General features: G+C 60.3%; 3 protein-coding genes across 3 annotated transcripts; 1 reads left to right on the top strand and 2 right to left on the bottom strand.

Annotated features, from left to right (window-relative positions):
* Nucleotides 1-12,615: 12,615 nt before the first annotated feature.
* LOC122116112 (centromere protein J-like) lies at nt 12,616-24,516 on the top strand. The gene is made up of 9 exons (XM_042689748.1): nt 12,616-12,651; nt 13,226-13,334; nt 13,599-13,721; nt 14,390-14,496; nt 15,162-15,263; nt 16,468-16,608; nt 22,771-22,855; nt 23,175-23,292; nt 24,186-24,516. The coding sequence occupies exons 1-9, from the start codon at nt 12,616-12,618 to the stop codon at nt 24,400-24,402; spliced, it is 1,038 nt and encodes a 345-aa protein (XP_042545682.1). The 3' UTR covers nt 24,403-24,516.
* Nucleotides 24,517-25,575: 1,059 nt separating this feature from the next.
* Ttll2 (tubulin tyrosine ligase like 2) lies at nt 25,576-30,330 on the bottom strand. Its single transcript, XM_042689747.1, is given in 13 exon segments — nt 25,576-25,771; nt 27,694-27,728; nt 28,349-28,430; nt 28,432-28,509; nt 28,511-28,565; nt 28,881-28,913; nt 28,916-29,224; nt 29,227-29,427; nt 29,430-29,498; nt 29,501-29,737; nt 29,740-29,817; nt 29,820-29,900; nt 30,324-30,330. Coding segments are annotated over 13 exon segments (1,461 nt in total).
* Nucleotides 30,331-40,329: 9,999 nt separating this feature from the next.
* On the bottom strand, nt 40,330-54,335 carry Unc93a (unc-93 homolog A). Its single transcript, XM_042689701.1, has 9 exons — nt 54,300-54,335; nt 53,839-53,975; nt 50,898-51,079; nt 50,429-50,658; nt 48,923-49,052; nt 47,154-47,367; nt 44,129-44,264; nt 41,491-41,622; nt 40,330-40,659 (listed from the first exon to the last, which is right to left on the bottom strand). The coding sequence occupies exons 2-9, from the start codon at nt 53,926-53,928 to the stop codon at nt 40,394-40,396; spliced, it is 1,380 nt and encodes a 459-aa protein (XP_042545635.1). The 5' UTR covers nt 53,929-53,975; nt 54,300-54,335; the 3' UTR covers nt 40,330-40,393.
* Nucleotides 54,336-68,729: the final 14,394 nt, after the last annotated feature.

Below are 68,729 nucleotides of genomic sequence, written 5' to 3'. Positions count from 1 at the left end.
GGGAGGCGCCGGGAGTTGCGCGTAGGCCTGGGGCCTGAACCCAATGCGCTGGGCGGTGTTGGCAGACTGGGCAGTGAGCACTTTTGTAACTATGTTTTTTTGTGCCAGTCCTGGGGCTTGAGCTCAGGGCCTGGGCGCTGCCCCCGAGCCCCTCTGTGCTCAAGGCGAGTGCGCTTCCTCTCGAGCCACAGCGACACTTCTGGCCTTTGCTGTGTATGTGGCTCTGAGGACTCGCACCCAGAGTCTCATGCGTGCTAGGCGAGCGCTCCACCGGGAGCCGCCTTCCCAGCCCACCGAACTACCTTTGACCCCTAGTAAGGAAGCAAGATTTTATGGAAGAAAATGTAATGTACGCAATGAGCTGAGTACAAAGCAAAGACAGGGTGACCAGCCTTCCCAGCCCGGGGTGGGGGGGGAAGGGCCAGGGGGCTCCGCGGCGGTGGAGGAGCCACACGCGGCTTCCTCTCCTCCCCCGGCCCAGCCAGCTCCATGCCTGGGGGTGGACAGGCGGCTGCAGCTCGGGTCGCGGGGCAGCGCGGAGGACGCCGTGCGGTGCGGCCAGGGTGATGCGAGGCATCGGCCCGCGGTGCGCAGCCCGAGGTCTCCTCTCCTGGAGTCCTGAGGGGCCACGGCGTTGCTTCCACCCAGGTGGGGCTGGGCCGTGCGTCAGGAGCAGGAATCCCGGAGGCCGGGCCCACGCTCTGCCCTCCACCCTCAGCCTCCAGGGCTGCCCCGCACCCTGGTAGGAGCCAGCAAAGGCTCCAGAGACGCAGACGGCGGGCGGAGCGCACCTGCGGGAAGGCCAGGCTGCCCGCCGCAGGGTGTAGCTCAGCGACGCTCGGAAGATGAGCGCAGGAGCCGGGCCAGCGTCATGGGCAGAAAGCACGGTGCACACAGCAGCAGCACCACGGCCACCAGCGAAGCATGGTGCACCATGGCTGCCGGCGCCCGCGCCCTCCGCGGCGCTCAGAGCTGCCTCCCCAGAGCCCCGATCTCTGGTGCAGAACAAGACGAGGCCCAGGGGAAGCAGCAGCTGGAGGAAGAACAGCGTCTCCTGCCAGGTGGCCCTGGAGGATGCCCCCCCCCCCGGGGTGGAAGCTGGGCAGCTGGTGTCCGATCTGGGCGGCTTTGGGAACACACATGCTTTGGTGGGTGAGGGCGACCATCAGAAGCCAGGCTAGACCCGAGATGGCCAGGCTGCCCAGGGGGACAGACGGTTGACCTTGAGTGGAGCGGTCTAAAGCCACAGCGACGAGGAAGGCCACCTGCACCCCGCGGCTGAGGGCCAGCAGGAAGAGAAGGGCCTGGCAGGTTGTGTGGCCGAGGACCCAGACCTTGTGGCTGGTGTAGAAGGCCAACAGGAAAGGCAGGCAGAAGGCCAGCAGCAGGTCAGCCACCTCCGGGTTGAACGGTGGATGGCGTTCGGCTTCTATACCTTGAGATGGAAGAGGGTCCACAGGGCCACGGTGTGCCTGGCAAGCTCAGGCCGCACTCCAGGGCCAGGAGGGCTCCCATGCTGCGTCCACCGTTGGGCTGGCAGTTGAGTGGTTAGGCAGCACCATAATCCCAGCCTTGCTGTCCTGGAGCAGGGCAGGAGTGAAATGCGACGTCTTGCCACGCTCTCTCCCTTAAAAGAAGAGGAAAAGGTTTTTTTTTCCTGCCAGAAAACAGATGGTTTCTGCATTTCTTCAGTGAGAAATGTAGTGAGTGGTCATAGAACTGGGTCAGAAGGAAGCCCCAGGGTATTTGGGAAAGAGGACCCTGGGGAGGGGGAAATCCCCTGCAGCTTCGCTTGTCTTGTGTTGTCTTAAAAAGGGGGAAATCTTGTTTTATTTCCCATCAGTGAGCCCCAAAGCTGCAGCCACAGTGTCCCAAGAGGCCGGGGGGGGGGCAGAGCTGGGGTCCCCTGGCGAGCGCGCAGGGGAGCTGCGAAGCCACCGCAGGAAGACTGGGTAGGACTCAGTGGTGAGGGCACTGTCTCATTTGTGCTTCATGAGAAAGTTCTCCGCCTTTCCAGAATCTGTGTAAGGCCGAGGCCTAGAAATGCACAGCAAAACAAACCAACCTCACTGCCAAGAAGCACCACACACTTTGATCCCTCACCCTTCCTTCTGCAGATTAGAAACCTGCTGGGCCCTTCTGGAAGTGCCGGGCAGATCTGTCTCCTGCCGTGTCCGGCTCCCTCCAGGCAGCCCCGTCCTCCATACTGGTGGCTCCTTGCTCATTCCCAGCTTCCGCCCTGGTGGGAGCCCCATCTCAAGACCCCTGGCTGAACCACATCAGTCCCTCTTCTGGGCCACGGCCCAGGCCCTGCATCACCGGACCCTGATCCCGCCCGCCGCAGTGGGTGTGAGCAGTGACACACACGGCCACGGCCTGGGCCGGCTGTCACAAGACTCGTCTGCAGTGTGGTTTCCTGCCCGGGCTCCGCTTCCCGTCTCCCTCTTCCAGTCTAGCCATAGACTTCCACCATGCTTGTGTATGACAACTGGCAAATGTCAACATGATGCATTGAACACAGCTCCTGTTTATCCTGTCAAGTCAAAGGTTGAAGGCCTGATGGATAAAATGGCTGTTACCTGAGCCCACACTCTCAGCCTTGTCACCAAAGCCTGGGACATTTCCTTTCTGGCTGTGCTGGCCCCTCCCCCACCTCAGCTGGCACACTGGTCACCCTCCCTGCTCCCCCCCCCCCCGTCCCCCCAGCATTGCTCATTGCTCATTGTTCCTCTCCAGAAACATCCTTTTTCCTCTGATCATGCAGTAGGATTAGCACCTGGAAAGCACCTCCTCTTTCAGGAAGTGCTGTGTGCACCCCAGGGCCCAGACATGGGGCCTTCCTGGCGCAGAGTCCAGGCATGGCTGGCTCATATCAGAAAAGATAGCTTGTGTGCTAGGTCACCTTTATCTGCTTCTGTGCTCAGCCTCAGGCCTGTACTGCAAAAATACACAGACACGTCTGGAAGACCTCCTGAGACCAGCCGTGGGGACGTTCCTCTCTGTTCAGAGCAGAGCGAGAAGATACAACGCGGCTGAGCCCCCCCCCCCCCCCCTCCAGTCATCAGCCGGACTTCCGTGAAGAGAACACCGGGCTCTGCCCCAGCCCTTTGATTAAAGGTCAGAGTCTGCTCTGAATTTAACACGTCTCAACATATTGTAAAAAAGAAATGGCAGCGCTGGCCTCTGACCTCCAGGCCTTGGGCCGTGGGCAGGCAGCCTTTCTCCCCAGTCTTTCTCACTATGAGTTTATTGTTTAGATAGGGTCCCGCCTTGGCTGGCGGTCCTGGGTCTGGGCACGCCCATCACCTGGGAGGCAGGTGATGGGGGTGGGGGGTTCTTTCCCCAGCATGAAGACAACGTACAGACCTATCATCCACCATGTGGCCAATATGGCACCGGCCAGGCCTGGCCTCCTTACTTCATTGAAATCTCAATTTTGTTTCAGTAATTCCGAATCACGCTGTCCATTTGCAGGGACGGTGTTTAAAAACTAAGATTGCCAATGTCCAGTAGATAACATTGTGGAAGCATTCCTTTAAAATGGAAATCACAAAACATAAAGCGACTTTACAGAGTGCTCTGCTGCTGCCTCAGGCCGGGGGTCTGAGCCCTGGCTGGTATCAGCCCAGGAGGCTCGGGTGAGAGCAGCCGGGGCGGGGGGGGGGGGCAGGGGGGGTCCTGGGCTCAGGCGGGGGAGCAGCTGGGGCCACGCTGCTCCCTTTGCTCAGGCTTGGGCTCACCCGGAGTGGGTGGCATCTCCCTTGAGGGGCTCCGGAGCAGTCTGCTCGTTGGCGGGTGTGGAGGTTGGGGTGGAAGGGCTCCCAGCCCCACCCTTGAGCTCGCAGCCCTCCGTGCTCCCAGGCAGCGTCCTGTCCTCTCCAGAGAGGCTGGTGGAGGCTCTGCAGCTCAGTGCCAGGCCCTGCCTGCCAGGCTGGGTGACGGCATTCGGGGCATGCGGTGGGCGGCCGACTGTCGGGTGGGGCTGGGCGTTGTCCTCCTCGGGTAACCGGGGCCGGTCCGATCAGAGCTGCATTTGGGCCTTGGTTCTGACAAGATAGCACACATTGAAGCCTCCTTGGAGTTACTCTTTTTTCTTGGTTAGAGGAGGAGAGACTCGGCTCTCCGCAGCTAGGTGGATGCAGAGTATCTGAGTTATCATCTGAGGCTCTACAGTGCTCAGGCCGCGCGGGAAGGGCCCTTTAAGATGGTGAGTCAGTTTAGAATCCCTGCTGGTTTCTGGTCGTCCAGAGATGGGCGGGCAGGAGGCTCGGGCAAGCTGGCTGGCAGTGCCAAGATGAACAGCATCCGGGCGGGCCGAAGGTGGCTCGTGGGCTAGGTAGGTGCCCTGCCGGCGGTGGAGGGAGCTGAGGGGTCAGGAGCTGGCGCTCCAGTCCCTGGGTCTCCCGGCAGGAGGCGATGCCCAAGGGTGAGCGGAGGGAGCCACGCCTTCCCACTGCGTGCAGGACGCCAGGCGTGTGTGTGCGTGTCTGTGTGCATGTGCGCACGTGTGTGTGCGCGTGTGTCTGTGTGCGTGCGTGCGTGTGTGCGTGTGTCTCTGTGTGTCCGTCTGTATGTGTGTGCGTGTGTGTGTCTGTGTGCGTGCACGTGTGTGTGCGTCTCTGTGTGTGTGCGTGCGTGTGCGTGCGTGCGTGTGTGCATCTCTGTGTGTCCGTCTGTGTGTGCGTGTGTGCGTCTCTGTGTGTGCGCGTGTGTGCGTGTGTGTCCGTCTGTGTGCGTGTGTGTGCACGTCTGTATGTGTGTGCGCGTGTGTGCGTCTCTGTGTGTGCGTGTGTGTGCGCGTCTGTGTGTGTATGCATGTATGTGTGCACGTGTGTGTGCACGTGTGTGTGTGTGTGTGTGACAGCGGTGATGGGTTTGACTAGCGTCTACCTTATCTCCAGTGGCTGTGGTCAGCCTGAAGCCGTGACACTGGTGGCAGCTTCCTCCGTCTCTGGGGCCGGTGGGCATTTCCCGGGAGGGTGGGGGAGGGCGGCCTGGGTGGTCCCGGTCTGCCCGTCCGCACGCAGACGTGTGCAGTGCCTGCCTGGTCCGAAGCCCCTCCTGGGGGAGCCCCTCCTCGGAGCCTCCACAGGGCCCGCAGCCCCCGGCCGGACGGGGTCGGTGCTGTGGGGGGGCTGCCGGGCCGGGGCAGGCGTCAGGCTGACCTCTGAACTCGAGCATCTTCCGGGGCTGGGGGGACAGGCCTGCCGCCAATGGCTGACGCCAGATGTCTTCGCAGGAGTCAGCGGTGGGCTGCGGCTTGCAGCGTGCGGGGTGAGTCTGCGAGGGGCACCGGGCAGGGGGTGCGGGCAGGGGGTGTGGGCAAGAGGTGCGGGCAGGGGGCGGCGGGCAGGGGGTGCGGGCAGGGGGCGGCGGGCAGGGGGTGCGGGCAGGGGGTGTGGGCAGGGGGTGTGGGCAGGGGGTGTGGGCAGGGGGTGCGGGCAGGGGGTGCGGGCAGGGGGCGGCGGGCAGGGGGCGGCGGGCAGGGGGCAGCGGGCAGGGGGCATGGGCAGGGGGCGCGGGCAGGGGACGCGGGCAGGGGGTGCAGGCAGGGGGTGCGGGCAGGGGGCGCGGGCAGAGGACGCGGGCAGGGGGCAGCGGGCAGGGGGTGTGGGCAGGGGGCAGCGGGCAGGGGGTGTGGGCAGGGGGTGCGGGCAGGGGGCAGCGGGCAGGGGGTGTGGGCAGGGGGTGCGGGCAGGGGGCAGCGGGCAGGGGGCAGCGGGCAGGGGGCGCGGGCAGGGGGTGTGGGCAGGAGGTGCGGGCAGGGGGCGCGGGCAGGGGGCAGCGGGCAGGGGGTGTGGGCAGGGGGTGCGGGCAGGGGGCAGCGGGCAGGGGGTGTGGGCAGGGGGTGCGGGCAGGGGGTGTGGGCAGGGGGTGTGGGCAGGGGGCAGCGGGCAGGGGGTGTGGGCAGGGGGCAGCGGGCAGGGGGTGTGGGCAGGGGGTGCGGGCAGGGGGTGTGGGCAGGGGGTGTGGGCAGGGGGCGCGGGCAGGGGGTGTGGGCAGGGGGTGTGGGCAGGGGGTGCGGGCAGGGGGTGTGGGCAGGGGGTGTGGGCAGGGGGCGCGGGCAGGGGGTGTGGGCAGGGGGTGTGGGCAGGGGGTGTGGGCAGGGGGTGTGGGCAGGGGGTGTGGGCAGGGGGCGCGGGCAGGGGGTGTGGGCAGGGGGCAGCGGGCAGGGGGTGTGGGCAGGGGGTGTGGGCAGGGGGTGTGGGCAGGGGGCAGCGGGCAGGGGGTGTGGGCAGGGGGTGTGGGCAGGGGGTGTGGGCAGGGGGTGTGGGCAGGGGGCGCGGGCAGGGGGCAGCGGGCAGGGGGTGTGGGCAGGGGGTGTGGGCAGGGGGTGCGGGCAGGGGGCAGCGGGCAGGGGGTGTGGGCAGGGGGCAGCGGGCAGGGGGTGTGGGCAGGGGGTGCGGGCAGGGGGTGTGGGCAGGGGGTGCGGGCAGGGGGCAGCGGGCAGGGGGTGTGGGCAGGGGGCAGCGGGCAGGGGGTGTGGGCAGGGGGTGCGGGCAGGGGGTGTGGGCAGGGGGTGTGGGCAGGGGGCAGCGGGCAGGGGGTGTGGGCAGGGGGCAGCGGGCAGGGGGTGTGGGCAGGGGGTGCGGGCAGGGGGTGTGGGCAGGGGGGTGTGGGCAGGGGGCGCGGGCAGGGGGTGTGGGCAGGGGGTGTGGGCAGGGGGTGCGGGCAGGGGGTGTGGGCAGGGGGTGTGGGCAGGGGGCGCGGGCAGGGGGTGTGGGCAGGGGGCAGCGGGCAGGGGGTGTGGGCAGGGGGTGTGGGCAGGGGGTGTGGGCAGGGGGTGTGGGCAGGGGGCAGCGGGCAGGGGGTGTGGGCAGGGGGTGTGGGCAGGGGGTGTGGGCAGGGGGTGCGGGCAGGGGGTGTGGGCAGGGGGTGTGGGCAGGGGGTGTGTGCAGGGGGTGTGGGCAGGGGGCGCGGGCAGGGGGTGTGGGCAGGGGGTGTGGGCAGGGGGCAGCGGGCAGGGGGCAGCGGGCAGGGGGCAGCGGGCAGGGCGCGCGCAGGGGGCGCGGGCAGGGGGCGCGGGCAGGGGGCAGCGGGCAGGGGGCAGCGGGCAGGGGGCAGCGGGCAGGGGGCAGCGGGCAGGGGGTGTGGGCAGGGGGCAGCGGGCAGGGGGTGTGGGCAGGGGGTGTGGGCAGGGGGCGCGGGCAGGGGGTGCGGGCAGGGGGCAGCGGGCAGGGGGCAGCAGGCAGGGGGCAGCGGGCAGGGGGCAGCGGGCAGGGGGTGTGGGCAGGGGGCAGCGGGCAGGGGGTGTGGGCAGGGGGTGTGGGCAGGGGGCGCGGGCAGGGGGTGCGGGCAGGGGGCAGCGGGCAGGGGGCAGCGGGCAGGGGGCAGCGGGCAGGGGGCGCGGGCTGGGGGCAGCGGGCAGGGGGCGTGGGCAGGGGGCGTGGGCAGGGGACGCAGGCAGGGAGCGGCGGGCAGGGGGCACGGGCAGGGGGCGCGGGCAGGGGGTGGCGCCTCTGAGCAGGAGGACGCGAGGCCACTGGCCGGCTGGAGGGCACAGGGGTTCAGGGAGGAGCCCCGCACCCTTCCCCTTCCCGACCAGGGTGCTGACGGGTCACCCGGGGCCCACGGAGCCGGCGGAGCTGAGCCACATGGAGGACCCGCGTCCAGCAGCTGTGGCGGAGCGCGAGAAGCTGGCCGCCAAGGCTGGGGTCCACTGGGAGGACGGCCCGGCCCAGGAGCTGCTGGTGAGGACAGTTCCCAGGCAGGGCGTGAAACAGGCCACAGAGACCAGGTGGCCTTCCTGAGGTCACACAGCAGAGCACGGGAGGCCAGGATCCGCGGCCTGAGTCTGTACCGCCTCCTGCAGGTCACACGCCACAGTAATAGCTAGAAAAGCGCAGAGCCCCCACTTCACGCGTCCCCCGCTGGACAGTGGGCGCTGGCGGGTGGAGCCCGGGGTGTCTGAGGGGCGCCGTCTGAGGGGCGCCTGGCCTTCTCCCCCCCAGCGCCTGCAGAAGCTCGTCTGCCAGCTTCAAGGAGAGCTCCGGGCGCAGGCGTCTCGGTGGTCAGCCGCTCACAGGAGACTCCAGAGTCAGATGGACATGCTGGCCTCGCAGAACCTGGAGCTCCGGGAGGCGCTGAGAGGTTTGGGGCTGCAGCTGCTGCAAGTGTCCGAGGTGCCACCCGCGCCCGTCCCCACGGGACAGTCCAGCCCGCGGGTACAGCAGGCCTCGCCCTACTCCTGATAGCGGGCAGCACCGCGGGAGGGCCTGCTTCCTCGCGGGGGGGGGGGGTGGGGGTGGGAGGGTGGAAGGGTGGGGGGAGGGCCTGCTTCCTCATGTGGTGGGGAGTAGGAGGAGGGGCTGCTTCCTCACGGGGTGGGGGGGGTGGCACCTGGCACTCTGGAGGTGGCGCCCTTCAACTCCTCCTGGAGCCCTTTCCCCCAGGCCTGCACCCTGTCTCCAGGCCAGCTCAGGAGTCTAGGTCAACGGCAGCACACGGGGTTGGGGGAGTCATTAACTCCATGTGGCCACAGTGGGGTTGGAGTCGGGCTGAGGTCACCGTGAGCGTGGGTGGAGCTAATCACCCCAGAGTGGGCGGGCGACAGACACCGCAGCCCCGCGCCAGGAGAGGCGCTTCCCAGAGCCTCAACGCAAAGGCAGCCTCGGCCGCGGGGAGATGAGCACTCAGGACGCATCTCCCAGCTGGGCCTGCACCTGGAGGCACCAGCCGGCCGCACTCTCGGTGCCAACACACAGACTCCTGGGGTGTGGAGGTGGCCCAAGGGGTTTCTGTGGAGTGCTAACCCACACTGCTGACCCGAGCTGACCAGGTCAACTGAATACAGAGTGGCTGGAGAACTTGGGATGTTCCTGGCATGGGAGCATCAGAAGGCTACACACATCTACACACACATATCCATGCACAGGAGCACGCATAGACCCATACCCATGCACACACACATACCCACATGCATGAATACAGACATATGCACATGCACATGCACACGAGCACACTTGTAAATGCTTATATGATTACACAGGTGCACAAGTATACACACATGCACACATATACATGCAAACATGCACATACACAGACATGTATACAATTACACACACATGAGGACATGTGCACATGCCTACACACATGTGCATGCATGCACACACAGAAATACGCATATGCACACACACATGCACATACAGAAATACACAGACTCACATATGGTTATACCCATGCATGCAATTATATACCTCCATATACCACACATATATGTACACATGTACACATCAGGCACAGATGCACACACTACAAATATATGCACACCTGTGCACACACACTCAGAAGGGCTGCAGAGGAGCCAGCAGTCAGGAGCAGCGGAAGGACCTGGGGCTGACCCTCTGTGGAGCAAGCAGTGGTTGTGTGTCAGTAGGAACTGGGGTTTGCTGCTGCCGCTGCTGCAGGAGGCCACTTGACATCCTGTGCAAGTTTAGGCACATCCTCCTGGCCAGTCATGCCCTCCACTCCCGTTCACAGCACGCCGGGCAAGCATTTTGTAACACATCCTGGGGCAGCAGGGAAACCTTGGTGGGCAGCTCTCTGCAGGTGGCCCGGCCTTCCAAATGCTCACTGATTCTGCATTTGCCTCGCCTGGCCCTGGGCTCTGTGGGGAACAGTGTGTGACCTTTCCCCAAGGATGTGCCTGGTGTGTCTGTGTGCAGACATGATTTAGGGTCATGTCAAAAATACTGACACATTAAGCTGGGCACCAATGACTCTTGCCCATAATCCTAGATACTCAGGAGGCTGAGATCGGAGGATCATGATTTGAAGCCAGCCCAGACAAGAAAGTCTGTGAGACTCTTATGTCCACTAAACTACCAAAAAATGTTGGTTCAAAATGGTACAGCACTAACCTTGAGCAAAAGAGACTCAGGGACTGAGTTCAAGCCCCATGACGGGCACACACAAAATACTGACATGAGAGCAAGGTGTGCAGCCAGTGTGAGTTCCTCCTGCCTCAGAGAAGTCTGTGAAAACTGAAAATCCAGACCCCAAACACCACACTCTGCCTATGGATCTGCTGTTGGCAGAAGTTGTCCCAGGCAGAAGTGGGAGCTCTAGCTGCACAGCTCTGAAGATGCAGAGCCACCAGACACAGAGCTACCAGACAAGGGCCACCAGACTCATGGCCACCAGACGGAGAGCCACCAGACTCAGATCCACCAGACACAGGGCCACCAGACTCAGATCCACCAGACACAGATCCACCAGACTCAGATCCACCAGACTCAGATCAACTAGACTCATAGCCACCAGACAAAGAGCCCCCATATACAGTGCCACCAGACTCAGATCCACCAGACACAGGTCCACCAGACACAAATCCACCAGACACAGATCCACCAGACACAGGGCCACCAGACTCAGATCCACCAGACACAGGGCCATCAGACTCAGATCCACCAGACACAGATCCACCAGACTCAGATCCACCAGACACAGGGCCACCAGACACAGAGCCAACAGACACAGATCCACCAGACACAGATCCACCAGACTCAGATCCACCAGACTCAGATTCACCAGACTCAGATCCACCAGACACAGGGCCAGCAGACTCAGATCCAGCAGACTCAGATCCACCAGACACAGGGCCACCAGACACAAATCCACCAGACACAGATCCACCAGACACAGGGCCACCAGACTCAGATCCACCAGACACAGGGCCATCAGACTCAGATCCACCAAACACAGATCCACCAGACTCAGATCCACCTGACTCAGATCTCCCAGACACAGAGACACCAGACACAGGGCCACCAGACACAGATCCACCAGATACAGATCCACCAGACTCAGATCCACCAGACTTAGAGCCACCAGACTCAGATCCACCAGACTCAGATCCACCAGACTTAGAGCCACCAGACTCAGATCCACCAGACACAGAACCACCAGACACAGATCCACTAGACTTACAGCCACCAGACACAGAGCCACCAGACACAGATCCACCAAACTTACAGCCACCAGACACAGATCCACCAGACTTACAGCCACCAGACACAGATCCACCAGACACAGATCCACCAGACACAGATCCACCAGACTTACAGCCATCAGACACAGATCCACCAGAAACAGATCCACCAGACACAGATCCACCAGACTTACAGCCATCAGACACAGAGCCAACAGACACAGATCCAGCAGACTCAGATCCAGCAGACTCAGAGCCACCAGACACAGATCCACCAGACACAGGACCACCAGACTCAGATCCACCAGACTTGAGCCACCAGACACAGATCCACCAGGCACAGGACCACCAGACTCAGATCCACCAGACTCAGAGCCACCAGACACAGGGCCACCAGACTTACAGCCACCAGACACAGATCCACCAGACTCAGATCCACCATATACAGGGCCACCAGACACGGATCCACCAGACACAGATCCACCAGACATAGGGCCACCAGACTCAGATCCACCAGACACAGATCCACTAGACTCAGATCCACCAGACACAGAGCCCCCAGACACAGGACCACCAGACACAGATCAACCAGACTCAGATCCACCAGATACAGGGCCACAAGACACGAATCCACCAGACATAGAGCCACCAGACACAGGGCCACCTGACACAGGGCCAGCAGACTCAGAGCCACATCTTCTCCATCCTTAGCACACTGTTGGGTAAAGAATGCTGTTTCCAAGGAAACAAAGTCTGTCCTCTGGGTCCTGTGATTACTTTGAAATGGCAACCAGTGCATAGCATGGTGTGTGCTCGCCTTGAAACAGGGCGACTCTCCCCCCACATCCTAGGGAGACCCAGCCCACATCTACACACCTTGCACCCTGCTTCTTTGAGGACATTAAAATCATTGTTGCATGGATAAAAAATTTCAAATTTACCTTATAGCCGAATGTCTTCTCCTGAGTTTTACTTGTGATTCATTGCTTTGATGTTTGAAAAAAAAAAAAAAAAAGTCTCCACCAGCTGGTGAAGGCATAATACCGGAGTGCATTGACCCAGTGAATCACAACCCTGCTGTTCCAGGACCAAGACGACTATCCAAAAATGTAGAGACCCAAGGCAACCCTCTGCAAGCTCTGGAGGGAAGCAGAGATCTGCACTCCATCCCTCCTCCTGCAATGCCACCTCCTGCTGAGCATCCCCTGCCCCGCCCTCAGCCTCAGCTGCTTCGTAGACCACCACCAAGCACATCTGGCAAAGGCTCCAAGGCCTCTGATGCCTTCCTCCACTGTCCATGCTGATGCCCATGTTGATGCCCATGCTGGGTCCCGGCACTCTGTTCAGATGCTCTCCCTGGAGAGCAGCCCGAGACTCTCCTACCATTGGCTTGGAGCCCTGTGCATGAGCTGTCTCTACCTGTACCGTGGCTGCCGCTGGGTTCCCTCTGTCTTTTGTTTGGGGGCCAGGGTGTAATGCTCTGGAGGGAATTAGATGAATGAAATAGATTGCTTAACACCTGTGCGGACTAGCGAATGGAGAACGGAGGCCAAAGCACACCTCAAAGCCATCAAAGTTTGAATGGCAGGAGGGCAGAAACAAGTTCTATGATGTTTTACGTTCTGCCACAATGTCTCCTCTTTCCTGCACCATGGGTCCCACGGCGGGCTGGGAAACGGGACGGGATGGACCAAGAGCAGCTGCTGGATGGTGGTCAGCCAGTAGCGTGGATTGTCCACGATTTTGGGATCACCTGAGAGTTACTAATGCAAACAAATGCCATACCTTTGTTTTGTAGCCAGTAGACATAAAAATAAAAAGTAACTCAGAGAAAGCAACACCCAGGAAGGACAAAAATCAAACCTCTTCCAGAAGTCTTCAGGACACAGGAACGGCGCCCGCCGGAGGGGAGAGTCCCCGGGAGGAGAAGCAGTCCTACCACAGAGAGGTGACACGGGAACATGTCAGTGGGGGGGGGGGGGTCTAGCAGGAAACCAGACTCAGTATCAGAACTGACCTCAGAATTAAGATCATTATGTCGCGATGGGTAAAAACAGTTTCTCCAGACATGTTGTTCATGTTTGTTTCTTTTTTAAAGTCCATAGAATCAAATATTTGCTTTACTGTGTTCCACAGTTGGGCTTGTTCTGATTAAAAATGAGGAGGACTTAGCTCTTAGTACTGAGTGTGCTGCTCATGGTGGAGTCCAGCCAGCTGCTATGAGCCGCGCCCAGGCTGGGGTCTGCAGGGGCAGGGAGGCACTGACCGGAGGGCTCTGTGGCTTCTCCTTCCAAGGTGGCACACGCACCGCCCCCCGTGCTGCGGAAGCCCCGGGGCGGACAGTGGCCAGCGCTGCCCTCCCGCCTCCCGCCGGAGGAGGCCGTGGCCGCAGCTGTCCAGAATGGTGAGTGTGGGCAACGCCGCAGCTTGTGCACGCGTGCACAGAGCCGTCCACGGGGACGCCCCGCCGCGGTGGGTGGTGCCCGAATCCTGGCTGTCTCACCCTCTCCATCCGCCCTGCCACATTCCTTCCTGCACCCACACACGGGCTGGTGGCGGGGTCCCAGGGCCCACGGTGCTCCCCTTCCTGTCTGCCGGCCTGTGGCTTCCCCTGCGGTGCCCGCCCGGCCCCTCCGAGGTCCGGCTGCTCTGCACCGGGTCGCCATAGTGGCCGTCGCTGAGGGAAGTGTGGCCGCGCTCCCCCCAACACCGGGGCCCCCATGCGGTGCCTCCAGCAGAGCACACCTGCGGGCCCTGGCTGCACCCCAGGAGGACAAGGCCAAACTCTCAGGTCCTCCTCGCTCTCCTGCAGCACGGACCTCCCCCGGGCCACGTCTACCTCTCTGCCTGAGCCCGCCGGCCGCCCTCTCCCCCGCCACCTCCCGCTGCCTCCCCTGCCAACTCCTGCCCTCCACCCAGTCCCAGAGCGAGGCCTCAGTTTACCCAGTCGTGTCTTTGAGATTTCTTCCTCTTTTCCCCTCTTCTTCCTCCCCTTCCCGCTAGGCTCCCCCCTCCTTCTCCCCCCACCCTCCGTGGGCCTAGGCATCCTCAGGTCCGTGGTGACTTCATCGGTTCCCCAGACTCTTCTGGAAGCCCGTGGAACTCCTCCCCCGGCGTCCTTTGTCTCTCTTGCCTCCATCCTCTGCGCTGTTTTTCTCTTCCTGCATCCCCTCTGCTGGGCTGTCGGCTGCGAGGCAGAGGCATGGCTTCTGGGAGGACCATGTCCTGAGCTGAGGGCACTCGGGAAAAGGAGCGAGGCCTAGCGGACTCGGATCGCTTCCTTCCTCCGGACGCCTGTCCTCACGCACTCCATCGCTCATGGGACAGAACTGATGCTCCTGTGGTGACCGGCTGGGAGACTCTCACAGCTCAGGCTGGACGTGGAAACCACGTCGGGGTAATGATCCTTCCCAACCAGCTCTGCCCCCAAGTGTGAAATGTGACTTCTTCCACCCTCAGACACACGCTCCCCCATCTCAGAGGGCTCTGAAGATGGGCTTCTGGCCCTGGCCCCGGTCCTAGCCGGCGAGTTCCCCGACTCGGTCCCACGCGACACAGAGCTGCAGGTGAGTGGGGTCCACCCCATGGAGGTAGCCTACCTGCTTCAGGGGTGGGGGTCTGGAGGGGGCTGCAGGGGTCACGGCACAGCCCTGCCTTCCTGCCAGCACTGGAGATGTGTGAGCTCCAGGCCCCTCTGCGCTCCATGGCCTTCCTAAGAAGCAGAGCCCTCCCCTCCCCCCCGCATGCAGGGTGAAGCTGCTTGCGTTTAACACATAGCTAGAAAACAAATGGATATTTTTCATGAATTCAGAGATCCCCAAACCAAAGTCTCATTTTATTTGCAATGCCCAATGCAAATGAATGCAGAAGCAAATCTAGCCAAATGCCGGTAACACACAGGTGCTGTTCTGGGTACCACAGGCTATTGGTTAGCAATGACAATCAAATGGAAGCTTTTCCATGGGAGGAAATTTGAGCTGTGACGTGTTTATGAGGCTAAAGCCGGTGGCGGTGATGTCACCGCAGCCTGGCCTCCGACTCTGATCCCCCCACCCCACTCCCTTTCCAACCTCACCGGGGAGGCAGCGGCGGCCGGGCTTTCCCCTCTGCAAGGGGTCCGTCTCCAGGCCTTGGCGATGAGAATTGCAGAGCTGAGCCGAGCTGCTGGCGCCCCAGGTGGGGCTGCTCCTCTCGCGTGGCCGTCGGGGTAGTGGTTTCGTTTTCCCTGCAGACTCTCCCTGTAAGCCCAGGACCTTCCTCAGAGCCCGTGGACCAGGTGACCACTGCACCAGAGAAGGAGAAGACCCAGGAAAAGCAGCACCCACGCGGCAAGGTAGGTGTCTGACATACTCATTCTCCACCTGGCACCTATGCCCGGTCTACCACCGACCAGGTCATGTGGTCAGTCTACATGGCTGTGATTGTTTCTAAGATTTGTTGTTGTTGTTGTTGTTGGCTGTGGGGCTTGAACTCTGGGCCTGGGCACTGTCCTTCAGCATTCCAGCTTAAGGCCAGCGCTCTACCACTTGAGCTACAGCACCACTTCTGATTTTTTGGTGGTTCATTGGAGATAAGAGTCTCAGACTTTCCTGCCCAGGCTGGCTTTGAACTGTGATCCTAAGATCTCAGCCTCCTGAGTAGCTAGGATTACAGGTGTGAGCCACTGGTGCCCAGCTGCTTCTATGATTTCTATGTGGAATAGTTTTTAGTGTGTGTGTTTTCATTCTGGAATGGTAGTTGTTATTCAAACCTTGCTGGAAGTGAGAATTCATCTTCTAACTGTGAATTGCACACAACCTGTCTCATTCACCCGGTCTATTGGGCAGTGGTATGGCAACGCGTAGACTTGGTTCCAACCTCAGACCGCAGGCTGGCTGCAGGCTGGCCAGCGGGTGTGCACAGCACTGGTTTGGTTTGGTGGGTTGCTGAGGATGGTTTCAGAAGCTTGCATCCCAAGCTGGATGGAGTATAAGAATGCCACAGATGAGCAAAGCCACTTTCCACTCTGAACTTCCACATGTGTGCGTACTTCAGCGCTTCCCTTGTGCTAACTAATGATGCGAGTGCTTTCCCTTGAAGGGAAAGGTACCTTTGCCAAAGGCCTAGGGCAGCATCGTGCCTGTGAAGTCTCATGCTCTCAGATGGTTAATTCGAGTCAACAAATCTTTGGACTTGGGACAGTGCAGGACGGTGAGGGGGGGATGGGGAGATGGACAGATATACAGGAGGTAATTTCTGCTCAGTGGTTACACAGTGTGTGTGGCCCACGGCTCAGCAACGCCGGCTAGCCTACAGTGGCCAGCCAGGCTCTCGGCAAGGACACGCAGACCTGACAAAAATCACCACCTACTGTTCACAGCCACCTCCAAAGGTGGAAATCTGGAGCTGAACGAGTCAGGGGTGTTTTATTAACCTAGCTCCCGTACTTGCTGTTGGCAGTGTCAGGTGGGTGAGAGGCCGAGAGTACTTCTGAATGGAAGGAAAGCTGCAGGGCCTGCGTTTCCCCCTCCGTCTGAGAGTGTGTGTGTTTCCGTGAGGTGGAGCAGGTTTTGAGTGATGGCCGCACCATCATCACGTTCCCCAACGGCACCAGGAAGGAGATCAGTGCGGACAAGAAGACCACACTCATCCGGTTCTTCAACGGCGACGTGAAGAAGATCAAGCCGGACCAGAGAGTGGTGCGTGTCCCCAGCGCCGGGCAGTCCTGAGGCCTGAGGCCTGTTAGGATATCTGGCCACACAGACCTTCTTATTCTCGAGGTGCTCGTGGACGAGGGAACTGGGGGGCAGGACACAGGCCCTCCGGGGAAAGGTGCCGGTCTATCTTGGGGTGTGCTGGGCGTGCGGTCTGCCTTGGGGTGTGCTGGGCGTGCGGCCTGCCTTGGGCTGTGCTGGGCGTGTGGTCTGCCTTGGGCTGTGCTGGGTGTGTGGTCTGCCTTGGGGTGTGCTGGGCGTGCGGCCTGCCTTGGGCTGTGCTGGGCGTGTGGTCTGCCTTGGGGTGTGCTGGGTGTGCGGCCTGCCTTGGGGTGTGCTGGGTGTATGGTCTGCCTTGGGGTGTGTGGGGCGTGCGGCCTGCCTTGGGGTGTGCTGGGCGTGTGGTCTGCCTTGGGGTGTGCTGGGCGTGTGGTCTGCCTTGGGCTGTGCTGGGCGTGTGGTCTGCCTTGGGCTGTGCGGGGCGTGTGGTCTGCCTTGGGGTGTGCTGGGCGTGTGGTCTGCTTTGGGGTGTGCTGGGCGTGCGGCCTGCCTTGGGGTGTGCTGGGTGTGTGGTCTGCCTTGGGCTGTGCTGGGCGTGCGGCCTGCCTTGGGCTGTGCTGGGCATGCGGTCTGCCTTGGGGTGTGTGGGGCGTGCGGTCTGCCTTGGGGTGTGCTGGGTGTGTGGTCTGCCTTGGGGTGTGCGGGGCGTGTGGTCTGCCTTGGGGTGTGCTGGGCGTGCGGCCTGCCTTGGGCTGTGCTGGGCATGCGGTCTGCCTTGGGGTGTGTGGGGCGTGCGGTCTGCCTTGGGGTGTGCTGGGTGTGTGGTCTGCCTTGGGGTGTGCTAGGCGTGCGGTCTGCCTTGGGGTGTGCTGGGCGTGCGGCCTGCCTTGGGCTGTGCTGGGCGTGTGGTCTGCCTTGGGCTGTGCTGGGTGTGTGGTCTGCCTTGGGGTGTGCTGGGCGTGCGGCCTGCCTTGGGCTGTGCTGGGCGTGTGGTCTGCCTTGGGGTGTGCAGGGCGTGTGGTCTGCCTTGGGCTGTGCTGGGCGTGTGGCCTGCCTTGGGCTGTGCTGGGTGTGTGGTCTGCCTTGGGGTGTGCGGGGCGTGTGGTCTGCCTTGGGCTGTGCTGGGTGTGCGGCCTGCCTTGGGCTGTGCTGGGTGTGCGGTCTGCCTTGGGCTATGCTGGGCGTGTGGCCTGCCTTGGGGTGTGCTGGGAGTGCGGTCTGCCTTGGGGTGTGCGGGGCGTGTGGTCTGCCTTGGGGTGTGCTGGGTGTGTGGTCTGCCTTGGGGTGTGCTGGGTGTGTGGTCTGCCTTGGGGTGTGCTGGGCGTGCGGCCTGCCTTGGGCTGTGCTGGGCGTGTGGTCTGCTTGGTGGGCGTGTGGTCTGCCTTGGGGTGTGCAGGGCATGCGGTCTGCCTTGGGGTGTGCGGGGCGTGTGGTCTGCCTTGGGGTGTGCGGGGTGTGTGGTCTGCCTTGGGGTGTGTGGGGCGTGCGGTCTGCCTTGGGGTGTGCTGGGTGTGCGGTCTGCCTTGGGGTGTGCTGGGTGTGTGGTCTGCCTTGGGGTGTGCTGGGCGTGCGGTCTGCCTTGGGCTGTGCTGGGCGTGTGGTCTGCTTTGGGGTGTGCTGGGCGTGCGGTCTGCTTGGTGGGCGTGCGGTCTGCCTTGGGGTGTGCTGGGCGTGCGGCCTGCCTTGGGCTGTGCTGGGCGTGTGGCCTGCCTTGGGGTGTGCTGGGCGTGCGGTCTGCCTTGGGGTGTGCAGGGCGTGTGGTCTGCCTTGGGTATGCGGGGCGTGTGGCCTGCCTTGGGGTGTGCTGGGCGTGTGGTCTGCCTTGGGGTGTGCGGGGCGTGTGGTCTGCCTTGGGGTGTGCGGGGCGTGTGGCCTGCCTTGGGGTGTGCTGGGCGTGTGGTCTGCCTTGGGCTGTGCGGGGCGTGTGGTCTGCCTTGGGCTGTGCGGGGCGTGTGGTCTGCCTTGGGCTGTGCGGGGCGTGTGGTCTGCCTTGGGGTGTGCTGGGTGTGTGGTCTGCCTTGGGCTGTGCTGGGCGTGTGGCCTGCCTTGGGGTGTGCGGGGCGTGTGGTCTGCCTTGGGCTGTGCTGGGCGTGTGGCCTGCCTTGGGGTGTGGTGGGCGTGTGGTCTGCCTTGGGGTGTGCTGGGCGTGTGGTCTGCCTTGGGGTGTGCTGGGCGTGCGGCCTGCCTTGGGGTGTGCTGGGTGTGTGGTCTGCCTTGGGGTGTGCTGGGCGTGCGGCCTGCCTTGGGCTGTGCTGGGCGTGCGGCCTGCCTTGGGGTGTGCTGGGTGTGTGGTCTGCCTTGGGGTGTGCTGGGTGTGTGGTCTGCCTTGGGGTGTGCTGGGCGTGCGGCCTGCCTTGGGCTGTGCTGGGTGTGTGGTCTGCCTTGGGGTGTGCTGGGTGTGTGGTCTGCCTTGGGGTGTGCGGGGTGTGTGGTCTGCCTTGGGGTGTGCTGGGCGTGTGGTCTGCCTTGGGGTGTGCTGGGTGTGCGGTCTGCCTTGGGCTGTGCTGGGCGTGCGGTCTGCCTTGGGGTGTGGTGGGCGTATGGTCTGCCTTGGGCTGTGCTGGGCGTGCGGTCTGCCTTGGGGTGTGCGGGGCGTGCGGTCTGCTTGGTGGGCGTGCGGTCTGCCTTGCGGTGTGCAGGGCATGCGGTCTGCTTGGTGGGCGTGCGGTCTGCCTTGGGGTGTGCAGGGCATGCGGTCTGCTTGGTGGGCGTACGGTCTGCCTTGGGTATGCGGGGCGTGTGGCATGCCTTGGGTGTGCGGGGCGTGCGGTCTGCGTTGGTGGGCATGTGGCCTGCCTTGGGGTGTGCAGGGCGTGCGGTCTGCTTGGTGGGTGTGTGGTCTGCCTTGGGGTGTGCAGGGCGTGCGGTCTGCGTTGGTGGGCGTGCGGTCTGCCTTGGGGTGTGCAGGGCATGCGGTCTGCTTGGTGGGTGTGTGGTCTGCCTTGGGGTGTGCGGGGCATGCGGTCTGCCTTGGGGTGTGGTGGGCGTATGGTCTGCTTTGGGCTGTGCTGGGCGTGCGGTCTGCCTTGGGGTGTGCAGGGCGTGCGGTCTGCTTGGTGGGCGTACGGTCTGCCTTGGGTGTGCGGGGCATGCGGTCTGCGTTGGTGGGCATGTGGCCTGCCTTGGGTGTGCGGGGCCGGGCAGTCTGCCTTGGTGGGTGTACGGTCTGCCTTGGGGTGTGCACGGCGTGTGGCCTGCCTTGGGTGTGCGGGGTGTGCGGTACTCTCGAGGCCCCCAGTGCACACTCCCACACTCACATGAGTCTCCAGCAGTCTTCCCACCCTGTTGTGAATTCCTTTTCACAATTTTCGTCACTACCTTCTAAGCAGCTGCATGAAGGAGTTTCACTCCGACCATCTTGACCAGCGTCCCCTGTCCATGGTCTCCTGTCTTCCTCAACCCCGTCCACTGTTGTGATGCTTCTGTAGCCATTGCAAACTTCTGTCAAACGTGGCCCATAATTGGGACTAAGTTACAAAGATTTCTGTGACAATGAGGTGGCCTACTGCGCACAGCAACATGGCGATACACACTTAGCAGAGGAGCCCAGCTCGGAGCTCAGTTAGCCTCGGGCCAGGTGAGGCAGTGGGCTGGAAGCTCCTCGCAGTCCCTCCGCCTCAGCCTCCACAGTGATGGGAGGAGGCTCCTTGAGCTGCCCGGGGCCACCCTGGCGGCCGCCATGGTTGTACGGGCGTGGTGTTTCCCACAGCTGCTTGCCTAGCCAGACACAGGGAGGGAGGGACCCTGATGGCTGCAGTAGGGCAGACACAGGAAGCAGTCCTCACCCCACACTCCTCCCCCTCCTGGCCACCTATGGCCCCAGCAAAAGCCCGCCTGCCCCCCCTTCCCCACCCAGCCGTGCGGAGCAAAGGCAGGTAGCTCTCCTCCCCAGCGCGGCCCCAGCCCCCCAGAAAAAGGCCTGCTAGTAAGTTTCTGACACTCTTCCATGACCACGTTCCCATGCCGGCCTTCCTCCGCTTCACCGGGAACCAAAGGCCTTGACGGCTCTGCACGGTGAAGTGGGGTCCACAGAGCACCATCTCGGGGCGTCCGTGGGCTGAGTGGGGCTACTCCCTGGAGCTGCCATCGGGGCTAGTGCTGGGTGGAGGGGGGCTGGCTCCGGGGGGTAAGGGGCTGGCTCTGGGGAGGGGCTGGCTCCAGGTGGGGGGGGGCTGGCTCCGGGTGGGGGGGCTGGCTCTGGGGGGGACTAGCTCCGGGTGGGGGGGCTGGCTCTGGGGGGGACTAGCTCCGGGTGGGGGGGCTGGCTCTGGGGGGGACTGGCTCTGGGGGGGGCTGGCTCTGGGTGGGGGGGCTGGCTCTGGGGGGATTGGCTAAGGGTGGGGGGGCTGGCTCTGGGTGGGGGGACTGGCTCTGGGTGGGGGGACTGGCTCTGGGGGGGGCTGGCTCTGGGTGGGGGGACTGGCTCTGGGGGGGGCTGGCTCCAGGTGGGGGGGCTGGCTATGGGGGGGTGGCTCCAGGTGGGGGGGCTGGCTCTGGGGGGGCTGACTCACTCCAGGTGGGGGGCTGGCTCCAAGTGGGGGGGCTGGGTCTAGGGGGGACTGGCTCCAGGTGGGGTGGGGGGGCTGGCTCGGGGGGGTGCTAGCTCTGGGTGGGGAGGTCCTGGCACTGGGTGGAGGGGGCCTGGCGGAGGGGGCATTCAGGTAGGAGCCCACAGACCCAGATCTTGCCTACTGAGGTCCCATAGGTGCCAACGCCCAGCAGGCAGCAGGTTCAGCGGCCCCGGCGCAGGACCGCGCTCGCTGCCTGCATCCTCTAGTCTCCCCCGCGGACCCGCAGTTCTGTGTGGCCCGCGGTTCTGTGTGGCCCGTGGTTCTGTGTGACCCGCGGTTCTGTGTGACCCGCGGTTCTGTGTGACCCGCGGTTCTGTGTGGCCTGCGATTCTGTGTGGCCCGCAGTTGTGTGTGGCCCGCAGTTCTGTGTGGCCCGCGGTTCCGTGTGGCCCGCGGTTGTGTGTGGCCCGCGGTTGTGTGTGGCCCGCGGTTGTGTATGGCCCGCGGTTCTGTGTGGCCGCGGTTGTGTGTGGCCCGCGGTTCTGTGTGACTGACCCACGGTTCTGTGTGGCCCGTGGTTCTGTGTGGCCCGCGATTCTGTGTGACCCGCAGTTGTGTGTGGCCTGCGGTTCTGTGTGACTGACCCGCAGTTCTGTGTGGCCCGCGGTTCTGTGTGACCCGCGGTTCTGTGTGACCCGCGGTTCTGTGTGGCCCGCGGTTCTGTGTGACCCGCGGTTCTGTGTGACCCGCAGTTGTGTGTGGCCTGCGGTTCTGTGTGACTGACCCGCAGTTCTGTGTGGCCCGCGGTTCTGTGTGACCCGCGGTTCTGTGTGACCCGCGGTTCTGTGTGGCCCACGGTTCTGTGTGACCCGCGGTTCTGTGTGGCCCACGGTTCTGTGTGACCCGCGGTTTTGTGTGACCCGCGGTTCTGTGTGGCCCGCGATTCTGTGTGGCCCGCAGTTGTGTGTGGCCCGCGGTTCTGTGTGACTGACCCCCGGTTCTGTGTGGCCCGCGGTTCTGTGTGACCCGCGGTTCTGTGTGACCCGCGGTTTTGTGTGACCCGCGGTTCTGTGTGGCCCGCGATTCTGTGTGGCCCGCAGTTGTGTGTGGCCCGCGGTTCTGTGTGACCCGCGGTTGTGTGTGGCCCGCGGTTCTGTGTGACTGACCCGCGGTTGTGTGTGGCCCGCGGTTCTGTGTGGCCCGCGATTCTGTGTGACCCGCGGTTGTGTGTGGCCCGCGGTTGTGTGTGGCCTGCGATTCTGTGTGGCCCGCGGTTCTGTGTGGCCTGCGATTCTGTGTGACCCGCGGTTGTGTGTGGCCCGCGGTTCTGTGTGACTGACCCGCGGTTGTGTGTGGCCCGCGGTTCCGTGTGACCCGCGGTTGTGTGTGACCCGCGGTTGTGTGTGGCCCGCGGTTCTGTGTGGCCTGCGGTTCTGTGTGGCCCGCGGTTCTGTGTGACCCGCGGTTCTGTGTGGCCACTCGGGACTGTGACCATCCTCTTACACCCATGCCTGTGTCTGTCCTCTGCCCTCTGCCACCTGCTAGGGAAGACCCTCTATCCTCCCGCAGGAGGTAGACCTACCAGATTAAAGCCAGGCTCGCCACAGAACGTAAATGGCCTTCTGATTGCTTACAGGTTTATTACTATGCTGATGCTCAGACAACTCACACGACCTTCCCAAACGGCATGGAGATTGTGCAGTTCCCAAACAAGCGGACTGGTAACAACGGCCTCACCCTGCCCGGCAAACTGTCATCCCTGTGCCTGTCCTGGGTGGGGTGGGAGGGGGAGCAGATACCCAGCATTAGGCAAGTTTCTAAAATTCAAGTTTTACTGGAGCAGTTTTCGCTGTTATCTGGCAATCCTAGTTATAAACTCATATGGCTAGAAGCCAACCTCTGTGAGTTTCATTAGGATATATAGCAGCTCTTTGTTCAGGAGTTGGCATGTTTGGTGACCGATTTCTTCTGTGTGTGTGTCCCCTGCACGTGTCCATAAACCTTTTGCCACTCCTTCATTTTAAAAAACGAAACCTTCAGAGAAGTTCCACCCGGACGGCTCGAAGGAAACGCTGTACCCGGATGGCACCGTGACGCGTCTGCGCGGCGGCTGCGAGGAGACGGTCTTCCCGGACGGCACCGTGGTGTGCGTGCAAAGGTCAGCCACCTTGGGGTTTGTGCGTCCGGTCACTGAGGCCTCTGCAAAAGTCTTTGGTAGTTACTTACTTATAACAATAGAAAATGGTGTCCTGGACCCTCAGAGTCTGTCTGCGAACCCCGCTTGAACCCCGCGGTGAAGCGCGTGGGTTTCCAGGGGTTGGTGTTTGAGTGGTCACGGCCACGCAGTGCCGTCTCCCGCAGTGACAAGCCACATCTAGGGTGGCAGTCCTGTGAGACTGTATGGCCCACCGTGCCAGGGCCACTGGGGATCAGCATCACCTGATGACACGGTTCTCAGGATGTGGCGTGCCGTGGGACTGTACTTAGTTCATGAAAGCTGACTGCTTGAATGACAACCCTCCACCGGGCCGTGCTGTCTATCCAGAAGCCTGTCTGTGAGAACGTGTGTGAACCTGGACACGCCTGGACAGCTGGGAGTGACCGTCTCACAGCTGGCTGGGGCATCGCCATCCACCCGGCTGCCTGAGCCCGAGTTTGGGAGCTGGCCTCTGCGCTGCCTGGGTGGAATTCCCGCGGCCTCGGCTTCCTGCCCCTCCAGCCTGCCGCGTGTCTCCCTCGGTCTAGACATGCTCTAGAGGCCACGGCGGCCTCACCCAGGCCCTTTTCTGTCCTGTGTTCCTGGCGCACCCGGTACCACCTCGCAGCCATCCTAAGCTGTGTTTCTGGGCCTCATCTTCTCTGCGCACAGATGCATTTCCCTCACCCACAGGCGCATGTCAGCAAAGCTCCACCCGCGCCCCCCCCCGCCCATGCAGCCCCCCCCCCAGGGTGGATGGGAGCTGGGTGCTGGGGTGTTGCTCTCCCCACTCGCTCCCTGCTCCCAGTTGGCCTCGGCAGGGCCTTCTTACCAGGGTGCTTCTCCTCGACCAGGAACGGTGACAGGACCATCACATTCAGCAACGGGCAAAAGGAGATCCACACTGCTCACTTCAAGAGGAGGGAGTTCCCTGACGGGACCAGCAAGACCGTGTACGGCAGTGGCTGCCAGGAGATTAAGTACGCTTCTGGAAGGCTCAAGGTCAGAGACCAGACCGGCAGTGTCATCCTGGACCGGAAAGCCCAGCCCCCCGCAGACAAACACTGCTAAAGGAGCAGCTGCCCCTCCATGGTCTTGGAGACGCCCCAAACTTTAGGAGCACACGCCACCTGGAAATGGCCAAGATCCCAGGTCCTGCTTGGGGCAAGTGCTCCGAACGGCTCCAGTCAGATACGAGGCTCACAAAAGCGACACCAGGTTATCTCTGCGGCCGCAAGGCCAGTTCCACCACACATCGGGTGAGGGGAGGGGAGGCCACACTCGGGGTTAGAAGAACCCAGTCTGGTGTCCGGGGCCTGCTCCAGACATACCGGGCCTCGTGACAGACACACGGACTGAGGGCTCCTTTGAGTATTTTGAAAATGCAAGTGCAAACTGCCGCTCAACTGATTTTCATGATACAATGTGGGACTCTAGAAGGTAAAAGAGAGTCATTTCTTGAAAATCTTTCATCAGATGTGTTTATTTAACTTTTCCTGAATGTATCTTTCATGTGTATACGTGAAAGATGAAATATCCCACTTAGTGACAGCGGATATTGGAACTGTAAGTTTATTACGGCGCATCACAGCGATTCTCGGTGTTTTGGTGATGTTCTTTAAAGTAACTGGAGAACAATGTGCTGTCATCTCCATGGCTGTCTCCATGGGCCGAGGCCTGCTCTTCAGATGAACGGCCAGCCAGGGCACAGACATCTATCAGCTGTCATGGGCCAAGCTCCTGACTGAAAACCCACCTTGGGTCTGGCTGCAGATGGACTTGCTTAGTGCGTGAGTCTTCTGGGTCAGCTAAGATGGGACTGTCATCAAGCAAATGAAAGAGGACATTGTTCCCAGCACAAACGACTCCTGGTGGTCTGCGGGAGGCTGGGAGGAAGCCAGGGTCGGATCTTGTCTGTAAACCACGTTCAGCCTCGTGTGACCAGCCCGACTGGCAGTTTTCACTGCGTGTGGAATGACGTCATTCCATGCTCCACTGTCAGGCGTGTAAAACCCTGATGGGCGGGAGCTGGGTGTCCCTCTGCTAGAAGTCTAGGTGGAAGAGGCATTCTGGCATTCCTGAAATTTGCTTATTAAAATGGCATTTCCTCCCAATTCCCCCAAAGCCAGACTCCACATCTCACTCCTAACCCTGTCCTCTGCTCTTTGGATGACAGTCTGCTGGCACAGGTGCCTGGAAGTCCCCAGCGGGCATGTGACAGAGGCTGGCTTGATCTAGGTGCTGCTAGGAGGGGGTGGAGCCTCGGGGCATGTGGGTTCTGGGAGGGGGCGGAGCCTCTGGGGGCATGTGGGCACTGGGAGGGGGCGGAGCCTCTGGGGGCATGTGGGCACTGGGAGGGGGCGGAGCCTCTGGGGGCATGTGGGCACTGGGAGGGGGTGGAGCCTCTGGGGGCATGTGGGCACTGGGAGGGGCGGAGCCTCTGGGGGCATGTGGGCACTGGGAGGGGGCGGAGCCTCTGGGGGCATGTGGGCACTGGGAGGGGGCGGAGCCTCTGGGGGCATGTGGGCACTGGGAGGGGGCGGAGCCTCTGGGGGCATGTGGGCACTGGGAGGGGCGGAGCCTCTGGGGGCATGTGGGCACTGGGAGGGGCGGAGCCTCTGGGGGCATGTGGGCACTTGGGGGCCTTAGGTGAGGTTACCAGTCTCCTCGGGGATTATCCAGCTCAGTCTCTTTCTCTTCTCCTTTGTTCTGGAGTGAGCCGGGTTTCACCACATGCTGTTGTGGGTTGTGCTGCCACACAGCTGGGCCTGCACCAGACAACTGATCAAGGGCCTCTGAAATAGAGCCAGAGTTAACCCTGGGGCCTCCTCAACCCCTTCTTAGCTGTTCCACAGTCCACATATGATTGTGGGAAGTGTGACCTGAGAGTTAACATGACTAAGTAAGACTGATCGAGAAATGGGCATAGCAGCCAAGCCAAATCAGAAGCAGTTGGAAAATTAATGCCAGTGGCATAGACACAGCTTGTGAGTTTGTTTTTCACTGCTGAAAGACAAAATATAGCCATCTATGCTTCTGACCTGGCTTGACCGCAACAGGGCGATGGAGAAGCCTCTGCCTGACCCTCGGTCTGGGTTGAGACTCCAGTGTCACCTGCCTGACATCTTGATGGCTATGAATGCCGTTTCCAGAGAACTACTTGCCATCCCCAAGTGTGCAGTGCAGGTGGTCAAAACCAGATAGAAAGTCCGCAAGGCCCAGAGACGGCTCTCCTGCCATGTGCGCCTGTATTATGTCATAAAAACTTACATTAAGGATGATTGCTGGATTTAGCTATTTGGACATTCAGTACTTTCCCCCCTCTTACTGCTGTAACAAATGAACCAAGCTTAGTTGCTTAATGACAAGGAGGTTAATCGGATTAAAACATCTGTGCAATGAGGGGCACCGTGGCTCATACCTGTAACCCAAGCTCCTCAGGAGGCCGAGTTCTTATCTTGCAGATGGTAGGTCTGATGGAGGAGCATACTGTACTGTGTACACTTTAAACTCCTTGATAAGATCCTGCGGGATGCAAACCAGCAGGATTCCACGAGGAGAGACCAGGGCCATTTCCCCGACACATGTCAGTTAGAGGCCATAAGGAAAGCGTGCAGTCTCAGAACACACCCACAGAAAACGGGAGTGTATTTTGCTACAAGCAAGGCAGTACCACAGAAAAATCAAGGGACGGAGAATGTAGTCAGCACCTATTGTATGCCCAGCATAGTGGAGATCAAAGCGAGGACTCCCAAGCCTCGGAGAGCCCAAATTTGGTGTCTTTGGCATACTGAGCCTTTGGACCCACAGGGAATTAACTTCTTCAGGATGAGGTCTTCTGAGCTTGGCTGCTCTGCTAGCTTTATATTTTCATTTTGTTGAAACACCATGTACCAAGGCACCCTTCGCTGGGGTCCTGGCTACCTGTCCCTTGTGACTGGCATAGACATGAACAGTCTATGCATTTAAGACACTGCTCTGTGAATCTTTAGGGACTGGTTTCAACAAGTTATGTCTTCTTGTGTCAGGTCCCTGGGTAAATGGAATTTCCTCTAGGATCATGGCTCTTGGTGGGCTTGGACTGTGTCACATGGCTTGGAGATGAATCCGGCCATTATGTTATCTAGGGCTACTGTTGGCCTGGGTCCTGTGGTGGACCGGATTGTCCCTGCACACTTGGGCCCTGGGACTGGTACTGGAGTTCACTTCAGGAGCTGTGGACAGGCGCATCCGCGGCCCATAGATCAGAGGCCTGCTGTCAGGCTGCCCCAGGAGAGAAGGACTAGAGCCATCTTACGGAGCGATGTCTGGACTCATGAGTCAGAGGTCAGTGTCAGCCCGCAAGGACCCGGCCCGACGGACCTTCTTCCAGCCGCTGTAGACAGGCTGCTCTCAGTCTGCAAGAGAGGGAGGGGCTGCGCTGGAACGCAGGGCCACAGGGGCGTCTACTGAGAGGTGATGATTGCCAGCCCTGCCCGCCCGGAAACCTGGGCGCACGCGTCTCCTGGGGGGCAGTGACCAGGCCGGACAGAGGTTGTGCGTTTTGGAGGAGCAATACTCATATTTGTTAGTAGGTCTGATGTAGGGTCTATACACAACGGGGCTTTTTGGGGGTTTTCAGTGACTCATACTATTCTGAATGATTGAAGTTGCCAAAATAATTTAGAGAGAGAGTGGTTAACTAAGACACAAAGTGAATTCCTGGCCTCTGCCCGCACTGCTCGCACCTAACCTTCCTGCACCGCGTTTCAGACCTCTTCCACGCGGACACGAATCCATAGTGAGGTGACGGAGGGTCCATCCACAGGCAAGGGAGGGCAGCCGCTGTTCTTCCAAGAGAGCTGAGCAAACAGACTTGTGACGCGTCCAGTCTGACCTCACGGGCACATACCGTGCTTGTCAGAGCACCATGCCGACGCCCGTGACCTCGGAGCTGGGCCCAGGAGCCCGTCACCTCCCTCAGCCGCTGGCTGAGCACCAGCTCTGGGGTAGGAAGTCTCAGTGTTCAAAACCCCACCTCATCTTGTGTTGTTTTTACTTTGGGCCACTTGGAAATGTTATCCGTTCTTTTTTGGAACTCTTGGATTATTCATTTGACATAATCCATTCCTGGAAGCCCCAAAAGTCGCTTCATTGAAAGGTAAAATGAGGGCAACGTTGCCTGTGTGGGCGTCTGGGGCCCGGCTGGGGGCTGAGGAGGTGCGTGAGGCCTCCCTGGTCCCTCAGCCCCGCGGCTGGGGGAGAGAGGATGGCAGAGGACGGCAGAGTCTCCCGAGGTGTGTGCCCGCTCCTGAGACCTGACTTGACCTCAGAGGAGTCTCTTGTGGGCACAAGGAAGTCCTCAGGCTGTTGATCACTGCCCTCAGCTAGGAAGTGCGTGTGTGTTTGGGGTACAATCCCGAGGCTTTCTTTGTGACAGTGACTTTCTTCTTGCGCATTCCATCTGTGAATCCTAAGATGATGTGTGTGCGCGTGAGCAGAGCACCCGGCCGGGCCTGCGCTGACTGCCCGTGGTAAAGGAGACGCTGGAGTTTTATTTGTGGCTTTGCCCCGTTCCCTCTCCTCACGCTTTAGACTGTTACATAGATCAGTCGGATAATAGCATGGACCAGTCTTCTCTTCACTGACACATCTGTGGAACAATCTTATGACAAGGCAGGGCTGTAGATGACTTCTAAGAGCCATGGTTTCAAGGTGTCACTGACCAAGATATCGAATCCAAAGAGCTCAAAGCAATTGATGGTGGTTGGGACAGAGGAGCCATGGTGAGGTGGTGAGGATCGCAGAGAAGTTGATCTTCTTCCACAAAACAGATTGTCCACATCCCAGTGACCGAGATAAGAGAAAAGCCTGGAGGGCGTCCACTTGCGTCCGTGGCCCGCCACTTCGTTGATTTCTCCCAGGAGGGGCCCCGTGGATGGATGCTGCTGTTGGTCAGATGAGAGTAATAGTCCTGCATGGTACTGAGATGAAACTTTTCCATAGCCAACAGCGCCAGGCCTCCCTGGTGCAGGTAAGTGGTGGAAGGCTTAACGCTGGTGATGTAGATGCAGACGGGAAGGTCACGCTGGCACCTGCCTATGTGTGGAGGTTGCGGATGCATTTCTGAACTATGTATGTATCGTTAAAGATGGGGTCTCTAGTGTCACTGAACAGGACTATGCCCGGCCACGGGACAAGTCTGCCAGCTTGCAAATCCAATAGCTCTGCTTGGTGCCCAGCGTCAGCTTCTCTTTACAGAATTTGGCCACAAACTTGGGTGGCCAGGGGCATGGTGAAGGGGAGGGGTGAAGGCATTCAGGGGGGCGTCGTACAGCTCTTCATGGCTCCAAGTGCTTGGCCAGGTGGGCCCCCGGGTGGTGGCTCAGCCGCTGCCAGGGCCTGATGCCAACGTGTTCCCTCATCGGAAGGAGGCGGCCCTCCAGGACAGGTGCCCATCCTCCGTCCAGCTCCGTCCACCCCACTCCAGCAGGACGCTCCGCACCCCTCGGGAGCGGTGTCATCCCTGCGGAACAGCAGCTGCTTCCAGGAGGCCCCGGGGCTGCTGCTCCTTCTGCCTGGGAACGCTTCTGGCCAAACCACGGCAGAGCTTTCCTGTGACTCGCCTCCCAGACCCCCCACGCCTCCTGGGCCAGCTCTCCCGCTGGAGGCCCTTCAGCCACCTCCTTCCTGCTCACCCACATGCTGGCGTGCACTAGGTTAATGTCCGGCTGTGTCTTGGAAGACAAACTGCAGACCCTGCCGAGCCTGAAAGGGAGCATAACTAGCCACTGGAAAGAATGTAAACACGTGCATAGCTAATGAGTTCTGATGTTAAAAGAAGTGTGGACGATCTCCCACCGAGGGCCCGTGGCCAGCTGAGCAGGCCGCCGCGCCTCGGAGCGGTGCCTGGCCTTCAAGCCAGTGGTGGTTTGCGGGGAAGAGGTGAGAAGCAGAACCTGAGTTTTTGAAAATCCACTTTGAACAGATCGACAATGATGATTCACACTTACCTTTCATGTTCTGAAAGGAAAATGGAAGTCTGGGTTTGAACCGTACTTCTGGACTTCAGAGAGGGAAAGAGAGAAAGTCTGGAGGAAACCATGGCTGACAGCAGGCAAGGTGTTTCACCCTGACCCGGAGCAGAGGAGAGGTGTCCCGAGCTTCTCAGGACAAGTCCTAAGACATCGTGTCCTCAAACATCCAGGTGAAGACAATCTCGACGCACTGTCTTCCTTGCATAATTTATCGTGTGATGACACGAATAACTAACTGATGCTTGAGTTTCTGATTTATGCAAAAGGAGAAAGTCATGACATATGCTGTCCTGAAATGAAGCAGCTGTAGAGGGAAGAGGGAGAGACTGAGGGAGGAGAGAGAGAGGGAGAGACCGAGGGAGGAGAGAGAGAGGGAGAGACTGAGGGAGGAAGGAAGGAGGGGGAGGGCTGAGTGGAGGAAAGGAGGGTGTGGAGCGGAAGACAGAAAGGAGGGAGGGAGGGATGCCTCTTCCCCAGCTTTGAAGCTAGAAGGAGTCTTCAGGATGGAGGCCACTTACTTCAAAGTTATCTTTGCAAATCCAAGGCCAGCTTTCACACGAAGTTTACCAAACCACTTATGCTCAGCAGGCTAGGGTGTGCTGTAAGATCTGTGAGCAGAAGATGAAGTGTGACTTGTTCAATCCATACAGCACAGGGCTGCTTCTGAACCGAGATTGTGTCTGTCTGGTCCGTGTGCATGTGTGCTGTGCACACTGCATGTGCGGTGTGTCTGGTCTGTGTGTGTGCTGTGCACACTGCATGTGCAGTGTGTCTGGTTCAGTGTGTGAGTGTGTGCTGCACACACTACATATGTGGTGTGTCTGGTCCGTGTGAGTGTGTGTGCTGTGCATGCTGCATGTGCAATATGTCTGGTTCACATGTGTGTGCTGTGCACACTGCATGTGTGGCGTGTCTGGCCCAAGTGCATGTGTGTGTTGTGCACACTACATGTGTGGTGTGTCTGGCCTGTGTGTGTGTGCTGTGCACACTGCATGTGCAATATGTCTGGTTCATATGTGTGTGCTATGTACACTGCATGTGCAGCATGTCTGGTTCATGTGTGTGTGCTGTGCACACTGCATGTGTTGTGTGTCTGGTTCACATGTGTGAGTGTGTGCTGCACACACTACATGTATGGTGTGTCTGATCTGTGTGTGTGTGTGTGCTCTGCATACTGCATGTGTGGTGTGTCTGGTCCCCCTGGTCACCGTGGGAGAGGTGGCCACAGGGGGTTTGAGCATTTGCACAAGCTGTTGACACGCCATGCCACTGAACTTGGACCTCATTTCAATTAAGATTCACTGTCCTACTAAAATGTGTCCAAGAGTCGAATGTCCAGTACAAATTTCACACTGGGTGGAAGTTCCCATACAGGGAAGGGGGGAGCTCTAGCTGGGAGCTGGTGGCTCACTCACGCCTGTAATCCTAGCTACTCAGGAGGCTGAGATCTGAGGATTACGGTTCAAAACCAGCCCAGGCAGGAAAGTCCATGAGACTCTTATTTCCAACTAACCACCAGAAAGCCAGAAGTGGCTCTGTGGCTAAGTGGTAGAGCCTTAGCCTTGAGCTGAAGAGCTCAGGGACAGTGCCCAGGCCCAGAGGTCAAGCCCCACGACGGACCAAAAATAGATAAATAAAATAAAAGGAAGGGTCGCTCCCATCCCCAAGAGGGAAGCCCTGCCGAGGGTCTGCTCCTCCTGGCAGGGTAGGGAGTTCACAATCCATGTGTATGCTTGCCCAGCGCTGCCTGGCACTGTGTGGCTGGGCTGTGAGTTCACAATCCATGTGTATGCTTACCCAGCGCTGCCTGGCACTGTGGCTGGGCTGTGAGTTCACTATCCATGCGTATGCTTACCCAGCGCTGCCTGGCACTGTGGCTGGGCTGTGAGTTCACAATCCATGCGTATGCTTACCCAGCGCTGCCTGGCACTGTGGCTGGGCTGTGAGTTCACAATCCATGCGTATGCTTGCCCAGTGCTGCCTGGCACTGTGTGGCGGGGTAGGGAGTTCACAATCCATGCGTATGCTTGCCCAGCGCTGCCTGGCACTGTGTGGCTGGGTTGTGAGTTCACAGTCCATGTGTATGCTTGCCCAGCGCTGCCTGGCACGGTGTGGCTGGGCTGTGAGTTCACAATCCATGCGTATGCTTGCCCAGCGCTGCCTGGCACTGTGTGGCTGGGCTGTGAGTTCACTATCCATGCGTATGCTTGCCCAGCGCTGCCTGGCACTGTGTGGCTGGGCTGTGAGTTCACTATCCATGCATATGCTTACCCAGCACTGCCTGGCACTGTGGCTGGGCTGTGAGTTCACAATCCATGTGTATGCTTGCCCAGCGCTGCCTGGCACTGTGGCTGGGCTGTGAGTTCACAATCCATGCGTATGCTTACCCAGTGCTGCCTGGCACTGTGTGACAGACACAGCCCCCAAGCAACAGCAGACACACAGGCAAATGAATGCCAGGAATCATTTGTCTTTTAATGCCATGAGATGAATGATAGATGCTGATATCTCATAAAACCATTGCAACGTGCAGCTCTTGGTGGCAGAAGGTGGGGATCTCGGCAAGCCCCTGACGGTATTAATTTATATTAATATAAAGCTAATGGTAATTTATCCACAGGAGAATAAATGGGCTCAAATCACTCAGATTGTAAGGGTAAAGGAACGTATTATGTATTATTATGTAAAGGAATGGACATTATGACGTGGATGGATAGCCCACAAATACATTATTACAAAAGTGCTATGAAAGCATGTACTCTTAAACACTATTTTCCACTTGACTCCAGACAGAAGCGGAGATGCTGTTGCTTAGCAACCACAGCTCCCATCTGAACAGCTCAGTCCAGGGAGCCCCAGGGCCACCAGCTTTAGTCTGTGTAGGAGCCATTTACAATCTCTCAGAATTCGGAAAGCTTTATTCGCAGCTGTACTCCTCACCCTCACTGGGAAATCTTAGTGACTTACTAGTAAACTCATAAACTACCAAAGTTCGATGCAAAAGGAACCGTAGATTCATGCTTTAATAATACGTTAACAATAGACACCCATCAATATACATGATGTATGTACTTTATACATAATATATACATTATATAATTCTTATGTATAATGTATATGCACCGCGTATATTGTATAATATGCATGACGTATATATACCATGTATGTACATTAATGTACATTATTATACATTATTAATGTACATTAATATACATTAATGTAAAGTCATGGGCTCCAACCTGCATCCCCTACCGCTCAAGTCCCCAGACACTGGAGGTGGGAGGTGGGAGGGGTTGGGGACTGCAGGAGGAGAGCTGGACTCTTTGAGCATCGTGCACTGGCCACTGCTCTCTTGGCAGTGAGGCCCGATCTCTTACCCCAAATGGTGAGGTCAGACGATGAGCAGCCCTCCTACAAACCAACACCAGGGAGGAGGCAAACCACATGGCCACTGTGATGGTTTCCTGGAAGCAAGCCAAGCCTTGCCTGTCTCCTCCTGACCTGGGGAAGGGACCACACTGGGCTCCAGAATGCTACACACTGGGGGCCAGTGGCTATCATTCATTACTGCCTGACAGAGAGGCAGCCAGGGGGTCTTACTGTGTGCATAGGGGTCCTACTGTGTGCATAGGGGTCCTACTGTGTGCATAGGGGTCCTACTGTGTGCACTGGGCTGGGTCTATGACCAACTCACTTCAGGGGTACAGGAAGATCAGAGCTCTTATCCCAAGGAAAACACAAACTGCCACTGTTAAAGACCGAATTGGCTTATTTTTAACTCAACTGCATGTGAAAATGGCACAAACAGGCTGAATCCATGCCAAATCCTTGAACTTTCTGTGGACATAGCATAGAGCCCTCCATCGGGCACTGGCCTCCACCTGAGCTGATTTAATCAGGGCACAAACAGGACCTGATGAGTAGTGGCCTGCTCAGGCCTCTATGTTTTAGATCACTGTTGTGATAATGACCTTCTGGTCTACTCAGCCCTGGCTCCAGGCGCTTCTGGCCTAGGGAGAGGCCGACCCGTTCCCATACTTCAGTGGGGTCCCCTTGGGTCCCACAGGAAGGGAGGGAGTCAGCTATAAACGGGGTGCTCAGTCCCTCTGGGGAATCCCAAAGGCCTGTGCATTTCCCTGGAGGCCTGATGGCTGGGCCAGGCTGGGGTGGGGCTTCGGGGTCAGAGCCCGGTGACCCGCAGTGACCTGCGTCCCCCTGTGTGGCAGCTTGTCTGCAGACTTTACCTGGACAGTTCTATTTTCTTGGCGCGCCTTGAAGGCCCCGGGCCAAGATCTTTTCAGGACACCTCCAGGCCTCAGATGGGGTGAGGATCTTTCTAGTACACACTGGCTGGCCCGAACCGCCCCAGGGACACCGGTGCTGGCCCCACCCTGCCCAGGCCGCTCGGCCATACACACGGGCAGCACGGGTGCGGTCCGGGTCCGCTGTCCGCTCCACTCTGCAGTCCCAGCCACCAAGAGCGTGTGCACCGCAGCAGCTCCGATCTCCCCCCAGCCCTTGGCCCACATCTCAGCCTGGCTCCCGCCCCACGCCAGGGCCCCTGGCCAGCCCAGGGTGCGGTGTGGAGGCGCCATGCTTCCGCCTCCTGGCCCCCGCTGCCTCTCGGGCCTCTGGATGCCAGCGCCTCTTGGGCCTCCCTCCCCTGGGACGTCTCTCGGTCACTCAGCCATCCCTCCCAGAACACGGCCATGACCCCCCCGCACAGCCCTGCTGTCACATCGGCTTTATCCCAGCCCCTAGACATTCTTGGGTGGTGTAGCTGTGGGTGGGAAGCAGCGGGCATCCGTCGGCTGTAAGCACCCAGGCCGGCGTGCGTGCGTGCGCGGGGCCGGCGCGCATCTTTGGACTGGAGGCCGTCCAGCGGCTCACGGCGTGGGAGGGGGCAACCTCTCTGCGGAGTCCCCTGGGGCTGGTTCTGCAGGGGTGATGCGGGGGGGGTGCGTACTCGCCGTCCTGGGGGTGCTGCCCTGCACGCAGAGCTGGCCAAGGGGCTGAGCTGGCTTCCCCAGCCCTGTGCAGGTGCGGTGGAGGGGGATGCGGGAGGCGCTGCCAGGCCGCGCTCTGGAGGGCGCCGTGGGCCGCTCAGCGCGGGGAGACAGTGGACACGGGCTGGACAGCCGTGCTGGCTGCTTTGTGACACGCACCGGCTCTCCTCAAGTGCCAGGGCCCGGGACTCGGGCTGACGTGTGTCGGCCGTCTCCTCCTCATTCATGACAGGTTCCTTTCTGGATCCCCTCTTTTTCTGACCCCAGAGGGTTCTTAAAGTATTTGTTCCTACACAAAAGCAACTGGGTTTCCACAACAAATCTTGGTGGTCTTGTAAAAGCGAAGTTTGTCAATGAGCTTCCAGCTGCAGTATTTCCCATCCCTCCCTCCCTCCTTCCCTCCTTGAGTACCCACGGGACAGCCTGTCCTTCCTGAGGGAGATCTATGTGTCCACCTAGGTTCCAGTGGTCCGTCCAATGGGTTAGAACAACACCGTATTTCCTTCTCTGTGATCCCAGGCACCAGCTACAGTCGCGGCAGCTTGCATTCTCGGTGTGCATGTTAGAAAGTCTGTTAAGTTTTCCTCTTTCCTGGTTCCAACTCAGCATCTCCTGGTGTGGTGTCCTATTGAGGCCACTGGTTACTCTAAAGGGTGTGCTGGTGCCTGTTCTTCAGGCAGACATGCCCTCTTATGGGGTTATCATCGCCCGGTGATGTGTGCTTAAAGTTTGTAAACATGAAACGCAAAGTCATCTACTATGACTTTCAAAACATTTTTAATTGTTATTACACAGATGCTGTCTGGCGGGGGGGGGGTGTCACAGTTATATAAGTCAGGTGAAGAATACATTTCTTTTTGGACGATGTCATCCCTTCCCTTGCTTGCAATGACTTTTTTTTTCCATCCAGGGACCTGAACTCTGGGCCTGGGCGCTGTTCCTCAGCTCTTCAGCTTAAGGCTAGTACTCTACCACTTGAGCCACAGCGCCACTTCCAGCTTTTTCTCCTTATGTGGTGCTGAGGAATTGCACCCAGGGCCTCATGCATGCTAGGCAAGCGCTCTACCACGGAGCCACCTTCCCAGCCCCGCTATGACATTTTGTAAGTATACAGTGAAGCATCAGTTGGCATTTAGTTTACAGACAAAGTGGGAAGATGACTAGAAGCAAGCAGGGCTTGGATAACCTAGCTTAGCTATTTGTAAATCCTGCAGTTATTTGACAGGTTTTAGTTTAACCCTTGGTTTATGAGGGTTTCAGAGCCACCAGCACTGTCCTGGGCTGAGAGGCGGGGCCTGAGGGCTGCAGGCCCCTGCCCGGGCTGTCTGACCATGCTGGCCTGGGCAGAGTGCCACGCTCCTTCCCCGGAGAGGCAGAAGCAGGCGTCTCCCTGGCCACCTTGCCTGCTCTCCTTGCTCCACAGCCTCCTGTGGGCTTCCTACTGGCTCTGCTCCCCACGCGACCCCGGGCCTCAGCTGTGTGTGGACTCAGGGTCAGCTGGTGCTCCCAGTGCTGGGCACGGAGCCTGGGCTCTGCGGCCACTGAGCCTGTCCGAGGACCACTGGCCTGTCTGCGGAGATGGCTCAGCATCAGGAAGGAGGCAGGCCGGGGGCTGCCACGGGCGGCCATGTGGACCTGATGAACGTCATCACGGTGGTGTCCCCCACCAGACCAGGGCACACTCATCTTACTAGCTTGCGGACAGAACCAAGACGAGGGTCCACACATGAGGACACTTAAATCTGGAATCCGGGGGAGTCCGAGGAATCTAAGCCCATGAGCAACGTATTCCACCCCCATCCCTCTCCTGAGCGCCCAGGCACACACGTGGGCAGCTAATGGGAGAACCGAGCTCACCCAGCCCAGGCGGGGGGGGGGGGGGCACCAGCAGGGTCCGAGCCGCCTCACCCTCTCCTCAACCATCTTCCCAAGCAGGTGACCGAGCCTTCTGTCTGCTGGTTAACGGGCACCGGCCACGGCCACCCTTGCCTTCCGCAGCACCCGCTGGAGGAGAGCTGGCCCCTGGCATTCTCCTTCCAGCCAGGTGGGCTCTGCCCCGCGACTGAGATGCTGACAGGTCTGACGCAAGCTGCCCACCGTACCAGACCACGTCTACGCGACTCTTCTAGCCTCCTTCTTTTTTCAATTTTTTTATTGCGATTAAATGGTTACATAATTTCCCAAATTTCACAGTATTGTGGGATAGTGATGCTCAGTTAAAGTCACAAACACATTCTAACTTTCCTGGAGCAAATTGTCTATAGTGGTCTATAACATTTATGAGTTCTATGAGCTTTGTGATAGTTATTTCTTTCACATTGGGTGATATGTACATTTCTTTTGTTTTGCATAGCATCAGCTGTTCCCTCTTTCCCACTTGTTCCCTCCCTCCCATCACTGCCATTGAGTTGCTTAGTTCATTTTGGTCAATGTCCAGTGCAGCTGATGGGTCCTGCTGTTGTATGTTTTTCCCTGATTCCCTCTAGTTCTGTGTCCTCCTGGTTTCCCTCTGGTGTGCACATATATACCATGTGTGTGATCAGTAGCATGGGGGTATTTAGTAGTGAATCAACCAGATGAGTGGAAGTCCTTTGTTTCTTAAGTCCTGTTAATTTTGTCGTATCACCTAACATTTTGGAATTAACACTCAGTTATCAGGGAGACCATGCGCCGTTTGTCTCTGCACCTGGCTTACCTCGCTCAACATGATTCCTTCTTCCCTGCAAATGCCATTATTTTGTCATTTCTAATGGCGGCATAATATTCCATTGTGTACAGATACCACAATTTTTGGATCCATTCATCTGTGGTGGGGCATCTGGGTTGTTTCCAGATCCTAGCTAATGTGAACAGTGCTGCAATAAACATGGAGGTGCACCTGTCCTTGTATATTGGTTCCTGTTGTTCAGGATAGATGCCTAGAAGTGGTATGGCTGGGTCATAGGGGAGGTCAATCTTTAGCTTTCTGAGGCCCTCCAGACTGCTTTCCGAAGTGGTTGTATACATGTACATTCCCACCAGCAGTGTAATAGGGTTCCTCTTTCTTCGTATCCCCTCCAGCATTTGTCCTTGTCTAGCCTCATTCTTAAAACCCATCAATCAAATAACACTCGGAGCTGCTGGTGCTCCTGCCCCTGAGCCCTGAGCCCAGCCTCCGGGGTGTGGCTCCCGGCTCCAGTGCTCACTCTGTGCTCCTGGCGCCTCTGACATCTCCTGTCAGGGCCGGAGCCTGGGTCTGGCAGGGCCCTGCCCCAGAGGGCAGGGGAGCCGGCAGAGGCAGGGCCCTGGGGCCCCACGTGCTTAGAGCAGAGCTGGGGTGCAGGGGAGGTTCCCCACCTGGCTCTCCTCACCACACACCACGTCACCAACGCCAAGCCTCCGTGTCACCCACCTCCCACTGGGGTCTTCTGCACATGGACCGAGCCTTTGCTCTTCTGAAGTGCCCCAAGCTCCACGTGGTGTTATGGACTTTACACTTGGAGGCGAAGTCGGGCAGCCCATGGGGCTGGGTGGCAGTGGGGGGGGGGGGGGAAACTGGGCAGCCTCGGGGGTGGGGTGGGGCGGGGAAGCAGCAGAGGGGATGGGGGGGGAGGCTGTGAGCCGCCAGAGACATAGCAGCAGCTTGTGCCAGAGGCCCATGAGGGAAGGAAGCCAACAGCAAGAGAAGGGTTAATGACATTGGGCTGAAACTGTCATAAGTGGGCACTGAGATTGAGAAGGATCAGCCGGGTGCCGGTGGCTCACGCCTGTCCTCCTAGCTACCCAGAGGCTGAGATCTGAGGATCTTGGTTCAAAGCCAGCCCGGGCAAGGAAAGTCCATGAGACTCTTTTTTTTTTTTAATTTTTTTTTGGGGGTCCGGTTGTGGGGCCTGAACTCTGGGCCTGGGCGCTGTCCCTCAGCTCTTCAGCTCAAGGCTAGCACTCTACCACTTGAGTCACAGCACCACTTCCGGCTTTTTTCTTTTTGCTTATGTGGTGCTGAGGAATCGAACCCAGGGCCACAGGCATGCAAGGCAAGTGCTCTACCACTGAGCCACCTTACCAGCCCTACTCCATGAGACTCTTAAATCCAATAAACCACTAGAAAACCGGAAGTGGTGCTGTGGCTCAAGTGGTAGAGCGCTCGCCTTGAGCTGAAGAGCTGAGGGACAGTGCCCAGGCCCAGAGTTCAAGCCCCATGACCAACAAAAAAAAAAAATTGAGAAGGATCCGGATGTCCAGGCTGTGGTCCTCTGGCCAGTCACCCCTCAAGGCCCTCAAAGACCCCTACAAATAGCCTTCATCTTCAAGATGGAGAGGCCACCATTACACCTGCAGACAGGTGCATGGCGGGCGGGGGGGGGGGGGGAGTGGAGGAGTGGACCAGGGGATGTTGCAGGAAGACCCAAGAGTCACCGAATCTTTGGATGAAGATGGCCAGAGCTACCCACGGGGCATCAGAACACGCGTGCCATGCTTGCCCGCCCCACGGCGGGATTCCTGTGGCTCAGGTCCTTCTGTGCTCATGGATGACTTCGGATCGTCTACCACAGACTCGGTTGCTGCTTGGTTTGTGTGTGCTCTGCACTGTAATAAGCACTTGGACAGGATGGATGTCTACAAAATACTTGCGTTTATTTAAAAACTATCCTCCGTTTCAAGAGGCTTGCACGCTGGGGCGGAGGCGGCCCTCGGAGAGGGCGCCGGCCCGTTTGTGAGATGATGTTAGCTGTCTGGCAAACCGGCAGTGCTGGACAGACTGTATTGTTGTGAGTGGAAAACAGGGGCAAGCCTCTACTAGGTAACTTTCAAGGTGTTTCTTTCCTATTGAGATTGAGGTGATGGATACTTTAATAGACTTGATCTCACCTGACAGGAAGTGGCCCGAAAATTGGTTAGACTAAAAAACATTACATAAAAGCCAAAAATCATATAAATCGTTGGAAAGCCCAGCTGCTGCCCAGAGGCAGGTCTGCCCTCGGGCAGCCGGAGAACAAAGCCCTGCTGCGGTCCGGCTGCGGTCCGGCTGCGGTCCGGGCGGGCCGCGCCCGGCCTCGTTGGTCACATTTCTGACTGTGCATTCTCCTCCTCCGCCGGCCCCGTCTCCCCTGCCGCCAGGACCTGCATGGTCTTCCTGGACTCCCTGAACTCCACCACCCCGTACGCCAGCATGGCCACGCTCAGGACTCCCGCAAGGATGTACAGCTTGGTGCTGACGCACAGAAACGAGCTGTAGCCAAAGGCGATGACAAACCCCAGGGCTTCCCACAGGCGGTAGTTGGCAAAGGCAGCTTCCTTCTTCTTCTCGAACAGAACACCGTACAGAGCTGCGGAGGAGACGCAGGGTGGGGACGGGCACGGGCCTCACGCCTGACCACTAACACCGTGCGGCCCAGCCTCGGCCCCGTCCCGTGAAGGCTGTTGGCAGTAAGAAAACACAGCTACGCCACTTTGTGGGCAACAGGGAGTTGGGGGCCTCGCTGGGGAGCCCCGCCTTGAGGAGGAGGGGCTGCCTGACCCACCCCGCCATACCAGAGGGGTCACGTGCCCATCCTGTGCCACCCCAGGACCACGGACGCGGCCTGTGCCGCCTGTGCCCCCACTCCCCGGAGGGCTGACCGGTGCCCCCCTCCCCCGTCCCGAGTCCCTGCTCCACAGGACACGGCGTCCCGCAGCCAGCCTTTCCCTGATCTGGGCTGGGCTGGAAATGGTCCCCTCCTGCCCCGGCCCATCCCCTAGGTTCCTCCAGCCTCCACACCAGGCGGGAACCCGGGCTGCACCCGCCGCCAGGGCCTCATCCACAGCTCACTGCTTCCGCATCACAGATCAGAACGCATGCCCTGGGAAGTGCTTCAGCCCCGGTGCAGCCCAGGCTCCCGCAGCCCCAGTGCAGCCCAGGCTCCCGCAGCCCCGGTGCAGCCCAGGCTCCCGCAGCCCCAGTGCAGCCCAGGCTCCCGCGGCCCCGGTGCAGCCCAGACTCCTGCGGCCCTGGTACAGTCCAGGCTCCTGCAGCCTCTCTCGCAGTCTCTGGCATTGCACTTGGCCTCTGACAGAGCTGGACTGGTCCTAGCCCGGCGGCGGGGCCAGCGATGGCTGGTGGTGACGTCTGACCTGACCGGGCGTGGACGGAGGGCCACGGAGGCACGGCCAGCGCTCACCATTGTTCTGTGTCTGCCAGACGGCGTCCGCCAGGCCCCACAGGCCGGGGAGGAGGAAGAAGATGCTCATCTGGGTTGGCCGTGGACGCCACAGCAGGAGCGTGACGATGCAGGACAGGTGGGTGGCTGCGCCTGGACATGGGAACATGGAATGGTGAGCAGCCGGGGCCGCGCGGCCTGGGCCGGCCAGCCCCGAAGCCAGCCTGGCTGAGGGGAATGGCTCTGGCCCTGGCATTGCCTGGGTGACTGGAGGGTGAGCCGGGTGGCTGCGGGTCCTGACCTGTGGGTGGGGGGAAGGGGACCACGCTGCCCTGTGCTCCTGCTCCCTGGCTGCCCCGTGCTCCTGCTCCCTGGCTGCCCCGTGCTCCTGCTCCCTGGCTGCTCCGTGCTCCTGCTCCCTGGCTGCCCCGTGCTCCTGCTCCCTGGCTGCCCCGTGCTCCTGCTCCCTGGCTGCTCCGTGCTCCCTGGCTGCTCTGTGCTCCCTGGCTGCTCTGTGCTCCTGCTCCCTGGCTGCTCTGTGCTCCCTGGCTGCCCCATGCTCCCTGGCTGCTCCATGCTCCCTGGCTGCTCTGTGCTCCTGCTCCCTGGCTGCTCCGTGCTCCCTGGCTGCTCTGTGCTCCTGCTCCCTGGCTGGCCTGTGCTCCTGCTCCCTGGCTGCTCTGTGCTCCTGCTCCCTGGCTGGCCTGTGCTCCTGCTCCCTGGCTGCCCTGTGCTCCTGCTCCCTGGCTGCTCTGTGCTATTGCTCCCTGGCTGCTCTGTGCTCCCTGGCTGCTCTGTGCTCCCAGCTTCCTGTGCTGCCCCGTGCTCCTGCTCCCTGGCTGCCCCGTGCTCCTGCTCCCTGGCTGCCCCGTGCTCCTGCTCCCTGGCTGCCCCGTGCTCCTGCTCCCTGGCTGCCCCGTGCTCCTGCTCCCTGGCTGCCCCGTGCTCCTGCTCCCTGGCTGCCCCGTGCTCCTGCTCCCTGGCTGCCCCGTGCTCCTGCTCCCTGGCTGCCCCGTGCTCCTGCTCCCTGGCTGCCCCGTGCTCCTGCTCCCTGGCTGCCCCGTGCTCCTGCTCCCTGGCTGCTCTCTGCTCCCTGGCTGCCCTGTGCTCCTGCTCCCTGGCTGCCCCGTGCTCCTGCTCCCTGGCTGCCCCGTGCTCCTGCTCCCTGGCTGCTCTGTGCTCCTGCTCCCTGGCTGCTCTGTGCTCCCTGGCTGCTCTGTGCTCCTGCTCCCTGGCTGCCCCGTGCTCCCTGGCTGCTCCGTGCTCCCTGGCTGCTCCGTGCTCCCTGGCTGCTCCTGCTCCCTGGCTGCTCCTGCTCCCTGGCTGCTCCTGCTCCCTGGCTGCTCTGTGCTCCCTGGCTGCCCCGTGCTCCCTGGCTGCTCCTGCTCCCTGGCTGCTCCTGCTCCCTGGCTGCTCTGTGCTCCTGCTCCCTGGCTGCCCCGTGCTCCTGCTCCCTGGCTGCCCCGTGCTCCTGCTCCCTGGCTGCCCAGTGCTCCTGCTCCCTGGCTGCCCCGTGCTCCTGCTCCCTGGCTGCCCCGTGCTCCTGCTCCCTGGCTGCCCCGTGCTCCTGCTCCCTGGCTGCCCCGTGCTCCTGCTCCCTGGCTGCCCCGTGCTCCTGCTCCCTGGCTGCCCCGTGCTCCTGCTCCCTGGCTGCCCCGTGCTCCTGCTCCCTGGCTGCCCCGTGCTCCTGCTCCCTGGCTGCCCCGTGCTCCTGCTCCCTGGCTGCCCCGTGCTCCTGCTCCCTGGCTGCCCCGTGCTCCTGCTCCCTGGCTGCCCCGTGCTCCTGCTCCCTGGCTGCCCCGTGCTCCTGCTCCCTGGCTGCCCCGTGCTCCTGCTCCCTGGCTGCCCCGTGCTCCTGCTCCCTGGCTGGCCTGTGCTCTTGCTCCCTGGCTGCCCTGTGCTCCTGCTCCCTGGCTGCTCTGTGCTCCTGCTCCCTGGCTGCTCTGTGCTCCCTGGCTGCTCCGTGCTCCTGCTCCCTGGCTGCTCCGTGCTCCTGCTCCCTGGCTGCTCTGTGCTCCTGCTCCCTGGCTGCTCTGTGCTCCCTGGCTGCCCCGTGCTCCCTGGCTGCTCTGTGCTCCCAGCTTCCTGTGCTGCTTTGTGCTCCCGGCTCCCCAGGCTGGCCTGTGCTCCCTGCTCCCCGGGTGGCGGGCCCCAGGGCATGGTCTGGGCCCATGGGCCTCTCCGCCACAAGGCCCAGAGCAAGGTGGAAATGCTTCCTCCTTGGGGTGAGTGTGGGACGGGACCAGGAGGAGCGCGCCATGTGAGAGCCAGGCCTCCTCCCTGTGCCTCACCCTGGCAGGGCGCGACGGGGGGGGGGGGGGGGGAAGGAACAGGAAAGAAGGGAGGGAGGGAGGGAGGAGGGAAGAGAGAGGGAGGAGGGAAGAGAGAGGGAGGAGGTAGGATGGAGGGAGGAGGGAGGAGGTAGGAGGGAGGGAGGAGGGAAGAGGGAGGGAGGGGGTAGGAGGGAGGGAGGAGGGAAGAGGGAGGGAGGAGGGAGGAGGGAAGAGGGAAGAGGGAAGAGGGAGGGAGGAGGGAGGAGGGAGGAGGGAGGAGGGAGGGAGGCAGGCACTCCATCACCAGCCTGGCAGCCACAGACTCTGTACCCCTCCATGTGCTGCTGGTGTGCCGGGCTGCTTGGGCGGAGGCTGCGGGCACCCACCCAGCACGTAGATGGCGGCCCGGCCGGAGTACTGCGAGAGCTTCCCGTATAGCAGCGAGCACAGGGAGGTGGCCGCGGAGAAGCAGATCATCACGTAGCCCACGAAGTGGATGCCCAGGACACAGGTGGTGTAGGACTGGGGACAAAGGCAGAGCGGCATCACGGGGCCCGCGCGCTCCCTGCGGGGCCCGCGCGCTCCCTGCGGGGCCCGCGCGCTCCCTGCGGGGCCCGCGCGCTCCCTGCGGGGCCCACGCGCTCCCTGCGGGGCCCGCGCGCTCCCTGCGGGGCCCACGCGCTCCCTGCGGCTCCGGCCCGAGCTGCTGCGAGCATCTGGAGAAGCTGCCCACGCTCTGGCTGACACACCAGCTCACACACAGGACACGCCAGCTCACACACAGGACACACCAGCTCACACGCCAGGACATGCCAGCTCACACACGGGGCACGCCAGCTCACACACAGGACACACCAGCTCACACACAGGACACACCAGCTCACATGCCAGGACATGCCAGCTCACACACAGGACACGCCAGCTCACACACAGGACACACCAGCTCACACGCCAGGACATGCCAGCTCACACACGGGGCACGCCAGCTCACACACAGGACACACCAGCTCACACACAGGACACACCAGCTCACATGCCAGGACATGCCAGCTCACACACAGGACACGCCAGCTCACACACAGGACACACCAGCTCACACGCCAGGACATGCCAGCTCACACACAGGACACGCCAGCTCACACACAGGGCACGCCAGCTCACACACAGGGTACGCCAGCTCACACAGGACACGCCAGTTCACACACAGGGCACGCCAGCTCACACGCCAGGGCACGCCAGCTCACACACAGGGCACATCAGCTCACACGGGACATGCCAGCTCACACACAGGGCACGCTGGCTCACACATGGGACATACCAGCTCACACAGAGGGCACGCTGGCTCACACATGGGGCACACTGGCTCACACATGGGGCACGCCGGCTCACACACGGAGCACACCAGCTCACACACAGGGCACGCCAGCTCACATGCCAGGGCATGCCAGCTCACACACAGGGCACGCCAGCTCACACACGGGACACGCCAGCTCACACACGGGACACGCCAGCTCACACACAGGGCACGCCGGCTCACACGCCAGGGCATGCCAGCTCACACACAGGGCACGCCAGCTCACACACGGGGCACACCAGCTCACACACAGGCACACCAGCTCACACGCCAGGACATGCCAGCTCACACACAGGACATGCCAGCTCACACACAGGACACGCCAGCTCACACACAGGACACGCCAGCTCACACAGGGCACGCCAGCTCACACACAGGACACACCAGCTCACACAGGGCACATCAGCTCACACACAGGGCACGCTGGCTCACACATGGGACATACCAGTTCACACACGGGGCACGCCAGCTCACACATGGGGCATGCCAGTTCACACACGGGGCACGCCAGCTCACACACAGGACACGCCGGCTCACACACGGAGCACACCAGCTCACACACAGGGCACGCCAGCTCACACGCCAGGGCATGCCAGCTCACACACAGGGCACATCAGCTCACACACGGGACATGCCAGCTCACACACAGGGCACACCAGCTCACACACAGGGCACGCCGGCTCACACACAGGGCACGCCAGCTCACACACAGGGCACGCCAGCTCACGCCAGGGCATGCCAGCTCACACACAGGGCACGCCGGCTCACACACAGGGCACGCCAGTTCACACACAGGGCACACCAGCTCACACACGGGGCACACCAGCTCACACACAGGGCACGCCAGCTCACACACGGGACATACCAGCTCACACACAGGGCACGCCGGCTCACACATGGGACATACCAGCTCACACAGAGGGCACGCTGGCTCACACATGGGACACGCCAGCTCACACACGGGGCACGCTGGCTCACACATGGGACATACCAGCTCACACATGGGGCACGCTGGCTCACACATGGGACATACCAGCTCACACACGGGGCACGCCAGCTCATACACGGAGCACACCAGCTCACACACAGGACACGCCAGCTCACACACAGGGCATGCCAGTTCACACACAGGGCAAACCAGCTCACACACAGGGCACGCTGGCTCACACACAGGGCACACCAGCTCACACACAGGGCATGCCAGCTGGCACACGGCGCACGCCGGCTGGCACACAGGGAGCCTTGTCCAGGCCCTGGGCTGCCGCTGATGTTGGGGTTCCTCTCTGAGTCAGAACCAAGAGGAGATGGTTGAGACAAACACCCACACCAACCTCTTCCCCACGCTTTCCCCGAGTCCCACTGCTCACACTGACTCCACACTGCTTGTTAGGCCTCTACATAATTGAAAGAACATGGACCAAGATGAACAGGCCTCCACCGAAGGCCGAGATGTGACCCAGGCCGCACCAGCAGCACCTGTCGCGCGGCTGGGCCAGGCTAGCCGCGCCTGAAGAGGGCGGGGAGGAGGGATGTGGGACAGGGCGGGGCGGGGCGGGGACACAGCTGGCTCCCGCAGTTGAGCCAGGCCCAGGTGCACTGGACAGAGGTGGTGGCTGTCACCTGGGGGTGGATTCCAGGATCTGGGTCGGCACAGAGGTCGTCAGGATAAGAGGGATGAGAGCCACCTCAGCAGGCGAGGAAAGACAGACCGACCGACAACCCCCGGGTGGAGGGCAACCCTGGGTTCTGATTGTACCTGCCGCTGGCAACGGTCATCTCTGTGCTTGCTGTGCTGCCAGCCCACACCAAAAGACTGGGGGTGGGCAGGGCAGCTGTGTTACAGGGGGTGGCTGGCAGCAGCCTCTGGCTATCCAGCGGGCCTTGCCCGGGGAGACCCTGGCGGGCAGGAGCTTTCCCCTTCAGGAGTGGGAGCTGCAGATCCTGAACCACCGTGGGGTCGGGTCCAGCCAGGCCCCGTGGTGGGGTCCCTGTGGCGCAGGCTGGTGAGGGCGTGGTGTGCCATGCGCGTGAGAGCCGCAGCTCTGTTTCTCTCCTACCCTTGTGTATTCACCAGAGATGAATCCTTGCTGCAAGCCGCTGTACAGCGGCAGCGGGACCAGGAGGCGCAGACGCCCGTCTCCGAGCAGCCGGAAGGTGGACAGCAGGGTGGTCCAAAAGGGAGGTGGCTTTCCGTCCTTTCCTTTTCCGTTCGGCTCAAAGTCTTCCAGGGGTTCCAGGAGTACGGCGATGAGCAGGATAGCCAGCACGCCACTGACTGAAAGCAACAACAGGCGGAAGACGTCGGGTCTGCAGGTCAGGGCGCTTTGCTGCGGCCCTACCCTTACTCCTGCCCACCCACAGCTGGCATCCCAAGTGTCAAGGTGCCCTCGGGTGGGCCCATGTCCGATCGAAGACAGAGCTGTCCTGTTTGAAGGAGCAGAAGAGCGGTGCATAATCCCCTCCATTTTTCGAGTCTAACATGTGGTCCTCGCTCTTGTGGTCTTGGCTAAGTTAACACAGTAGCCATTAGCATGGCTGGACAGTGACTGTGTCAGTCATCTGCTTCCTGAGCTGGGGACGCCGTTCCTTTTCTCTAGAATCAGACTGAGTTGCGATTGTACAAGCTTGACAGCCGAGGGCACACATTGGCAGAGATGGTTTTTAGCTGAAAATGTTTTATGCTACAAAACCTGATTTTTAATTTCCTTAGAAAATGGGGGATTTAGCAATAGTATATGCTGATACAATATTTGTAGGATAAAACCTCAATGAAAAAGGCAGCAGATCTTTCAATAGTCTACTCACACCCTTTCCTTTAAAATGGACAGTTAATTCAGTCTCAGACATATGCTTTAGTTCATAAATGTTCTCTTTAAAAACACTATCTTGTTATTGTGAAGGTGCAGGTGCACAGCGGCGCAGGCAGGCATGAGCGCATTTCTTTTTGGACGTCACCCCTTCCCTCACTGTTTCCCAGTTCCCCCCCCCATCCTCACCACAAATTGTATAGTTCCTGTATATACCACTGCTGCTTTGTCTATTTCTGTGTTGTAGATAAACAAACAAGACAAAAAGGAAAGAAAACAAAAATAACAACAAAGGGGCTGGGAAGGTGGCTCAGTGGTAGAGCGCTTGCCTGGCATGCATGAGGCCCCGGGTTTGATTCCTCAGCACCACATAAGCAGAAAAAGCCAGAAGTGGGCTCTGTGGATCAAGTGGTAGAGCGCTAGCCTTGAGCTGAAGAGCTGAGGGACAGCACCCAGGCCCAGAGTTCAGGTCCCACGACCAACAAAAAACAAAACAAAATAAAACAAAAACAAAGAAAAAAAGCTTTGGTTTCCATTTCTTGGAGTTCATTTAGAAAAATATCATTTTATCTGATCAGGCACAGAGGCGTTGCTCCTTTGTGTTCCTCCCCTAGATAATTTTAAGGGAAAAAAAAGATTGGCTTGGGACTTGCAGACTTCTACTCAAAACCCGGCTAGTGGCCTCCACGGCCTGCCTGTTCTGACCCACCGGCCGGGCCCTGCCTGTGCCCCCTGTGGCCAAGGCTGCTCTCAGAGCCCCACAGGGGGCCGAAGGGGCCGGAGTCCACAAAGCCGCTCCCCGTGTCCGTCTCCACAATGCCGCGGTTTAACTTGTGTAATGCCTGGTTTAGCTTGCTAACATGTAAACAGGTGCTAGTGGCAAATGGATTCCGCCCCGGACTCCGAGGGGTGAAACAGCGGCACCCCATGGCGCCCTCATCCCCTGCTCTGAAGATGACCCGGCCCCTCCATGCCAGCCGGGGCTCTGAGACGGAGGGGGACGCACGAGGCCAGGGCACGTACCGGTGTAGATGCTCAGCAGCGTGTAGATCAGCTGCCGAGAGGGGCCCTGCGTGCTGTTGCTGGCGGCTGCCACCATCAGGCAGTCCCGGGCCCCGCAGGACTCCAGCTGCTTCTCCAGGATGGACTCTGTGGAGTCAGAGCAGACGGTCAGGCTGGGCCGCAGCGGCTGCCCAGGACGGGACTGTGGGAGGTAAGGTGGAGCTGGAGGCCAAGGCCAAGATGAGCCGGTGTTCTACCGCGGATCTCAGACACACAACCCTTGGGCTCAAGTCCACGGTGTGAGGTTAACATGGTTTGTTTGGGAAGTGGAGAATTAACTCAGTGCTCTGCAAAGATGCGGAGAAAGAGCGCACAGGATGGCGTCCTGCTCTCTGAGAGCATTGCTTCCTCCGCATCAATGAACACGTTCAAAGTCAGTCAGTGGAAAAGAAGGCACCCTCTCCTGACGACCACTTTCAAATTCCTCCTCCCTGTCCCCACTGCCTGGACGGGCAGGGTACCTCTCTTTTCTGTTTCAGAGAGTGAAGGAATACAGTTGGAGACAGGGTGGGTGAAATACGGCTGAGTGAAGAGTATTTGCCTAGGATTTGACCCCAGTACAAATATAAAATAAACCACCAACCAACCAACCAACAGCCTATCAACAAACTACCAACACCTGCAAATCAGGATGAGGTCTGAATCTCCCGAGAGAAAAAAAAGATGTCAGAAGAGAAAGACTATGCATTGTGTGATGCTTTTCATAATGCCCATCTTGTAATAAAAACCTCACAGACCTTGTAGGCTGGAAAGGAGCTGGGAAGGGCAGAGGAGCAGTGGGAACAGAGGCCCAAGGCAGTGAGCTGCCCGGCCGGGCCCTCACACTCCTGGCCACCGTCCTTTGGGCTGTGACTCAGCAGGGGTGGGGGTGGGGGTGGCCTGCAGATTACAACCCAGGAACACCGGTCAGTCAGGAGCAAGTCTGCAACATTTCCCCCGTGGCTTCCTTGAAAGGGTGTATTTAGTAAGCAAGAGCATCGTGCAGGACCCATGCATGCTTGGGCTGGGAGAGGAAGCTATGGGGCCAGGTGGAAGGGCAGAGTCCAGCAGTGGTGGCGGCCAGGCCTCCCACTAGCAGCAGGGAGCTTGCTCTCCTGTGGACTTGGCTTTATGCCTCCAAGTGGGCATCAAAGTGTGCGGGCATGGCATGGCTTCTGTGTCCTGTCCTGTCTGGTGGGCTCGGGGCAGGCGGGCAGGCATGGGATGAGGCTCTAATGACCCCATAAGGAGATAATGCAGAGAAGTCGTCCTCAGGACAGCAAAGGTTCTACAGACGCAGATTCCACTCACAGGGGCCCCCTTGGTGTCTCCATGGTGGCCCCTCCAAGGGCTTGCCCCCCGGGAAGGAGACAGCTTTTCAGTGCCTGGAGCAGGGCCCCACCCCACCCCTTCCCGTGGGCACACGTGTCCCTGGGCTCAGCGGTGGCCGAGAAACCCACGCGCCCCCTCTCCCCGCCCGGTACCTTTTGTGGGCGTCTGACCAAACACGAGCGAGGAGATCAGGTTGCCCCACACGCCAGAGGACTGGAATATGAGGAAGAAGATGCCGAAGTACTGGTTGACCACGTCCCTGCCGAGCTGCCCGGTCCTCTCCGCGTGCCGGCTCCCCGCGACGGTGAGGTAGGTGCACTGGGCCGACCACAGCGGGGCAGCACCCAGCCCCAGCAGCACGGACGTGGGGATCAGTGAGAACCTGCAACGGGGCGGCGGGCAAGGGCAGGGTCCGCTCACCAGCACAGCCCCAGACTCGCTATCCACACCCAGGCCAGACGGAGGGCCCGGGAGCCCCTGGGGCCGCGAAGCTGGGGAAGGTGAGGAGTTGGGGGCAGGGTGGGGGAGGGGGCCCAGAAAAGCTAGCACAAAGCCTTGCGCCGAAGCAGCCCATGGGGGGTGCACAGCCCAGTGCAAGCGTTGGGCCAGCGCGGGCCGTACCAGCTCGCCCGGAAGTTGCCCAGGGAGAAAGCCACGTAGCAGCACATGGAGCCCACGATGGTCCACTTGCAGCCGCACCTCTTGATGAGGATGGGGGGGAGGAGCATGGAGGAGAGCAGCACCGCCCCGTAGAGGGAGCTGAGCGTGGCCACGCCCAGGCCATCCTCGTTGTAGAGACTGCTCTGTGGAAACAAGAGCGGCCCGTCGGTGGTGGCGCCTGGGCCGGGATGGGGCTGGGGTGCAGGGGTGAGGGGCAGCCCGGCCTCGGGGCTGGGGTGCAGGGGTGAGGGGCAGCCCGGCCTCGGGGCTGGGATGCAGGGGTGAGGGGCAGCCCGGCCTCGGGGCTGGGGTGCAGGGGTGAGGGGCAGCCCGGCCTCGGGGCTGGGATGCAGGGGTGAAGGGCAGCCCGGCCTCGGGGCTGGGATGCAGGGGTACAAGGGTGAGGGGCAGCCCGGCCTCGGGGCTGGGATGCAGGGGTGAGGAGCAGCCCGGCCTCGGGGCTGGGATGCAGGGGTGAGGGGCAGCCCGGCCTCGGGGCTGGGGTGCAGGGGTGAGGGGCAGCCCGGCCTCGGGGCTGGGGTGCAGGGGTGAGGGGCAGCCCGGCCTCGGGGCTGGGATGCAGGGGTACAAGGGTGAGGGGCAGCCCGGCCTCGGGGCTGGGATGCAGGGGTGAGGGGCAGCCTGGCCTCGGGGCTGGGGTGCAGGGGTGAGGGGCAGCCCGGCCTAGGGGCTGGGGTGCAGGGGTGAGGGGCGGCCCGGCCTCGGGGCTGGGATGCAGGGGTACAAGGGTGAGGGGCAGCCCGGCCTCGGGGCTGGGATGCAGGAGTACAAGGGTGAGGGGCAGCCCGGCCTTGGGGCTGGGATGCAGGAGTACAAGGGTGAGGGGCAGCCCGGCCTCGGGGCTGGGATGTAGGGGTGAGGGGCAGCCTGGCCTCAGGGCTGAGGTACAGGGATGAGGGGCAGTCCGGCCTCCGGGCTGGGATGCAGGGATGAGGGGCAGCCTGGCCTCGGGGCTGGGATGCAGGGGTGAGGGGCAGCCCGGCCTCAGGGCTGGGATGTAGGGGTGAGGGGAAGCCTGGCCTCAGGGCTGGGGTACAGGGATGAGGGGCAGCCCGGTCTCAGGGCTGGGTGCAGGGGCAAGGGGAAGCCCGGTCTTGGGGCTGGGATGCAGGGGTGAGGGGAAGCCTGACCTCAGGGCTGAGGTCCCAGACCACCAATGAGCACGGTGGGCCGGGATGAAGCACCCTTGCCTGGGTGTGGGATGGGGAAGCCCCACGTGCCCAGGCCCGAGGGGTTCTGGGTCTCTCTCTGCCTGGGTGCTGAGCGCAGGAGGCTTGGAGCAGGGCTGTGCGGCAGCGCACACACCACCCTGGGGGCCGCTGCTTCCACCCAACGGCCCGTCCCAGCCCTGGGACATGACAGCCAAGGAGAGCTGGGGGTGGCGCCTGGCGGCCACAATCAAGGAAGCCAGCAAGGCCGCCGCCTTCGCTTCACACGGAAAGTTCCCACGGGGCACCCGGTGAAGCGAGTGTCCACGCAGGCTGAAACCCTGTGAGACATCATGGGGTTCTGGAGGAGGCCAGGACCCCGTCAGGACCGGCCGCGGGGACCCCATTACCAACGGCCGCGGGGACCCCGTCAGGACCGGCCGCGGGGACCCCATTACCAACGGCCGCGGGGACCCCATTACCAACGGCCGCGGGGACCCCATTATGAACGGCCGCGGGGACCCCATTATGAACGGCCACGGGGACCCCCATTATGAATGGCCGCGGGGACCCCATTACAAACGGCTGCGGGGACCGGCAGACGGTGCTCCTCTCCCCGCTTCTCCCTCCCCCGCTTCTCCCTCCGTTCCCCGTGAACCGACTAGGGACATGACCCACTTGAGAACTGGAGGCTGGACCCCCACAGGTCCTCAGTGTTCGAAGGGCTCCGTGAGGCCTGACCCCGGGTCTCAGCCCTGGGTGGGTTTCTGTGATCCAGCACCGGGCACAGAGCAGGCAACCAGGCAGGATGGCACTCGCCTGTCACTAGATGCTCTAAGAAAGTCCCCAGCCAGGCCTTGGGGGGACCCTGGGGAGCAAATGCACCCAGGGACAGGAGCACCTGCTTCCTGCCACCAGACAGACCTCAGCGTTCCCTGGAGGTCTCTGCCCAGTTAAAGATCAGACTGTAAGTTTGACTCTCCCAAGAACACCTGCAGAATCTGTCCAGGTCCACAGGACCCACGCCCCAGCCTGTCAGAACCCGTGTGTTCTCACACAGCAGAAGGAATACCACAAATAGTTTCAAAGTGTTGGCCATTTCCTCAAAGTTCAGTCTCAGTGAACGCAGAGTCAGGACACCTAAAGATCTTTGGTAAATTCATATCACTCCCCAAATCAGAAAGCCGACATCTGGGGCTTGGAATTCCCAATGCTTTTCCTGGTATCTCCCTTCAGCGGCCCAGGCAAAGGCCATCTACCTGCACCACTCTCTCCCGGGCTCTGTTCTCCTGGCCAAGGCTCAGCGCCACGCCCTCCACCGCGACCCCATTGCGCCAGGCACGGGGGGGTGGGAGGGGTTCACATAAAAACCAAAATGAAGGAAGAACAAATGCCAGGGTGGGCTGATTAAAAAGACATCTTATTTAAAGCGGGACACCAGAGGCTCACGCCTGTGATCCTAGCTACTCCAGAGGCCGAGCTGAGATTCACCGTCAGAAGCCAGCCCAGGCCATAAATTGGAGACCCTTATCTCCAATTCACCATCAAAAGGCTGGGCATGGAGGCGTGGCTCAGTAGTAGAGTGCCAGCCTTGAGCAGAGTAGAGCCAGGCAGAAGGTGAGGCTCGACTTCAGGCCACAGCACGGCACAGGAAGGGTGAGCCTTCGGGTGTGTGCCCACGGCGGCTGTGGACGCGGTGTGGAGGTGAGGTTAGCGCTGCAGGGTGGACTCACCTGGAGATTCTGCAGGCCTCCGAAGGCTGTGAAGAGGAGGAGGAATCCAAAGGAAATCACGAGGACATTCCTCAGGCTGCTCTGCATCATGTGGACCCGGCTGCCAGCCGTCGGCGGCGGTGTCACTGGGTGGCTCCCTGAAAGACACCAGGGGAGGCCTAAGAAATCTGAAGAGCCTCGTCTGTGCTGGCCCGCCCAGCCTCCAGCCTCTCAATGGAGTGGGAAGCCTGTTTGTTAGTCAGGAAGGAGGCCGCTTACGAAGGAACCTGGTCGTCTGACCTGGTGAAGCCCGGGGCTGTGTGGCTTACTCACCTTCTTATGGCCTGCCCTAACACCTGCAATTGCAGGGAAAGATTACAACTCTGCCGGGCTGGTACGTGATCGCACGGTGTCCTGCTACTCTCAGGTAGGTACGGCCCTCCAATAATAGATATTGTATTTGCATGTGCACGTGACAGTACCTTCTCTGTCCCGAGAAGCCGTCACAGACGCAGAATGTGGAATGTTCTTCTGTCCTAAGGAACAAAGCACCAATGTCAACTTCAAGGGATGTAGTTCCATTTTGAAAGAGGGTCATTAATGTGCTGATAAGAACCTGGGGCAAAGTCTAAGTCCTGCACACATTATACAATTTTACAATGAGGCAATCATTTAAAGATGATAGGAGCAGCTTCACCACATGTCAAGCATCCTACACTCAAAGGCCAGCATCCTTATCATCGGGGATCTTAGTTCCATTATGGGACCAGACACAGCTCGGGACAGCTCAGTGATCTTCAGGGATCTTAGTTCCATTACGGGACCAGACACAGCTCGGGACAGCTCAGTGATCATCGGGGATCTTAGTTCCATTACGGGACCAGACACAGCTCGGGACAGCTCAGTGATCTTCAGGGATCTTAGTTCCATTACGGGACCAGACACAGCTTGGGACAGCTCAGTGATCATCGGGGATCTTAGTTCCATTACGGGACCAGACACAGCTCGGGACAGCCCAGTGATCATCGGGGATCTTAGTTCTATTACAGGACCGGACACAGCTCGGGACAGCTCAGTGATCTTCAGGGATCTTAGTTCCATTACGGGACCCGACACAGCTCGGGACAGCTCAGTGATCATCGGGGATCTTAGTTCCATTACGGGACCGGACACAGCTCGGGACAGCTCAGTGCGCTCACATCAGAGCCACCGTGCACACATGGCCACCGAGCTCTTGAAGCACAGCTGCTGTAGGGGCCTGGCTCCTTCCTGCATCTCACTCACTCCGTTGATTGAAATTAAGGTTTAAGCAGGTGCAGGTGCTGCTGTTGGGTGGGGGAGGCAGCGAGCCCCAAACGCCACCCACAACTGGGAAGTGCTTCTTTCGATTCAGTGACTGCTTTAAGCAAGAATGTTTGCGCATCCCCCAGCATTCTGTGGCATCGGTCACACGCCTGCAAGGTCAGTCCCACAGGGCGGGTCTTGGATGCGCGGGCAGAGCGGACCACGCTATCTGAAGAGCCTGGCCACGGGGATGAGGCTCTCGCAGATCAATGGATTCCTATGAAAGTAATTTTTTAATGGAAAGAATGGCTTTATATGTCCCTGAAATGCTGGCTGCTGACTCTGCTTTGTGGACCGAGCTCCAGCCTTAGAGGGGGTAACCATGGACATGGCTGCGTCTTAATCTCGGTCCCTGGCCGTCTCAGGCAGGACACACGCTCTCTGACCCTGACTTTCCTCCTGAAAAACAGAGGCCGTGAAAACCCATGGGAGCTGGCTTTGCGGTCGGGCAAGGCACAGGGGCTTACTGCTTGATTTTGTCAGCATGAGTGGCTCCAACTCTGGCCTGTCTGTGTTACCCAGAGTTGCCTTGGATCTTGATGTTAAGAAGCCTGGTGCTTGCTTTCTGCTTTGGCTGTTTAAACATACAGAACTGTATCACCAAGACTTAGCACCTAGCCTTGAAAGTGTTTCCAGTAGCTTCTGCCCCTACAGTCTGCCAGGGCCTCCCTGGGAGTTGGGAGCTTTGAGAGATCCCTTTGGAGAAGGTTTAGTCTTTGCAAGTCACATCCTTTCTTCCTGTAGCCAACCATTCATTTCTAGCATCATTTCCCTGATCATTTCTCTCTTCCTTGGAGTCCCTGCTTTTTCTATGTTGAGGATTTTAAGAATGAGCAATGTTATTCACTGTCTTAACTTGATCTCTGGCAGCAGATGGTTTTCAAGAGATGCCTGTGAGCCCCACCCAACCAAAGCTGTAAAGTGAGGGTGGGCTGCGATGTGGCATCCTCTCCTCTCTGCCCTGTGCCGCTCTGTCTCACGAACACACCTGCAGAGCCCTCAGGTGATGGAGAGCCACAGCATCCGGACTCTGAAAGCTGGCTGCTGCATTACCGCAGTCAGGGGACCAGAACCGGGATCCAGACCTGGGGTTTAGATACAAATGGCTCCTAAGCACCAGACATCGGTGACGTCTTAGATGCCCTCCACACCAGATCTTGAGGAAAGAGAAGGCTCTGGAGATGCTACTGGATGCTCACAGGAAGGACCCAGAGCTGGTATGGAGCTAAAAAAAGGCCTGACCTTATGACCAGACTCAGGACACTGGACAGCGAGAGTATGTGGCCACACACCAGAGGGCACTGTTTTCCAACCCTGGGTTCACCAAATTCATAGAACCAGTTTTCAAACCAGGAAACTTTCTGCTCTGATCCAAATTGCTTTAAGGCAAGTCTGTAATCAATGGTTTGTAGTAATAAGGAAAGAACTCAGGTGAGCAAATGAATGTGTTTTTCTTGTTAGTTGCATCTGAACTCTAACAGCTGCGCTGAGTGGAAGCCCCTCACCGACCGGTTCCACCCACAGGAAGCGAAAGCCGCCCCTCCCGCCTGCCTCAGATCTGCTGCAGGTAGGGTGGGAAAGGCCAGCTCAGGTGAAGACACCAGAACAAGTATGCCAGATAGCCGGGCAGAAGTCACACTTAGCAAGAGAAAGAGGAGGAGGAACGGCAGAGAGAACCTTATTCCCCGGGAGCGCGCCCGGCCCACGCCGCGCCGGGCCCACGCCGCGCCCGGCCCACGCCGCGCCGGGCCCACGCCGCGCCCCGCCCACGCCGCGCCCCGCCCACGCCGCGCCGGGCCCACGCCGCGCCGGGCCCACGCCGCGCCGGCCCACGCCGCGCCGGCCCCACGCCGCGCCCCGCCCACGCCGCGCCGGCCCCACGCCGCGCCCCGCCCACGCCGCGCCGGGCCCACGCCGCGCCCCGCCCACGCCGCGCCCGGCCCACGCCGCGCCCGGCCCACGCCGCGCCGGGCCCACGCCGCGCCCGGCCCACGCCGCGCCGGGCCCACGCCGCGCCCGGCCCACGCCGCGCCCGGCCCACGCCGCGCCGGGCCCACGCCGCGCCGGGCCCACGCCGCGCCCCGCCCACGCCGCGCCCGGCCCCACGCCGCGCCCGGCCCACGCCGCGCCCGGCCCACGCCGCGCCCCGCCCACGCCGCGCCCGGCCCACGCCGCGCCCGGCCCCACGCCGCGCCCGGCCCACGCCGCGCCCGGCCCACGCCGCGCCCGGCCCACGCCGCGCCCCGCCCACGCCGCGCCGGCCCCACGCCGCGCCCGGCCCACGCCGCGCCGGGCCCACGCCGCGCCCACGCCGCACCCCGCCCACGCCGCGCCCCGCCCACGCCGCGCCCCACGCCGCGCCCCGCCCACGCCGCGCCCACGCCGCGCCCCGCCCACGCCGCGCCCACGCCGCGCCCGGCCCACGCCGCGCCCCGCCCACGCCGCGCCCCGCCCACGCCGCGCCCACGCCGCGCCCGGCCCACGCCGCGCCCGGCCCACGCCGCGCCCGGCCCACGCCGCGCCGGGCCCACGCCGCGCCCGGCCCACGCCGCGCCGGGCCCACGCCGCGCCCCGCCCACGCCGCGCCCGGCCCACGCCGCGCCCGGCCCACGCCGCGCCGGGCCCACGCCGCGCCCCGCCCACGCCGCGCCCCGCCCACGCCGCGCCCCGCCCACGCCGCGCCCCGCCCACGCCGCGCCCGGCCCACGCCGCGCCCGGCCCACGCCGCGCCCCGCCCACGCCGCGCCCCGCCCACGCCGCGCCCGGCCCACGCCGCGCCGGGCCCACGCCGCGCCCGGCCCACGCCGCGCCCGGCCCACGCCGCGCCCGGCCCACGCCGCGCCGGGCCCACGCCGCGCCCCTCCTGCTTTGGTGGTGGTTGCGTTTGATTCTACTCCTTATTTTCCCTCTCTCCGTCTCCTGCCTCCACGACCCTCCCGGCAAGACCCATGAGACACACTAGCAGAAAACCGGCAGAAGGGAGCCACCACACAGGGAAGAACACGCGGGGCCTGGGGACAGACAGACGGGCCCAGTGGCAGCGTGTGGGGCCACGCCAGCCCAGCCCCAGAGAACCCGCCCATGCCGTTCCACACACAAGAGCAGCCTCGTCACCAACGCACGGAAGAGCTAGAGGTCCACGGCAGACGACCCGGCGCAGACCCCTCCCGGTGGACCACACTCAAGGTAAGGCTTCCTCTAAGACCTGTGCCTTGTACAGGACAGAACGGGACAACACTGGCACTCACTGACATGGGAAGCCACTTCCTGAAGATGCCGCCAGGGGCTCTGCACATGAGCAAGAGGATTTCCCGCGGGGCTGGCGCGAGGCCTCTGCACCACACAGGATGTTGCCATCAGGCCTGCAGATGCGAAGCGCCCACCAGGTCATCCGACAGGTCTAACGCCCAGGATACCGGGAGCTCCAAAACTCAACCCCAAAGACGCTCTTGCCAAGAGGGACTCCTGCGTGTTGAGCTACTAGAGTCCCACTCAGGAAGTTCCTGCCTAGGTCCACACATTCTAGACTCTTCCCTACTCTTTCCTGTAGTAGTTTCAAAGTTCCCAGTCTTACACCAAGGTCTTGCATCACTCTGAGTCGATCCTAGGTCGGGTGTGAGATGCACTTCTAGCTCTGGTCTTCAGTGTGTGTAGCAGTGACGGTCAGCGGTGCTGGGGAACTCCCATGGGAGTCCACGATGCCCCCCACGCCCACCAAGCCGGGCTGCGTCCCCCCGGGCTGCGTCCCCCCGGGCACTGTCGCCCCGGTTGATTTACCCAGCTTCCTGAAGCCCGTGTCCCTTCACCCCCCACGCCCAACTTCTTAAATCTTCAGGATACAAAGATGTTTCCAGGTGGCTGGGTTTTGAATGCACTATTCAAAGTGACTGACTGTTTTTTCCAAAGCACATTGGGAAATTGTTGGGCAACACTTGTTTGTACGTCTCAGGTGGAAAGTCCTGTTTGTAAAGTCTGGCTCTCAGTCGCTATTAGAAAATAAGCAGCCACCTTTGGAAGGGGTTGGGGGCGGATGAAGCACATACTGGAAGAGTACAGGATGTGATTTTGTTCAGGCTCCTCTTGGAAACTAGTGCTCAATCTGAATAAAATAGAGGATCAGCTCATTTCCATGAAAAAAAATTACATTTGTACATATACATGACTATTTCGTAAACAAACATGAGTACATGCATACATAGCATGTATTACATTGTGAGTTCATTGTGAGTACATATATACTCAATCGTGTGTACAGGTGTGTGTACACTTACAATGGCTAAACCAAGCTTTCCTCGGACAATAGAATTTGCGGAGGCTGCCGGTGTTTTCTATTTTAACTTGCTATACCTGTGAACTAGATCCATAGCTGTGGGGAGAGCAGCTCGTTAAAAAGTTTACAAAGGAATTTCCTATGAAGAATTGTAAACCAAACAAAGTAAAACTAAGCAGCACAGCAGTCCTGCGGGCTCCCCTGCCTCCTGGTCAAGTCACGTGCCTGGCTCCCTCCCAGCTCGTGGGGAGCTCTGCTTCTGAGGGAGGCTCCTCTCGGTCCTCCCCTCGCCCCGCGGACTACCGGCCAGCACGGGCTGCGCTTCCGCCCCGGCTCGCCCTTGCTCCCCTCCCTGCGCTGTGCCCACCTGGGCTGGGCTGGCTCCTGGCATCATTGTCAGTCACTGTCTGGCTCAGGCTCGCTCCCCCTCCCAGCCGGTGAGGCCCTCCGGTCCCGCACGCTGAGGATAGCCAGTGCCGCCTGGCTTTGGATGACCCACAGAATGCTCTGGACAGGGAGTTCCTGAATTCTGTGCTGTAATCCCTGGGGGTGGCTGGTCCCCCCCAACCTGAGCCCAGGGTGCCGCCCCCCGACCTGACCCATGGCTGCGGGGCAGCCCAGGACGGAGGCAGGACGGGTAGGAGCTGCCTCTCTTGGCACAGCACCACATACCTGTCCATTCCACTGTTTGCCCTCACCAGAGACCTCTGGCAGGGCCACGAGCCGAGGAAGAGGACTGAGGAGGATGCAGGGAAGTCGCGCTGGTCCCGTGTTGAGAACCAGGTGGGATTGTGACTCATAAGCCGAGAGTTCTGAGCTCCCAGGGAGCAGAGGGAGGGGTCGCCTTGGTGACCCAGCCCCGCCCAGAAGTGCTCTCGGCCCCAGCCATGGCCACGGCCACAGCCAGCTGCAAAGCCGTGCCAGGTACCCGGGTCTGCCCGCCTCTGGACGGACGCTGGGTGATTCCTCACCCTCAGACCCAGTGATTCCCCATCCTCAGACCCAGAGATTCCCCACCCTCAGACCCAGTGATTCCCCATCCTCAGACCCAGAGATTCCTCACCCTCAGACCCAGTGATTCCCCATCCTCAGACCCAGTGATTCCCACCCTCAGACCCAGTGATTCCCACCCTCAGACCCAGTGATTCCCACCCTCAGACCCAGTGATTCCCACCCTCAGACCCAGTGATTCCCCATCCTCAGACCCAGTGATTCCCCATCCTCACACACAGTGATTCCTCACCCTCAGACCCAGAGATTCCCCATCCTCAGACCCAGTGATTCCCCACCCTCAGACCCAGAGATTCCTCATCCTCACACACAGTGATTCCCCATCCTCAGACCCAGTGATTCCCCATCCTCAGACCCAGTGATTCCCCATCCTCAGACCCAGTGATTCCCATCCTCACACACAGTGATTCCTCGTCCTCACACACAGTGATTCCCCATCCTCAGACCCAGTGATTCCCCATCCTCAGACCCAGTGATTCCCCATCCTCAGACCCAGTGATTCCCCACCCTCAGACCCAGAGATTCCTCATCCTCACACACAGTGATTCCCCATCCTCAGACCCAGTGATTCCCCATCCTCAGACCCAGTGATTCCCATCCTCAGACCCAGTGATTCCCCATCCTCAGACCCAGTGATTCCCCATCCTCACACACAGTGATTCCCCATCCTCAGACCCAGAGATTCCTCATCCTCACACACAGTGATTCCCCATCCTCAGACCCAGTGATTCCCCACCCTCAGACCCAGAGATTCCTCATCCTCACACACAGTGATTCCCCATCCTCACACACAGTGATTCCTTGTCCTCACACACAGTGATTCCCCATCCTCAGACCCAGTGATTCCCCATCCTCAGACCCAGTGATTCCCCATCCTCAGACCCAGTGATTCCCCATCCTCACACACAGTGGTTCCCCATCCTCACACACAGTGATTCCCCATCCTCAGACCCAGTGATTCCCCATCCTCAGACCCAGTGATTCCCCATCCTCAGACCCAGTGATTCCCCATCCTCAGACCCAGTGATTCCCCATCCTCACACACAGTGATTCCTCATCCTCACACCCAGTGATTCCCCATCCTCAGACCCAGTGATTCCCATCCTCAGACCCAGTGATTCCCCATCCTCACACCCAGTGATTCCTGTCCTCAGACCCAGTGATTCCCCATCCTCAGACCCAGTGATTCCCCATCCTCAGACCCAGTGATTCCCCATCCTCACACCCAGTGATTCCCCATCCTCAGACCCAGTGATTCCCATCCTCAGACCCAGTGATTCCCCATCCTCACACCCAGTGATTCCCCATCCTCACACACAGTGATTCCCCATCCTCAGACCCAGTGATTCCCCATCCTCAGACCCAGTGATTCCCCATCCTCAGACCCAGTGATTCCCCATCCTCAGACCCAGTGATTCCCCATCCTCACACACAGTGATTCCTCGTCCTCACACCCAGTGATTCCCCATCCTCAGACCCAGTGATTCCCATCCTCAGACCCAGTGATTCCCCATCCTCAGACCCAGTGATTCCCCATCCTCACACACAGTGATTCCCCATCCTCAGACCCAGTGATTCCCCATCCTCAGACCCAGTGATTCCTGTCCTCACACACAGTGATTCCCCATCCTCAGACCCAGTGATTCCCCATCCTCAGACCCAGTGATTCCTGTCCTCACACACAGTGATTCCCCATCCTCAGACCCAGTGATTCCCCATCCTCAGACCCAGTGATTCCTGTCCTCACACACAGTGATTCCCCATCCTCACACCCAGTGATTCCTGTCCTCACACACAGTGATTCCCCATCCTCAGACCCAGTGATTCCCCATCCTCAGACCCAGTGATTCCCCATCCTCAGACCCAGTGATTCCCCATCCTCACACACAGTGATTCCCCATCCTCAGACCCAGTGATTCCCATCCTCAGACCCAGTGATTCCCATCCTCAGACCCAGTGATTCCCCATCCTCACACCCAGTGATTCCCCGTCCTCACACACAGTGATTCCCCATCCTCAGACCCAGTGATTCCCCATCCTCAGACCCAGTGATTCCCCATCCTCAGACCCAGTGATTCCCCATCCTCACACCCAGTGATTCCCATCCTCAGACCCAGTGATTCCCCATCCTCACACACAGTGATTCCCCATCCTCAGACCCAGTGATTCCCCATCCTCAGACCCAGTGATTCCCCATCCTCACACACAGTGATTCCCATCCTCAGACCTAGTGATTCCCCATCCTCAGACCCAGTGATTCCCCATCCTCACACACAGTGATTCCCCATCCTCACACACAGTGATTCCCCATCCTCAGACCCAGTGATTCCCCATCCTCAGACCCAGTGATTCCCCATCCTCACACACAGTGATTCCTCGTCCTCACACACAGTGATTCCTCGTCCTCACACACAGTGATTCCCCATCCTCAGACCCAGTGATTCCCCATCCTCACACACAGTGATTCCCCATCCTCAGACCCAGTGATTCCCCATCCTCACACACAGTGATTCCCCATCCTCACACACAGTGATTCCCCATCCTCACACACAGTGATTCCCCATCCTCACACACAGTGATTCCCCATCCTCACACACAGTGATTCCTGTCCTCAGACCCAGTGATTCCCCATCCTCACACACAGTGATTCCCCATCCTCAGACCCAGTGATTCCCCATCCTCAGACCCAGTGATTCCCCACCCTCAGACCCAGAGATTCCCCATCCTCAGACCCAGTGATTCCCCATCCTCACACACAGTGATTCCTCGTCCTCACACACAGTGATTCCCCATCCTCACACACAGTGATTCCCCATCCTCACACACAGTGATTCCCCATCCTCACACACAGTGATTCCTGTCCTCAGACCCAGTGATTCCCCATCCTCACACACAGTGATTCCCATCCTCAGACCCAGAGATTCCCCATCCTCAGACCCAGTGATTCCCCATCCTCACACACAGTGATTCCTCGTCCTCACACACAGTGATTCCTCGTCCTCACACACAGTGATTCCTGTCCTCACACCCAGTGATTCCCCTTCCTCAGACCCAGTGATTCCTGTCCTCACACACAGTGATTCCCCATCCTCAGACCCAGTGATTCCCCATCCTCAGACCCAGTGATTCCCCATCCTCAGACCCAGTGATTCCCCATCCTCAGACCCAGTGATTCCCCATCCTCACACACAGTGATTCCCCATCCTCACACACAGTGATTCCTCGTCCTCACACCCAGTGATTCCCCATCCTCAGACCCAGTGATTCCCATCCTCAGACCCAGTGATTCCCCATCCTCAGACCCAGTGATTCCCATCCTCAGACCCAGTGATTCCCCATCCTCACACACAGTGATTCCTTGTCCTCACACACAGTGATTCCCCATCCTCAGACCCAGTGATTCCCCATCCTCACACACAGTGATTCCTCGTCCTCACACCCAGTGATTCCCCATCCTCACACACAGTGATTCCCATCCTCAGACCCAGTGATTCCCCATCCTCAGACCCAGTGATTCCCCATCCTCACACACAGTGATTCCCCATCCTCAGACCCAGTGATTCCCCATCCTCAGACCCAGTGATTCCCCATCCTCAGACCCAGTGATTCCCACCCTCAGACCCAGAGATTCCCCATCCTCAAACCCAGTGATTCCCCATCCTCAGACCCAGAGATTCCCCATCCTCACACACAGTGATTCCTCGTCCTCACACACAGTGATTCCTCGTCCTCACACACAGTGATTCCCCATCCTCAGACCCAGAGATTCCCCATCCTCAGACCCAGTGATTCCCCATCCTCACACACAGTGATTCCCATCCTCAGACCCAGTGATTCCCCATCCTCAGACCCAGTGATTCCCCATCCTCAGATCCAGTGATTCCTCATCCTCAGACCCAGTGATTCCTCGTCCTCAGATCCAGTGATTCCCACCTGGGACTCTCTCCAGTGAATCAGTTTTCTGATCAGGTAAGGTCAACCTTTGAAGCCATGTGTGCCAAGGGCAGGCCGGTGTATGTGGGTAAGAGGAGACCACCAGCAGGTCTAAGAGCAGAGTTGTTTATTCCTGCAGGATGGCTTAAATATTTTCTCTAAATGACGAACCAAATTATCATAACCTCTGGAAGCATGTGCAGGGAAGCCCAAGCCCAGTGCTGCGGTGTGCCAGAGCCGGCTGTGCGCAAGCACTGTGGTGTGCAAGCACTGAGGTGTGCTAGGACCGGTAGTGTACAAGCGCTGTGGTGCACAAGCACTGTGGTGTGCCAGAGCCAGTGGTGTGCAAGCACTGTGGTGTGCAAGCACTGTGGTGTGCCAGGGCCAGTGGTGTGCAAGTGCTGTGGTGTGCAAGCACTGTGGTGTGCCAGAGCCGGTGGTGTACAAGCGCTATGGTGCGCAAGCACTATGGTGTGCAAGCACTGTGGTGTGCCAGAGCCGGTGGTGTGCAAGTGCTGTGGTGTGCAAGCACTGTGGTGTGCCAGAGCCGGTGGTGTGCAAGCACTGTCGTGTGCAAGCACTGTGGTGTGCAAGCACTGGTGTGCCAGGACTGGTGGTATACAAGCACTATGGTGTGCAAGCACTGTGGTGTGCCAGAGCCGGTGGTGTGCAAGCACTGTGGTGTGCCAGAGCTGGTGGTGTGCAAGCACTGGTGTGCCAGGACTGGTGATGTGCAAGTGCTGTGGTATGCAAGCACTGTGGTGTGCCAGATCTGGTGGTGTGCAAGCGCTGTGGTGTGTAAGCACTGTTGTGCTAGGACCAGTGATGTGCAAGTGCTGTGGTGTGCAAGCACTGTGGTGTGCCAGAGCCAGCTGTGTGCAAGCACTGTGGTGTGCCAGCACTGTGGTGTGCCAGGACTGGTGGTGTGCAAGCACTGTTGTGCCAGGACTGATGATGTGCCAGAGCAGGTGGTGTGCAAGTGCTGTGGTGTGCAAGCACTGTTGTGTGTCAGGACTGGTGGTGTGCAAGTGCTGTGGTGTGCCAGGACCGGTGGTGTGCAAGCACTGTGGTATGCCAGGACTGGCAGTGTGCAAGCACTGTAGTGTGCAAGTGTTGTGGTGTGCCAGAGCCGGTGGTGTGCAAGCACTGTGGTGTGCAAGCGCCGTGGTTTGCCAGGACTGGTGGTGTGCAAGCTCTGTGGTGTGCAAGCGCTGTGGTGTGCCAGAGCTGGCGGTGTGCAAGCACTGGTGTGCCAGGACTGGTGATGTGCAAGTGCTGTAGTGTGCCAAAGCTGGCTGTGTGCAAGCACTGTGGTGTGTAAGCGCTGTGGTGTGCAAGCACTGGTGTGCCAGGACTGGTGATGTGCAAGTGCTGTGGTGTGCCAAAGCTGGCTGTGTACAAGCACTGTGGTGTGCAAGTGCTGTCGTTTGCCAGGACTGGTGGTGTGTAAGTGCTGTGGTGTGTAAGCGCTGTGGTGTGCCAGAGCCAGTGGTGTGCAAGCACTGTGGTGTGCAAGCACTGTGGTGTGCAAGCACTGTGGTGTGCTAGAGCTGGCACAGCCCAGCCCTTCACCCAAAGGTGTGGGACATGTGGCTGGCGGGCTGCAGCTGCTCACCAGGCGTCTCTGGCTGGGCATGAGCACCTGGAGCTCACAGCACAGGCTCAAACCACCGCCACCACGAGGTGGACCCACGCCTCACCCCAGCTCCTCTTCCCCAGGAGAGCTCACCTGCAGAGGGTCCTTCCAGGAGCTGGGCTGGTGCTGGGCTGCGGTTGCCTCTTGTCCTGAATTAACTGGATCACCTTATCTTGATCTCTCTCCACAGGTCCCCTGTGTGCCCTGTCTGCAAGCAGCTGTGATCTCCTGATCTGAAGACAGCAAGGCCACCAGCGCGGGGGACAGATGACCCCAGGGCTCCTCTTTGAGTTGGTCCTGTCCCCCTGTCTCCCCCGCCTCCCAGCACACATTCCTGAAGCTCCTCCCTAAAGACTTGTTCTGGGAGGACTTTGCAGTCATTAAGGTGGCCGAGCCCTGGGACCCTCAAGGCTGGAGCTGGTTAGCTTGTTTGTTTTTTCAAAAGGTATGTGGTTGTGTTTACTGATAAACGTAACTCTACCTGCTGATGACAGAGATAAGACTCTGGCCTCTCCAGTGTGAGCTGCTGTGGTTTGAGTTAAGGGGCCATTGATAGGCTGGGTAGGCAGGCAGCCGGCTTTTAATCAGTGCCTTACAAATGAAGCACATTTTCTATTCTAATTCTACCTATAAGCTACCCCTAGGTCTGGTCCTGTGGTCCTGTCTCCACCCGCCGCCCCCATCTCCACCCGACGCCCCCCACATCCCCACCCTCCCGCCGCCCCCCATCTCCACCCGCCGCCCCCCACATCTCCACCCGCCGCCCCCCATCTCCACCCGCCGCCCCCCATCTCCACCCGCCTCCCATCTCCACCCGCCGCCCCCCATCTCCACCCGCCGCCCCCATCTCCACCCGCCGCCCCCCATCTCCACCCGCCGCCCCCCATCTCCACCCGCCGCCCCATCTCCACCCGCCGCCCCATCTCCACCCGCCGCCCCCCACATCCCCACCCTCCCGCCGCCCCCCATCTCCACCCGCCGCCCCCCATCTCCACCCGCCGCCCCCCACATCTCCACTCGCCGCCCCCCATCTCCACCCGCCGCCCCCCACATCCCCACCCTCCCGCCGCCCCCCATCTCCACCCGCCGCCCCCCATCTCCACCCGCCTCCCCCCATCTCCACCCGCCCCCCATCTCCATCCGACACCCCCATCTCCACCCGCCGCCCCCATCTCCACCCGCCGCCCCCCATCTCCACCCGGTGCCCCCCATCTCTACCTGCCAGCCCCCTTTTGATCTTCAGTGTCAGGAAACCTGTGTGCTGCTGGCAAGCAGAGTGTGCGCCATTCTCTTGTGTTACTGAGGGTCCGTTTTTCCTTCCTGTGTGTCCACGCGCTCTCCGGTGCATGCACTTTGTCCCATCTGCCGGTCGCTGTGCAAACAAGCTCCCGCCATTTCCCCCCGGAACCGGAGGCCTGGCTTGGAAACCGGCTGGCTGACCTCGCTTCTGACAAGCCCCTGCCCCTTCTCTTTGCACTCTCCTCGGCCTTATTTTCGCTCTTACATCCTTTGTTTTTCAAATCATGTTAGAATTTTTCACTTCCTTTAGCATGGGAACGTGAGTCTCTGTTGGTTCCGGCGAGGGTTCGCTCCGCTGTGTCACACGTGTCTGTGCATGCAGCCGTCTCCGCCAGCCCCTTTCTAGCCTCTTTCACAGGGGCAAGGCTGCATCCCACCGTCAGCCCTCACAGCAGCATTGCTGCAGTGGCGGGACCTCAGAATCCAGCCCACCGGCCCTTCCCTCTCCCGCCAGAAAGCAGACACGGCTTGGGCTCGGAGAGCCCTGGGCTGAAGCCTGCAGGGCTGGCTTGGCTCCCAGCCTCGGTCCTGTGGTGTCTGTGCATGTGTCCCTGGGGGAGACAGCCTCCATGGACCCGCCTTGGTTGCCGCACGAACAGCATTGGAATAAATAGCCAGGAGCCGGTGGATCACACCTGTAATCCCAGCTACTCCCTAGGCTGAGACCCAAGGATGTGAAACAAATCTGTGAGTATTCTCTCCAAAAGCCAGAAATGGGAGCGGTGGTCCCCCAAGACTCCGGTGCCATCAGGGCTAAGGGACAGCACTCAGTTCCAGTGCTGGTACACACACACTAGTGCAAGCAGGACAGCACTCAGGTCCAGTGCTGACACACACACACTAGTGCAAGCAGGACAGCACTCAGTTCCAGTGCTGGCACACACACACTAGTGCAAGCAGGACAGCACTCAGTTCCAGTGCTGACACACACACACTAGTGCAAGCAGGACAGCACTCAGTTCCAGTGCTGACACACACACACTAGTGCAAGCAGGACAGCACTCAGTTCCAGTGCTGGCACACACACACTAGTGCAAGCAGGACAGCACTCAGTTCCAGTGCTGGCACACACACACTAGTGCAAGCAGGACAGCACTCAGTTCCAGTGCTGGCACACACACACTAGTGCAAGCAGGACAGCACTCAGTTCCAGTGCTGGCACACACACACTAGTGCAAGCAGGACAGCACTCAGTTCCAGTGCTGGCACACACACACTAGTGCAAGCAGGACAGCACTCCGGCCCAGTGCTGACACACACACACTAGTGCAAGCAGGACAGCACTCCGGCCCAGTGCTGACACACACACACTAGTGCAAGCAGGACAGCACTCAGGTCCAGTGCTGGCACACACACTAGTGCAAGCAGGACACACTCAGGTCCAGTGCTGGTACACACACACTAGTGCAAGCAGGACAG

This window comes from Dipodomys spectabilis, unplaced genomic scaffold (assembly GCF_019054845.1).
Source record: "Dipodomys spectabilis isolate Male_0828 unplaced genomic scaffold, ASM1905484v1 ptg000126l, whole genome shotgun sequence".
In the NCBI taxonomy this organism is placed as follows: domain Eukaryota; kingdom Metazoa; phylum Chordata; class Mammalia; order Rodentia; family Heteromyidae; genus Dipodomys; species Dipodomys spectabilis.
Note: the sequence above shows the minus strand (reverse complement) of the source record. Positions and strands in the feature narration are given on the sequence as shown.

What these genes read in the sequence shown, in the direction of transcription:
- LOC122116112 (XM_042689748.1), top strand. Translation starts at nt 12,616, where the DNA reads ATGGACCAAGAGCAGCTGCTGGATGGTGGTCAGCCA. An exon ending in TGCTGGATGGTGGTCAGCCA is followed by an intron (nt 12,652 to 13,225) that starts GTAGCGTGGATT and finishes TCTCCTTCCAAG; the next exon opens with GTGGCACACGCACCGCCCCC. An exon ending in AGCAGCACCCACGCGGCAAG is followed by an intron (nt 15,264 to 16,467) that starts GTAGGTGTCTGA and finishes TGTTTCCGTGAG; the next exon opens with GTGGAGCAGGTTTTGAGTGA.
- Unc93a (XM_042689701.1), bottom strand. Translation starts at nt 53,928, where the DNA reads ATGATGCAGAGCAGCCTGAGGAATGTCCTCGTGATTTCCTTTGGATTC. An exon ending in TCTCTGGTGAATACACAAGG is followed by an intron (nt 44,265 to 47,153) that starts GTAGGAGAGAAA and finishes CTTTGTCCCCAG; the next exon opens with TCCTACACCACCTGTGTCCT. An exon ending in GGCCGCCATCTACGTGCTGG is followed by an intron (nt 41,623 to 44,128) that starts GTGGGTGCCCGC and finishes TCCCATGTCCAG; the next exon opens with GCGCAGCCACCCACCTGTCC.